This window comes from Capsicum annuum, chromosome 2, assembly GCF_002878395.1.
Source record: "Capsicum annuum cultivar UCD-10X-F1 chromosome 2, UCD10Xv1.1, whole genome shotgun sequence".
Taxonomy (NCBI): Eukaryota; Viridiplantae; Streptophyta; class Magnoliopsida; order Solanales; family Solanaceae; genus Capsicum; species Capsicum annuum.
In genome coordinates, this window is record NC_061112.1 from 129021294 (window position 1) to 129083025 (window position 61732).

Consider the following 61732-nt stretch of genomic DNA (forward strand, 5'->3'; position numbering starts at 1 on the left):
AAACCCTGGTTGGTCATCATGTGGTGGAGAGGGTGGACGATGCTTAAGCGAAGAAGGACTAGGAGGAGGACCTGGAATCCTAAGTATAGGTTTCGGAAACTGAAACCTAAAATGATGAGGAAGAGTTGGATCAGATGAATTTTCATCGACTTGATCTCCATGAATGAGCTCAAAGGATGAGGCAACTGCTAAAACTGAAACTAGTAAGAGGATTTTCGCTGATATAACTGCCATAATACTTCTAGTTATAATTCATTCAAATGTATGTTGGTAAAATGACGTTAAAGGGGGCCAAATTTATAGGACCGTGCGAAGAGGAAGTTTATGAAATTTTATATGGACAGTGGGCCCAACTATTAAATGAGTTTGCCCTAATTAAATAGAATTTCATTTGCATGATATTAACCAAACATTTTTAGCCTTCATGAGTAAAAAATCCATAAAGATATTTTACTAATGTAACAATTAACACATTTTGTACTTATGTGTTCACATGTTCTGTTGCTTTGTTGATCCACAGAAGGGGAGGGTGTTTATCCTATATATGAAGTATTTTCTATAATTTTCAATGTATATGTATGGATATTGAGTCCGTGAACTCAACACTAGAGGTTGATTTAATAGTTTAGAAAATTCAAAAATCACTTTGAGATTTCAAATTGAAATACCAAGCAATATATTTTTATTTTACAACCTCCCATGTAAAAATTCTTGAGTGGATTCACTTACTGTTGCATATCTATTTTTGAGATGTGAAACTTCCTCAATTAGTATATACTTAATTAAACTCATCAAGAAAATTTTCTTTCTACAAGCTTCTCTTATTTCAGCATAATTTCTAAATAATATGGGTAAAAGGTAATAACCGCACCGACCACACCAAAAGTTAGTGGAGTTAACATTTCCTTTCATTGAAACTACTAGTCGTTCAAAATACAAGTTGACTAGCTGGTAAGACTGCGACAAACAGTTCAGGAGGGCGATGTCATCACTGTGACCAACAATGAAGAGGTTGATCCAATGTATAACATATATGGCACACCGGGCGGAGACAGCCTTGTGTTCGGGGATTTGGCCTAACCCTCCTAGACCGGAAAAATTTACTATTTATACATGATTAAAATTATTTTTTATGTGGATATAGTAACTGTTGAACCCTTTTCGACTAAGTTTTCTTTGAATATGGAACCTCCTTCGTTGAAATCCTTGCTCCGCCTCTGATGGCACACGTAACATCAACTAATTAAAGTTAAGCTTTATTAAATTAAATAAATCTCAACAATATCCCTTTGCTCATGTTGGCTCAAGGGTGAGACTAGTAAAGCCTTTATTTTACGCCTCCAAAATCTCAAGGCATCAAAAAAAATTAATTGTTAATTTTATAATTTTATTTTCTTTTTGACAATGTTAAATATGATAATTAAGAAAAAAACTATCATCATTCAATAGAAATATTTTGAAACTTTGAATTAAACTGCTCAAATATTTATAATAATAAATAATATGTTTACAATAACATCCAAGGTAATGTATTGAAAATGTATGGCTAACGTATTATTAACTTGAATCAATCCTTACTATTATAAATGATAATATAATATTACACTAAAAACAACAATTATGAAAAAACAACAAAAAGCAACATTAATTTTTTATTTATTATGTAAATGTATATTTTTAAGGCCTCATATTTAAATTTAGCTTTAAACCACTAATTTTACTAAGACGTCGCAATATTTTCATCTCTTGCAGAATATTTTCACTACCAGAAATTCGCTATTTTTCGACTAAAATTTTCAACTAAAAAAAAGTAGTCGCTGTTTTCTGACTACTTCGATCGGAAACTTTACTTTTTTATTTTTATTTTTATTTTTATTTTTTACAAAATATTATTCCGATACTATTTGTGACTACAACAGTCAGAATGTTTGGCGATAAATTGTGAAAAATGTATATTCTGACTATTATAGTCAGAAATAAAAATAATTAAATAAATATATTACTAAATATATAATCAGACCCTTATACGAAAATTAAATATTTAAATAAATTATTAAATATTTATTTTCGACTACCATAATCAAAAAAATAAATAATTAAATAAATATATTATTAAATACATAATTAGACCCTTATAAAAAATTAAATATGTATTTAAATAAATTATTAAATATGTATTTCCGACTACTATAGTCGAAAATAAAAATAATTAAATAAATATATTACTAAATATATAATCAGACCCTTATATAAAAATTAAATAATTATTTAAATAAATTATTAAATATGTATTTCCGACTACTGTAGTCGCAAATAAAAATAATTAAATAAATATATTACTAAATATATAATTAGACCCTTATACGAAAATTATATAATTATTTAAATAAATTATTAAATATTTATTTCCAACTACTGTAGTCGAACATATAAATAATTAAATATTATATATATATATATATATATATATATATATATAACCGATCGTTGTAGTCGAAAAATTTAAATAATTAAATATATTAATTACTACCCGACTGAAGTAGTCAAAAATTTATATTTAATATAATCTAAACAAACCACCTCTACTTTCTCAATTCTCTCACTCTCTAAGTCGTCTCTCTCTCTTTGAGCTAGGGCTCTCTAAAAATTGGTAACAAGGGAGTGATAATGGCGACAATGAACGACGGTAGTGAAGATATAATTTCACTGAACGACGGTATTGAAGGTCAATCAAGAAATTCCCATCTTCACTCACATCTTCACTGATTGGAGGTAAAAATTTGTTCCATTTTCTAAGTACTACCTTGTTTCTCTTGTTTGGCTGTTTGTCCCTTGTCGTGTATAAATATTTCGCTATTAGGAATTGGGATTTAGTATATTTATGTGTTCCACCTTACAGTTGTTTGAATCCTTATCCAATATTCTAAGCCTCACTAGGAAGTCGGTATTTATTAAATTTCCGACTACCGCAGTCGAAAAATTTATAATTATTAAATAATTATTTATCAAATTTACGACTACAGTAGTTGGAATATCTATAATTATTAAATAAATATTTATTAAATATCCGACTATAGTAGTCAGAAATTTCCGAATATAGTAGTCCGAAATATTTTTCCGACAAGTTATATTCTGACTACCATGAAATAGTCGGAAAGTAGTCAGAACTAACTTATTTTTCGACCACATTCCGACTACATTAACCGTCGGAAAAATGAAGTTTTCTAGTAGTGCTCGGGAGTAGTGTTAGTGGAATGATGGGCCTTGTGTTCCAAGTCCAACAGTGATTGGTCTGCTGAAAGCCCAGAAGTGTTTAATTGGTTTGGACCTATCTGTGGCCCATTAGAAACTCTGGAAAATGTTTGCTTGGTGCCTGAACCTTAATTCCCAGAAAACCAGAATGCTTTAAAATGTTTTGGGTGTTGCTATTCTTTGTTATTTTCTTAGTCTTAATATTAAGTAATTAGATATATGTTCTCTGAGTGTTTGCTTCAAATTAACCCATCCCAAAATCCATCAAATGGCCATTACGAATATGAAGTTTTTTTTTTTTAAATCTTTTATAGGCACCGTTAGCATGCAGTATCAAATTTTCTTCAGCTACAACTAACTAATGAAAGTTTTGATAAATCTTAAGTCATAAGGGGCGATCAAATTAGTTTACTCAGCAAATTTAAATTAAAACAGATGAATGTTTTGCTAACTAAAATGTAATTAAAATTTAAATGTTCAAAAATTATATAAAAAATATATATGCGATAAGTTGCAATCCATTCAATATTAATTTGATGGTGAAAAAATATATCTTGAAATATGATCATATTCATGCGATTTGACTCTCAAAAAATGAAATGTCACAAATAAATAACTTAGAAAAGCGAAATGTGACAAGTGAATGACTTTCCAGAAGCAAAATACAAGAAGTAAACGAATAGGACAATCCATGAAGATGCTAGGTGCGAGGTGGCAGAAACCAGTCACACGAGGCCATAACATTGTGTTAGGAAGTTAAAGGAAAAAGCACCAGTCACACGAGGCCATAACATTGTGTTAGGAAGTTAAAGGAAAAAGCACAAACATAGAAGAGAAACTTTATAAATCCTTTTGACTTGTTTGGACTTTAAACAGACAGAAAGAAATTGAAAAAAAAAAAACAAGAAAATAAACTAGTACATTCTTTAATTTCCTCTTCATCATTTAGAGTACTCGATCTCATCATTTATTAATGGAATAACAAGGACACAAGCGACGGTGGTACTACAAATTTTTCTTTCTCCAACACTTAGTTAACTTTCTTCCACTTTTATCCCATAGTCTTAAATTCTAATTTGCCAAGTTAATTTATTACTTCTTGCAAGGCACCTTCTTTGAGGGCTCAAATCCAAATGGCCCAACGGTGAAGACATCAAATTTGGTGATAGCTGGAGGTGTTGGCTTGGGAAGTGGTGTGTATTTCAACAAAGCACCAGATTTTCCACCATTGAAATTTGTTGGGACATTACAGTAAGAGTTGTTTGATGAGACCAAGAACACCTTGCACTTATGGTAGGCTCCTGAGGTCAAGAGTTTTGGCATGATCCAGAAGTATCCATTCTTGTCTGTCTTTCCCTGTTCAACTAGTGTCTTTTTGGAGTTTTTGCACACTAGCTTCACCACGGCTCCTACAACACCATAATAAAAACAATAAGTATCTAGTCCCTTAATAGATAGCTATTATTTAATTTAATCGACTATATGTGTAACAAGTTACCTGAAAATAAGTACTAATCTGATAGTAGATCTTAGGTCCTATTTAAACTCAAAAGTTAATTAATTCACGAGATGCGGATTGCTGAAACTATATGAGGAAAATGATGCATAGCTTTACCAATGTGGGAACTCAACAACCTTGCGTGCAGTCCCAAGATTGGATATTTGAACTTTGAAGCATGAACAATATAAGATAGGGTCTGATACCATGATAAGAAAATGGTTATTGAGCCTAAACCACAAAAGTTCATGACATGAGGACTGTTCAATAACATATAAGGTGGAAAACTATGTACATCCTTACGAAACTCAAGAACAAGTAGAGCAATATGCTACAAATATATATATAGAGAGAGAGAGAAACTATAATATCAGTGTATATAGCTTAAAGCACATATTTTGAGGGTAAATAACTAGTATTCAGAGTGAAAGTACGATATGCGTTCTATATTAACAACCATAACAAGTAAATAAATAGTCACATATATATTGAGCTCCAGATGAAACCAAAAAATAAAATGATGTGAGTAATCACATGACATGATGAATTACGATCAAAGAAGATAAAATGCAAGTTTGTTTTAATGAAGCACAAGAAAATATAGATATTGAACAAATTACCCTCAAGTGGTTTAGCTCGGTAAAGAGTTTCAATCCCTCTATACTTGCAAGGCTTGCAGTAAACAAGGCCTCTTACAATGACAGGTTTCCTTGAAGGATAATAAGGTGACGGTGTTGGTGGTTTAGTTGGTGGCTTTGCTGGTGGTGGAGAAGGGGACTTAGCTGGTGGCTTAGTTGGTGGCTTTGATGGTGGTGGGGATGGAGGCTTAGCTGGTGGTGGAGTTGGGGGCTTAGCTGGTGGGGGAGAAGGAGACTTAGCTGGTGGTGGAGTTGGAGTATCTATTGGGGAAGGGGCTGGGGAATTTTTGGGGGGGTGGTGGTGGCCCTTGTGAGGCTTAGGGGCTTGGGCTGGTGGAAGGTGGTCAACATTTTTGTCTAATGAGTACCAGTGATCACCGTGGCTAAGAACTGTGAATGAGCTAAGAAATAAAACTGAAAGCTGAAAAAGAACAAGGGCCTTTGCCATTGTTGCTAAATTCTTCTCAACTGAACTAAGTGGTGTGTGTAAAGGGAAGCGAGAGCCATGTATTTATAGGGGCAGAATTAATAGTAGCTTGTTTGGTCAGCTTCTAAACTCTCTTTATTTTTTATAATTAGAAGTGATCTGTTTGCAAAAGGTAATGTGGAGAGTAATAGTTTGTATTTCAATAATCAATTTAACTACGTATAATTTTTCTAACAACAGTAAAGCATCAATTTGTGTTTGACTAAGATTTCAAAAGTATTTCTGAGAAAAAAACAAATGTCACTATGCATTCTTCCTAAAAGCTTGGCCAAATATCTCAATTTTCTAAAATAAACAATTTTGACTTTCCAAAAACTTAAATAAGCATGATATAGTATGTACATTTATAACTGATTAGAGATGACAAATATCTAATATAGTAGTCGATGTACGTCCATATTGGTCCAGAGTACACGCTGTTAATGGGGCTCGAAGAGCCATAGATTTACAATTTGTTTTCTTTATACTTTATATACATAAGATAATTATAGGTCATTATCAAATCTGACCTAATGTGTCCTTAAGTTGAGGGTTTCAATTAATCTTCATTAAAGCAAGGATCTAGTAATAGAAGTCCTAACATGCTTGTGAAGACAAGTGCGTAAATGCTGCACATGCAAGGATAGGAAATGCATGTAAAATTTCCTATGAATGGTATTGTTCATGTATGTTGTACAAAAATTAAATTTAAAAAAGCAAAATGGGAAAAGATGAAGACCTTGTTCATGCAATGTTTTTCTCTTTATCTCCCCTCTGAATTAATTAGAGTTGTCAATACGGGTTGACTTAGCCCATCCGAGCTAGTTCACACGAATTTTAAGTTTGACGGGTTAGGTCGGACTGGCCCATCAAAATGGTAGGCCAAAAAACATCAATCCCATACTATTACGCTATGGGCTGTGAACCTCATGGGCCAGCTCGCTTTTAAAAAAAATAATATATTATAGAATGTTAATAAATATAAGTATTATCAGACAATATTACATAGTGTTAATATTTGTTAATCAAGTCTCCAACACCCCAAAAGATACTCCTAATAGGGAAATTAAATAACTTTTGACATGATATCCTTCAAACCAAATAATTAAAATACTAATAAGCAATCTAAATAGTTGCATGCATTTGACTTATGGGCCGACCTACGGGCTAGCCCAACCCACATTGCTCAAGCCCCACAGGCCCCGAGCTTATCCAGGTCTGACTAAAAAACCCTGTTCTTAAATGAGCTGTAAAAACTGAAGCCTAACTCCATCAAATTACAGGTTGAATTGGGCCGACCCAACGGGCCTAGCCCATATTGACGGCTCTAGAATTAATATACCAATGAGATACATAGTGACTGTAATGGACCACTACTGTTGTTAATTCGACCTCGTGCTTGGTTTGGTTCAAAATATATTGAATCTTTCGTTAAAATTATCTATCGTATAAACAAGATTACTTAAAATTGTAATATCGACAACATTGGTATATATTCGTATTACTTTTCTACTTTTAAGAACGTAATATTGATTTGCCTTATAAGCTACCAGAAGAAGAACCTTATACTTTCTGTAATAAGTGACAATAATTAATGGTCATTAATTTAATCGAAGCTAATCATTACAATAATTAAGGGAGACAATATCATTGTAGTAGAACGAAATTCACTTCACACAATGTCCTTGTAGTAAAACGAAATTAACTTTAGGTAGTGATCCAAAATGCTTCATAAAGATTAATTGAGGGACACGATGTAACTGTTGTAAAACGAAGATAAAAAATTGTTAGTAGCATATGGCCAACAAGCTGGCTTGGCTGCATAGCGTTTAAATCTTGTGGAGATGAGTCTCATCCAAGCAACCATTGAAATTTTCAGTTTTTAATATGAATGACAAGTATTTAGGAATGAAAAGAGTATATTTTTTTAATATGAATGACAAATATTTAGAAATTGAGAAAGTACATCTTATTAAGTAAAGTGACTTGTTATTTTCATACAATTAACTAATAAATATTACAGTGAATTTCCTCTGATTCCCTCCCTTTTTAACAATTACTATATCTTTTGAAATTTGAATAACTTCGTTATAGAAGTGTAAGAATTCTCTATAACGTCATCTCGTTATAACAATATTTCACTATAGTTGCATAGTTTTTTTCAGAACAGATTTTTCATGTTATATTTTACTTCTCTATAACAGCATTATAACATCAATGATGTTTATTGTAGTAATACATAATATTTTGTAAGAAATATATTATGTATAAAATATCAAAATATTTGTTGTAGTCATCTTTAATGTCCTGCACACAATAAGTTTTTAGTATTGATATCTTATTTAGAGGAAAAAATTATATTTAAATGATACACATAAGTTATTTCATAACTTTGTGGGAGTAAAATGTTACTAATACTTATCTTTTTTCTATTCATACTTTTTTATATTCATATTCTTTCTAATTCTACATATTTTTATTTATAACAATTAAATGAGATCTGATGTCAAAAATCAATATTCATAGATATAACATTACCTCTCTATAACAACCATAAATTTTTCTGAAGGTTTGCCTCTAAAATATTAGTACAACTTGCATAGACTTAAATTGTGTTTCCTCAAAGGAAATTTTCACTCTATTAATAATAGCAACAAGCTCCTCGAGTAACGCCTTAAGTTAAGCACCTTATCAATTTCCAATTGTCAATGGTTTTTTGTCAACAGGAGTATATTTCTATTATTTAGATCATACCCTCCATTTTTTTTTAACCTATCACTATTTTCTTAATTTAATTTCTATATTTACTTTTCATTTTTGATAAATTAAGAAAATAGACCCAAAAAAAAATCATACTTTACCCTTTGCAATAATTATTTATTCTTCAAATCATTTTTCAATACTTATTAACTAAATATCAATTAATAGGAACAGTATAATAAAATTACTATATCAGTCATTATTTTCTTAATAAATATGTCATGTCAAAAATATTACAAATAAAATCGAACGGATGGAGTAATTAGTGGTCCAGCTGTTCAGTAGGGACTAGGGTCACATTAAAGTTTAATGAACAAAAATTGACTTATCCTTGGTGTTGGTTCGCATGGCATTTTCCAAAGCCAAGGATTAATATGGCACAATTTTGATTCAGAATTGATGATAAGAAAATAATAATACATCTTTAGCCTGAATGCAATAATTTTATTTTATTTTTCCCTTGAAATTATACTCCTTTAAATTTATGCAGTCAAGAATCCCTATCTACTATAGTATTCCCTCTAATTCATTTTATTTGTCATGGTTATTAATTCTTTAAAATTGTAAGAAAGAATTAATTATTCTATTTTTTCACATTTATCCCTACATTAATTTAAGTAGATTAATATGGTGAAGGGGCGAGTAATATTAAACTGAAATTAAAAATTAAATAAGATTAATTTAATCAAATTATGAAGATAAGATTGATTTGTCAAATTATCTTATTTGGGTGGGTATTTTCTCCTACTCTCTTCGTTCACTTTTAATTAACTAATTTTCTAATTAAATTTCTACTTTTACTTGTCATTTTTGACATATCAAGAAAAGAGAAATTTCTTTTTTCTATTTTACCCTTAATATTAATTGTTTTTTCTCCAAGTTTATTTCAAGACACAATGTAGATACTCCCTCCGTCTCAAATTACCCATCCCAAATTTTCTAATTTGATTTCTCATTTTACTTGTCTTTTTTCATTAATCAAGAATAGACCAAAAAATATCTATGTTTTACCCTTTGCATTAATTATTTTTTCTTGAAATTAAAATATAAACATCATTTAATATGGGTATTATGATAAGCTAATCATGTTATTAATTATTTTTCTTAATCAATATGTCATCTCAATTTGATACGGGTAATTTGAAATGGAGGAAGTATCATTTAATAGGAATACTATAATAAAATAATCATGTTATTAATTATTTTTTTAATAGATATGTTATCTTAATTTGTGATAAATAAAATCGAATGAAGAAAGTATTTCAGTGTAACGGATTCGTAGCATATCCTAAACTTGGCTGGCTAAATATTCCGAAAAGACAAAGTCAATCTTATGGAAAAACTGAAGAATCGTAAGATTAGCTGATAATTCACGTGTTTATACACAAAAATTCATGTGGCAATTGGTCAATCTAGGAGTAGAAAAGAATTATTATAATATGTTAGAAAAAAAAGGGAAACTTAGGAAGAGAAAGCATAGATTAGTTATTACTATCAATCAATGTAGATTCCAAAATGTGCCTTCGTTGTTTGACTTTCCTTATTAAACAAGCATAAACCATGTTTACTGGTGGCACAGATCTCCATGTATGTTGGATCAAGTATTTATTTTTCTCTAATTCCTACCTTTTATATTATTTGACATATTTTATTAAAAAATAAATTATTTTAAAGTAATTAACATATTTAAAGAATCGAAAGATAATTAAATATATTTTTTTAATTTTATCTTTAGTAATTTAATGAAAGAGTAATTAACGTTAATAGATAATGACAATATTTTATATAAATTTAATAGAGTCGTATTAGTCAACTTACATCCCTTATTAATTTCTTTTTTAATAATTATGCAAAAGACAAATACATCAAGTAATCTGAGATAGAGAAAGTAGTAAATAATTACCTCTTAAACTTTTCTTTTTCTAAGAGCGTCATTTTGAATAGCTTTTTAATTGACTGTTATAGTAAAATATTGTTATCGAGAACATAAATTTAAATGTTATTGTGAAATATTGTTACAAGAGATAGTAGTAATTGTTAAAGAAAGATTTAGGTGTATTCCATTTAAAGGAGGATTAAGGCAATAATTAGCAAGGGTTTCACATTCTCAAAGTACTTTGACCGATTTGAGTACAAATTTCTGTCAGTAGTATAAGAGTGTCGTAAAAGAGAATGGCAGGCAGAGTTTACTCAAAAGTTTCACCACAAAAAAGAAATATTTTAAAACCAAACTTTTAACAAAGAGCATTTTTATTCATTCCATAGTTTAAGATCTTTTTTTTTTTTTAATCATTTTCCATTGATTTATAAGAAAAAAAATATGTGGAATAGCAAATATCAAGTCATAATTACTGGGAGGCGCTCTAATTTTATGATTTATATACAAATCTCCAAAGTAAATTTATAATTATATATTTAGATATTAAATTGTAACTACCCTCTATAATTAAATAAATATTAACTATGATAATTAATTTATTGCCTAAATATTGTTTATAGCATCCTTAAGACTATAATTACAATAAATAGCAACACTTTTTAAAAATTATAACTTATAATAAAAGTAGTAATAGTTTATCTAAAAATTACACAAATACACAACTTATGTTTTCAATATTACAAAAAATCCCAATACCCTAAACATATTATAAAAATTCCACATATACATAAAATGTTATGTATATGTCGGTTATGTTATGTATATTAATAGGGAGATGGAGTAAAGTAATTAAAAAAAGTGGTAGAAAGTGTACTTACTTTTACAAGGCTGGTATTTATGTTATTTATACTTTTATCCATTCTTTAGAGAAGAGTGTGTGTTTCTCCCATCGATTTACCTTTTTCCTTTTTTTCATACAATATTCACTTCTCTCTCTCCAATTAACCGCATCTTCTATTTTTTTTTTCAATTTTCGCTTTTATCTCTCAATCTGTTGATAAACATTGTGCTCCATAGTATTTGTATATCATCTTTTCATATAATTTATATTTTTTTATTTATCGTATTGCTTTCTTTTTCGTTTTTTTTGTTTTGGTGTTTTACAGCCAAGGGATGCCGTTTTTGGCGATGGGTGGGCTGGTGGCTTCAATTGGATTCGTCGATTTCGACGCTTTTCGATGAATTTTCGATGGAGGGAGGGTTTATCCGGCGGATTTCACCGTGAAGGTTACCAATAGCGACAGTAATGGTGTTTTACCGGCGAGTATTAGTCGAAACCGATCACAGGGGTTGAATTTTAATCGGTGGTTCGCTGATTTTGCAGATCCGGTGAGGGACAAGCTTGACCATCGTTTTTATGAATTTTTTGGTGATGTGGTAGCGGCTGGTCAGTATATTCCGACGAGATTTCTATAAAATGTAATTTTTATAGTATAGATATGTATTTGTATTTGGTAATGATAAGATTTCTATTTGTATTTGTTACAGTGTAGATATGTATTTGTAGTTGGTATTGTAAGATTTGTATTTGTTACAGTATAGATATGTATTTTTTTATTTGTAATCTTATATTTTATGGAAATATGTTCATATATGTATTTTTGTCTTTATAATGTGAAGATATGTATCAGTTAAATTTAAGATATGTATTTGTATTTTAGGGATTATATCAGATGTATTTGTTACAGTATAGATATATATTTGTATTTGCAGGGATTGTAGTTTATATATGATGGCATATGCTGAGTGCGTTATTTTTGGTGAATGTATTTCAAATGTTGACTTTGATTCAGATCTTCCTCGCACGAGATATGCTTCAATGTTGTGGCATTATGGTTCGAGGAAAGAAGAAGAGAAGGCACAAAGTGATGATGAAACACCAATAAGGCCTCCTATGAAAATTGGGAAAACATTTAGCTGAATAACTCTTAGGTGGACTAACATTTAGTTGAATATTTCTTAGGTTTCATATGTTACTTTAATGTTGAAAGTTGATATTTTAATATTTATTTGATGTGATATTTAAATTTTTGACGTTTAAACTACAAAATAGAATTTTTCATGGTTAGTTTATGTTACGTTATGCATATGTCGGTATGAATATGTGGTTTCCAATTTTGAATATTTTTGAGTAATTAATATGTATATTTCAGTTACTATATGTATTTTTCATATATGCATTTGTATTTTCCATTTTATGCATATGTATTTTGAGTAATGCATAAGCATTTTGAGTAATGCATGTGTTTTTTTTCTAGATATGTATATGTATATATTATTAACACATATGTATTTATGTATAATGCATATGTATATATGAATATTGCATATGTTTGTTTTACAAGTTTGACTGCGTACATCTTACCCTCCCCAAACCTCACTATGTGAAAATACACTGGGTTTATTGTTGTTGTTGTTAAATATATATTTTCTGCTATGGATATCTATCTATCTATCTATCTATATATATATATATATATATATATACACACACACACACACACACACACACACATTTGTCTTAATATGTATTTTTCGGCTATGCATATGTATATGTATTTGTCTAGTTTAATACATATATTTTTTACTAGATATACGTGTATTTAAGTAAATATGCATATGTATTGTTATCCATAGATTTTTTTTTCAATTATGCGTATATATCTATGAATAACGCACATATTTATGTATGATTAATGCATATTTTTAAAAAAAAATATATATGTATTTAAAGTTTTGATTACGTAATTGATATGTTTTTATATGTATTTTTTTTTTATTACATAAAGGTATGTTAACTTATTCTTAGTTTTTATAGATGGACATAGGTACTTAATAGATTCTCATATGTATTTTTTCAGATTAAAAATTTGGTAAGTGTGGCTTTCAGTTTCTTAGGTATAAATCAATGATGTTATATGTCTCGTACAATATATTCATAATGAATTAAGTTAAGCAAGTTCAGTAAAAAAATTGCAACAATTTAACTATAACAACTTCAATAACATCAAACATTTTTATCAAAATTTAGAATCATATAATTATCAGTAAAAAAATGAAGCAATTATTTTTTGATATAATGCTACATCATGAACAGATCAACATTTAAATTATAAGTGCAACATTTAAACTCTAACAATATTATTGTACATTTTTTCATAGACACCGCATACATGCATAATGTTGTACATCATTGTACACACCAACAATAACTTTTATGAAATTTGCATTACGATCAGAAACTGCACACGTATGTTATCTTTCACCGTATACTTCCTTCAGATTCTCAAAGAACCAAGTCTAAGATACATCATTTTCAGAATCAAGTACACCACATGCCAAAGAAATATATGTCCTGCATATTGAAAAATACATACAAGAATAGGTGATTTTTACACATAAAATACTGCATATGTATATTATAAATACATATAGCTGAAAACATATGAAACTGTCAGTGAACACATAAACGTACTGCATATGTATATTATAAATACATATAGCTGAAAACATATGAAACTGTCAGTGAACACATAAACGTACTGCATATGTATATTATAAATACATATAGCTGAAAACATATGTAATCTTCATAACGTTGTTCATATGTCCATCTACAAGAGTGTTTGACAAGAACAATATGCTTCCCATTGTCAATCTCCAGAACACAAAAAATCAATAAAAACAAAATTAAATATCAAATACGTACCATATATACAAAACTGCAAAACGAATTCCAACGAAAAGAAATCATTTATTCGAATACTAGTTATCATCGACTAAAATTCAAATTTAATGTATAGCAATTGCATCTCAACTTTCACATTACATAACGACACAGATAACTTTGAATTTAAAAAAAAGAATTTCGATCAAGTCATTTTTTTTAGAACTGGTAAAATTCATATACGATTTCAATTTTTTGAATTTTACGACTGTTACGCAGTTTTGTTACAAGTTTTTCAGTAATTTTTGCAATTTTATTTTATGAAAATCACAAATAAAATCAAATTTGTTTATCGATACATGTAATTGGACCATCGTAATTTCGATCTTTTCTTCAAAATTTTAGACGATCGGCAAAAAAATAACATGAAGGAAAACGTTTTTGAATTTGAATCTTTATTTTGAATTTGATTTGAGTTGCTGATTATAGAAAACGGTTTTTGAATTTCAATTAGTATCTGTAATTCAACGGTTGTGGTTAAAAAAGAGTTTTATAAGATAAAGGAATCTGTAAAATTAAATGTGCCATAAATTAAGGAACATTTTTTTTCCTTATTTAACACAAACAGATTAACATTAAATTAGGAAGGGAATATCTTATTGTATATGTATTTAAATAGCAATAGTTTACTGAAATACAAAATATATATTGCTATTTTTTATAATTTTAAAATTATTGCCATAAAAATTACATTGAAAGCTCTACAGTTGTTATTTCTGAAATTTTCTAAAAAAGGAATGTAGTACAAGCTGGGCTGGACCAAGTCACGGCCTGCAACTGGGCCTTGCGAGTTAAGTGGGCCAACTTGGCCACTTCCCAAGTTTAATCTTCTTGTAACAATGAGAAGTGCATGAGTAGCCATTTTTGATGTAGATACTTTCACTATATAAGGAATTTATATGGTTTATACTTTAATTAATAATTTTTTAATTTTTAATTGTAAATTTATCCACATTGATTAATACTTTATTTATATTTTTTAATTGTAATTTTATCTACATTGATTAAGAAGTTAAGATAATCGCGTTTGAAATTTGATAATTTCACTCTCTCATATATGAAAGTTTAATCTTTCGAAGGTTAAATATTAAACATTTTCCCCTGATATTTTCGAACACTTACCTATGAAATTTAATTTTGTGAAGAACTAAATATTAAACATTTTCACTTGATGTCAGTATAACTTGTAAAGGTAAAACTTCAGAAATTTTTTACCGAGGTATGTGTAAAATTGATTAAATTTGCAGTCATGCGTGTTTGAATCTTTTCGTGTATGCATACTAAAATTATAGACATGTGCATTTGACAAAAATAATGATTTATTCTTCAAATTTTAACTAATTAACACATTATTTAACACTCAAATATATTTTTAATAAGCTCAAATTTAAAACGTAAATTTTATATATTATAAAAAAAATATAATCATCAATTTATCAAAAACACAAATATAACAAATTTATTTAACATGGTTTTATATTTTACAAATCTATACTTCATTTAGGCATACATGACTGAATTATATGAAAACTTTAATTTGCCAGGACAAACTTTAATTATCAATTTGCTTGGACAAATCTAACAAATTCCTTTAACATCATTACGCCTTTTCCACACAAATATTGACTAGTTACACATGTGTGGGCATATAAATTTTATCCAAATCAAATTTAAAATATATTAGTTCAAATAAATGTGACGAATTAATATGATTGACTTAATTATTTAAATTCAAATAAATACGAATTTAATTGAGGATAACTTACATAAATTTCAAATTTTTAACAGGTTATAACACTTCTTATCATAATTTTGTTAAATTACAAGATATTTCAGATTTTGATTTTTGTGATACACATCTTTAACCTTGATACATAAGTATTGTGATACATTTGTAATTGAGTGGTTAGTTAAGTAGGAAAGTAATTGATTTTCAATTTTTACATGGAGTAAATCACGCGCAAATTGTGGTATAAATACATCTAGTTTCAGTTGTATGATAATGATACATCTAGTAAAATTACTCAACACCCATTCAAAATTCAATCTCACACAGAAATAAATAACTACATATGTCAAACATATTTTAAATGTATTAAACATTTATAAATGAATCAAAAATATGAATCACTACCAAAAAGTATATTTTTTATATGCATCATGAATATTCTGACAACAAATGTATCACTTGTATCTATCATCAATATACTACTAGGAAATATATCACTCATATGTATCACCGTTTACGTACGAAAATGTATCATGAAATTAACAACATTATTTATGTATCAAGCACATTAATCGAATATATATATATATATATCAACGCTGAATTTGATATATAATTCTGCCGACCATTACAGTGATCAGGTAATTGCCATGGTTCCGCTGAAGACTATGAATTTTTTTAGCTTTTATATTATGAAAATTCTTCAAAAGAATATGAATGCTTGTCAACGTAAAGCACGCGGTAAAATTTTTAAAATTTTAAGGAAAAAAGGAAATTAGTAGAGATGAAAAAAAATTCAATCAAATTATAAATTACAAATAACAAGATCTGATGAAAATTTTTTAAATTGATTTTTTGCTTTGATATTTAAGAGATTCTCTCTCATTATTTTCTCTCCTAAAATAACTACAAATATGTTACTTTCTTATTTAATATGTATCAAGAGAGAAGGGAGAAATATGAGATTTTATGAAATATTTTAAAAGATAAAGAGATTTTTTGCATTCATGCCTTTTAAATATGTGTTTTTGCGTAATTTATCCCAATAAAAGTTTAATTTAATGGACAAAATTCAGAAATAGCATACTTATCCCCTTAATTATGAGTTTCATATCAACAGTTTCATAATTACATAATATAGCAAGTTGTATTTTGTATTTTTGCAAACTGTTGCTACAAAAATACAAATATATATGATTTTTACTGTCCTTATGATCGATATGTATTTTGTATTTTTGCAAACTGTTGCTACAAAAATACAAATACATACAATTACATATGCCACAAAATGTAATTTGATAAAAGTGTCGCTATTTTTTGTAATTTAATACTTAAGTATGCTACTTTATGTATTTTTTCCTAAAATTTTATTATTGAATCAGTCCATTAATTTGATCTACAAATGGTGAGCCCATTTTACTAAGCTCAAGGTGTTATCTTATTTTAAAGGCCCAATAAAGCGTCACGTGTCAAAGAATATGACATGCCAAGTCAAGTGAAGAAACAAATAAAATCATACCACATATCAAAATGATGGACCTAGTGAAATTAAAAGCCCATAAAAATGTGTCATGTCACTTAAATTTGATTGGACGAAAAAAGTTCACCTTTTTCATGACTTTTTCCTCCCTACAACTATAAATAAATGTCTCATAATTCAGAAAAAAGATCGATAATTTCAGCAAGAAGCAAGAGAGAGCTCGTGGATCAAACGCCACAGATTCTCTATAAATTCATGAATGTTCTCTATAAATTCAAGCACTCAAGATCAATTCTACAAGATTCAAGAACTAGCTCAAAATTCATTGAATTCAAGTACAAGTTCAGATCAATACAAATCAATTTCAAATTGAAGATCAAGCTCGGAATCCTTAAATTTATATTTGAAAAAGCGAATCAAAGGATTCATAAAAATTATAACATTCACATATTAAAATAAATAAAATAATTGTTGTAATATTTTTTTTATCCCAATTATTTATTTTATTACGAACTTAAAATTTTATTGTCCAACAACATAATTGAAACAAATATTAAAATTGACTTAAGTTTCAATTATGTGTCTGATGAAAACACAGAAAAAGTAGTGTACTATTTTATCTAATATTGAATATTTGTAGCAAAAATAATAGTACTTAAATGAGGCGATGAAAATAGGATGCTCCACCATATTTTTAGGTTAAAATCTAGTGCAATTTTTTTTTTCTTTTGGAAGTAGATATAATTCAACTATGTCTCTTTAAGCTTTGCAAAAAAGAATTAGAACAACTTTCCCTAATATGTACCAAATGCCCATGGTTCTACTTTTTAGTTAAATTTCATTTAACCATTTTCATGAGGAAAATGAAAACTACTTTCCTTGAACTAGTGAACTTCAATTTGAGATTGACAAAACTTCCCAAACAAAAAGTAAACAACCAATAATAAAAAAGAAGCTGCTCCAGTTTTAGTTCTATTTAGATATTGGGCTCTTGTCATAACTTTTGTACAAATTCCGACAACTGATTGAATTAATAAATCAATTTCAAAATGAATTTATTGTCCGTCCCAATTTATGTATTATTTTTAAAATATAAAAATGTTTTATCCCTTTTTTGTGACCTAATAAAAAATTATAATCACATAAGACGAAATAGATGGAGTAAAGTAATAATACGTTTGGGAAATAAACAAAAGGAATGAGAAAAAAGAGTAAGGAAATTTGGTCATTTCCACCAGAAAGAAAACTCAGTCACATTATTTAACTGGTGAACAATTACAAATCAATACTCTTAAGGCCAAACAAAATCAACACAAATCTTGGGAAGTTCTTCTAATTCCTCAGCCAATTTGAAATCACCGTTGAAGTTACTTGAAGAACTGTTGAATACCCTTTTGTTGGGAAATGATTGAACTCCTTTGGCAGCTACAATAGCACAAGAATTAGCAACTGAAGACGAAGAAGAAGAAGAAGAAGAAACAGCTGAAGATGAAGTTAAATAATCTGTATTTTCATGCTTAAGAAGCTCAGATAATAGAAGAACAAGAGAAGCCATTTGAGATTTTTCTTTTGTTTGTGTCAATGAATATTCAGGGCATGCAATTCCTCATTTATAAAGTAAACCAAGAGAAACAAAAAGTTGGGTGAACCATAGTGGCGGCCCAATGAAACTAACTTAAATGTTGTGTGTGATATTAATACAAGAAAACAAGGGGCAAACAAAAGCAGTTGGCTCAGGAGAAAAATAGAGATGAAAAAGTATATTTGAATATGTTATTAGTAATATTTAATCATAATTAATTTAGTAACACAGATACGTGGCTCTATAGTAGTAGATTTATCAATTAAGAGATACACTAGTTATAATTTAAATAAAAAAAGATTCAACCTTAAGACGTGGCAGCATATGTTGGCTACTTGCCGCGGCAAAATTAAAATTTAAAGCTTATGATATTAAAATGCTAACAATTTAAGTAATAATTTGTATATATTTAATATATTTTTATATTAATATTAACATTTAAACTAAACTAATTGAGTTGACATCACAGTCGTTAATGAACCGGTAGCGTCGCCCATCACTTTGGCCCCTGTTGTTTTCAAGTGTTTTCTTGTTTTTGTCGACAGTATTGTGCCTGTGGCTTTCTTTTTCTTTTTTCCTTTTTTTTATTCAATTTCTGATATTTGCATTGTAGTTCGACTAAATTTAAATTTACATCAAAAAAATTTCATGCGCTAATTAATAAAGACAGTTTCATACTCAGAAGAACTTAATGCAAAACTTTTAATTAAAAATAAAAAAGTACTTGCCACTCCATCACAATCCTCGTTTATTTGTGCCTTTCATTTATGGAGTGGAGGGCTCTGCCTTAATTTAAAAACTTAAAAACCAGGAGCTTTGTTGTCACGCCCCCAGAACTGTAAGGGCGCGGACAAATGCCATATGAGCACCTGCTATTCAGATGATCTGTAAAGAGTTATGTACACGTAATTTTTATAGATTCAAAGGTATGCTCGTTTAAAGAATTATACATTTATTGCCAAAAATGTAGTGCAGTGGATGAGATTTTTTTTTTCCTTAAGTAGAGATGTCAGATTCAAATCATGTTTATAAAAAAAAAATATTTTTGGTAGAGAGTGCCAGCCCCAAGTAGACCCTACTTGGTGCGAATTCAAATTTATGAGAAAAAAAAAGTTATACACTTGTGCCGCATGTTCTATTTGAATGTACTACATTTTCCTGTTGAGGTGCCATCGCTTGTAATTTTTACTTCTTCTATGTTTATTCCATTTTCTTTGGTCAATTCGGGGCGTAGGCATCGTTTTTGACTCAATGAGGGTTCTAAAAAAGTAAGCTTTACTTGGGTTTATTTTGTGGAATATATGTTAGGAATTTTCACATTGATAAAATTTTATGTTTAAATACAAAACTAATACTATGCCTTATTAAATATTACAGTTTGCAACTGATTTAATGTAGTAACAAATATAACATGTTTAACTAGATAAATGAATAAATAAACAATCCTAGTTGTAATAGTTATATTCCCCGCTAATTATGAACATACCTATCGATTAAATATCTACTAATTGAAAAATTTTAGTAGCTCATGGTGGCTAATTTAATTTCTTACTCTATAATTCTCTCGTCAAGAAAAGATGCATAATCAGCATTCAGCAATACTGATTGGAAAAATCATTAAAGAATAATTCGTAGGTTGGGCTACTGGTATACACATTTATACTAGCTAAGTAGCCCTATATTATTGCACCATTACAAGAAATTACTATGTGTTTCAATAATACAAAATATGTAAAATTATATTAGGTATTTAGATTTCCTCTAAACATGTAACAGCTATTCAGATATCTAAATTACTAATTACTGCTCCATTTATTTTTATTTGCCCCTTATTTGTTTTTTAGAATCAAAGAATACAAACTTTAATTAATATTTTAAGATGTATTTCTTCATAAAAATAAAAAAAAATTTATAATTTATAATACATTTCATATAATTTTTTAATATGAGAAAAGACATCACATCCCCCTTCAAATTGTAGTCAAAACATACTTTAGACCCTAAACTAATTGGACAATTATTTACCCTCTTAACTTTCAAGTGAATTAGTTTCAACCTCAAAATCAAAATTCACTCTCACAATGAAGAGTGCACTACACACGCGTCATGTCATGGCAAATCAGTGCCACATCAGTGTCATGTCATTGCCACGTAAGAAATAATTTTTTTTTTTTTAAAAGTAATCCCACACATATTTTTTATATATTTTTTTTAAAAGGAAAAAATATATATGTACTATTTATATATATATATATATATATATGTAAATTTTTTTTTTTTTTTCAAATATATATAGTTTGTTGGTTTTTAAAAGAAAGATGAGGCAACGAAAAAGGGGGTTAAAGCGACTCTCTTTGCATTGAAATGACTTTCAAGCTTTCAATAATTTTTATTAAGCATTGAGGGGTTTTAAATAACCAACAAAACATAAAAAAACTGCATAATTTAAAATTCAAAAATCCAAACTATCGCAACAAACTAAACCAACTAACAAACATTTAAAATTTAAATTCATCATAAAACTAGTAAACTTATTATACTAAAAAAATTACTGCAGTAACTAAAGTAAACTTCAACACTCCTTTGCTTTAGTTACTGCAATTTAAAAAACTGCTCCTCCTCAATTTTTGTTTTCGCAATTGATCTGAATTTTCTTGATTTATTTTTTTTTCCATTTTGAATTTGGACTTTCTTTTTTCTTCTTTTGGTTTTGTGTTTAAAGAACAACATCAACAATCTTGTCTTGTTTGAAAGAATTTGCATAAGTTTCATAAAATATTGTAAGAATTTTTCTCTCATCACGACATCACATAAAGCATAGGTTTCAAGATATGATTTTACATTCAAAGAGAAACTGTTGCTTGACATCTTTTTGGTTGAAAATAACCCAACGCTTTGAAAATAAGCACAGGTTAAAAATGGTAGCCCTGACGGGTTAAATAGGTAGCCCTTATGAGTTAAAAATGGTATGGTAGCGCTTTGAAAGAACTCACAGATCCCGTAATATCAATGAGGCTCTCGATACCAGCGAAAAAAGAGGTAATGACTTTCAAGCTTTCAATGAGCTTTCAACCGCTTCCAATAATTTTTATTAAGCATTGAAGGGCTTTAAATAGCCAACAAAACATAAAAAGCTGCATAATTTAAAATTTAAAAACCCAAACTATCTCAACAAACTAAACCAACTAACAAACATTTAAAATTTAAATTCATCCTAAAACTAGTAAACTTATTATACTAAAAAAATTGCAGTAACTAAAGTAAACAAATAAACTTTTTGCTGTGCTTACACTTATCATCATAGGAGTAATTTGTCTCTCTTATTTTCTTGGGAATGAAACTTTTCCAAGTGCATTCAGAAAATCACTGGTGTCGAATAGGCAATTTTAAGTAGTGAAGAAGTGGATTGTCTGATTATTTTATCTTTCCATTTGTTTATGGTACCATTTGATTGAAGTAGACATTAATTCTGAAAAAACCAACAGTAGTCATTTGTGTTAAACTGGAAGGGAAATACTTTGTTAAAACATGGACATAATATACGCATAAAGTCTGATCGTCGACTACTGAGCAAGCAAATGAAAAAACGATTACTTTTCCCTTTTTTTCCTTCTTTACAGTGTCTGCCATTGCAAGAAAGAATATTTGAAGTCCTCAGATGAGGAATAAGATGTTCACGACTTTAGTAGGCACTCTCACTGCTATCAGTTTGGCCCCAATCTCAGTAGTGAATATGAGTGACCCTTGATATTTAAACTACAATTGTTCCAAGGCACGTACAAGCTACAGAACGTCAACATGAGTATTTATCCTTCTTCCAAAATTGCTCAAACCCTATTGACATTCACCAATAGAGCTTTATATGCTGAGACTAGTAATATTATCAGAGACTGAATAAAGACGACATTAGCATTTTCTGAATAGATACTGCTCAGCATATAAAACTCAATGAAATATAATTTTCTTTGGATCTCCAAAGAAGTTAATGTAAGAGCTAACATGACCAAAATTTGAAGATAGACATACCAAACCCGTGTGGTGTACAATAATAATAAACCTCTATGAGAGAAAATACTCATTCATCTGATTGCTCTTCATCTTCTGTAATACCTTCATAAACCAAACACTGAAGAGCTATTGAGTATTTTGCAAGTTTAGTTCTTGCAGATTTGGCAACACCCAAACTCCTAATAAGATATGAACCAAAGCCATCCCCTTCCATATGAAGAATCAAATATTTCAAAGACGGTAGAACTAAAGGTGCATAGAAAGCAACGCAACTCCAACAAACAAAACACAAGCATTACCTAAAATATCAACAACAAGAGTAGCGAAGTTACCTTTGATTGTGTAGATAGAGGAGACCCATCTCTTGTAAAGGTATAGCAACCTTGGGCAGTCGCCATTATGAGTATCAGAGAGTAGAAGCTGACATGGCCCCTTTTCACTAAGGGGGATATGGAGATTTCAGCACTGGAAAGGTGCATCAAATTATTAATATTCAAGAGAAGTTTGCTTACTTAGCATACAAAATGGCATTACGACATAAAGCTAATATCCCAACCATCGCCAAATCCCTTCCTCGAGTATTATTGTATCTCTCTTGGCAGTTTCTGAAAAAGAATTAGACATAATAATGATACTGACACATAGTAGACAAAAATTGGTTTCACGGGAGAGGGATTGGCTAGAAATCAAGTACCCTTGATCAAAAAAGTCAGCAAAATCATCAATAACAACTGAAGCAGGAGCAGGATCATGCATATGGAAAGCAGCAAAGTATTTCTTAATTCCTTCCTCGTCGTCTATATACCTACATCATTAACTTTGCAAATTAGATAAGCAGTAACTTTTAGCCCAAGGTCAGCCAGTGGAAAAGAGCAAAGTAGAAATATATGCTTACTTCATGTGAATACGGCGAATAACATCAGAGGATGGATCAATTCCCTGAAAATCATCTCATCAGCCGTTTGTTTTGGAAAATTATTTTTGCCAAAACAAACTTAATCTGTTTGGATTGTTGTTAAATATTGTTTCATAATGTATCGTATTGTTTTAATGAACACAATGTTTGTATATTGCATCTTTTTTGTCATTAGGTAATGTCACACATCAATAATTAATTTAAAGATAAATCTACAAAAACAGTAGCGTACATGGTAGAGCGACTATAAAAAGGTGGGATAAAAGATGAAAATAAATTATTAAATAATAAGAAAAGATAAAATGAGAAAAAAGACAAGGTAACAATGCAATTACATCAAATTGGTTGTTACACAATGTGGGACTTTTCGTTGTTACATAAGGATGATGGATTTTAAATACAATAGAATATAAGTACTAATCAAAACAAAAATTGAATTTAAACTAACAACACAATACAATAGAATACAATAGGTAACAACGATCCAAACAAGCAGTTAGGAAGAAATAAAAAAAGATTGGTAAATATACCTGAGGAAGATAAGGGGGTTTAGCCTCCAATTTACGACGGTTGCAAATGAAGACCACATTACGCTCACCATTTGCAGTTGCAGAGTTAATTGCGAATTGGAAAACTAAAGAGGTTTTCCCTCTTACAATAAGAAGAAGAAAACAATTTTAAACTTCCATGGAACAAAGAAAGAAAAAATAAAAATCCAATCCTTTTGACAAAACTAACTTACGATGAGGAAGGACCAGAAAGGAGGAGAATTGAGTCACTGTCGGAAAAAAAATCAAAGCCTCCAACCGGCAAGAATTTCTCCATCATTTGTTGTAACTTCGAACAAAAAATTACTGCTGATTTGTTTAGGGCTCTTAAACCGTGCTGGGGCCGACCAGTGAAATAGTAGAGGCTCTAGGCAAACGGTCAGGTGAAGTTCACAAAGTGGCAGCGGATGGGCTTTGATATGCTGTACCCATAACAAAGTCCTATAAAAATAGCTTCAAGTGGTAGTTTTGAATTTTGATTTGGAAAACTACTAACACACTTAAATTATGAAAAATAGCAACACTTTAATGAAATTACATTGTGTAACAAACATAATATTATTTTAAGTGTGATCCCCATTTACTGTCTTTGAAGAGTTACCATGTATAAGATTTCCTTTTTCATGTCACTTCTCTTTCTCTTTCTCTTTTCTTTAACTGGTTTTTACTTGACCTTTTATTGTTTGAAATCTCTTAGATTCCTCTTTCAATTTTTTCCCTTTCCCCTAAATTACTCTTATTTTAAATTAATAGATTCCTTTTCCAAATCAAACTCAATTATGAACATTCAAAATTTCAAAATATCACTCTCTTATATCTCTAACTTTTTTCTTGCTAGTTTTTTCATTTTTATTATCGTTTTATTTTTTTAAATTTAATTTTTTTTCTTTTTTCATTTTTTTCTTTCCACTTTATTTTCTCTCTTCTGCTTCTCTTTTTTTATCCTTTTTTCGTTTTCTTCTTCTTTTTCCTTTTTTTGTTTTTCTCGCTTTTGTTTTTACACTTCTATTTCTAGTTTCTATTTCTCTTTTTTTTTTTTTTTTTCCTTTTTCGCTTTTTTTTTTTTTTCAGATTTTTATTTTCCGCTTTTGTCTTTTTCTTTTTCTTTTTTCCTTTTTCTTACTCTTCTGTCTGGGACTTTGAATTAAAGGGACAAACAAGTTTTCCAATTAACTTAAAACGATTTAATGTTGTTTGATATCGTCTTTATGTCTTTAATCATTTTTTTTGTCAATCTTTTTTTCAGCAAATAGTTTTTTGAATATCTCATATATGAATTTTTAAAAAATAAAGGCGATTGTACTATTTAATCGAATTAGATGAAAATCGAACTGATCGAGTTATTATTTGTTCAAACTCGATTTTGATACGTTAAATAGTAATTAAAAAAAATTGAATTTTATCGGATTGTATAGTCGATTAATCTGTTTGTATATTTGAAATAGTGAAATTGTAATCTACTTATTTTTATCTGTATATATTGTTTGCGTTTGTACATGTTTATTATGTTTGTATATTTATAGGTTTGCATATGTATTTTAACTGTATTTTTCAGTTTCTGCATGTGTATTTTCCGTCCGGCATATGTATTTTACAGGCCTACATATGAATTCATAGGTCGTTATATGTATTTTTCATATTTTTTAAATTTGTATATGTATTTTATGCAAATCTATACATATATCTTTCTTAACATATATAAAAATACAGTACAAAAGTGGCACGCTAAAGAAGATCGGCGACTAGAGGTTAACACTATGAAACAACATCGTGCGGAGGAGGTAGTAGAGCATGTGTTAGGGAAGTCTACTGCATCTGTGGTGACTAAAGAAGCAGATGTACATGCTGAACAACAAATAACCGCGCAGAAATTGTATTTGGCACAACAGAATGGCAGACAGCAAAGGGTAAAGCAACACTACAAGTCATACAACAGGACTGTTGTACTGCAGTGCATAATAGTTTTGCTCAGTTACAAACGGCTGAAGCTGTGGTGGCTCACACTCCACCTCCTGATAAAGGGGGAGGAGGAAGTTCTTCAACTGTTTGATGACTTTGTTAGCATGGAAGATTAGAGGGGTAAATACAAGGCACAAGCAGAATGAATTGAGTATATATATAAAGGATAACCACATCAAACTAGTGGGACTAGTTGAAAGTAGAGTTAAAGTGCACAAAGCAGATTTTATTGCAAACACGCTAGGACCTGGTTGGGGCTTAATACACAATTACACTTCTGCATATAATGGTAGGATATGGATCCAATGGGACACAAAGGTACATGATATTATCCCTTTGTCCCAAGATGTCCAATTTATTCATTGCAATGTCCGTAGTAGGGATGGGAAGATGGATTGTGTTATGACTGTAGTATATGGATTTAATACAGTTGAGCAATGAAAATCATTATGGGCAAGCCTGAGAGCACTTGGCCGGCAGTGTACAAAGTCGTGGCTTATTTGGAGAGATTTCAACGCCATACTGCATACACAAGATCGATTAATGGAGCTCCTGTGACTAGAAATGAAGTGAAGGGTTTTTCTGATTGCACTCGGGATCTACTACTGAATGAAGTTATGTGGACAGGGCCTTGGGTAATGATGAATGGATGCAGCACTTGGACATCTAAACAATGAACATCGACTACCTCACATCTCGGATCACTCACCAATGGTACTAGATATAAAGGTTGCTGATAATACAGTCAAATCACCATTCAGGTTCTTTAATATTTGGGCAGATCATGATAAATTTCTTCCTCTAGTGCGAAGGTACTGGGCTAACAAACTGTCTGGAGATAACATGAAAGGGGTATGGATGAATCTAAAGGCACTAAAACCTCATCTAAAACAGCTAAACAATAATAACTTCAGAGGGTTCACTGAGAATATTGCTTGCATTAGAACTGAATTGATAGGCACTCAGGCAAGGATGGCTGCACAATACACAGAAAGTTTGGCAGAGAACGAGAAAAATTTACTACAGCAGCTAGAGAAGTGGTCACTTATAGAGGAAGGCATATACCAACAGAAGTCTAGAGCCACGTGGATTAAACTTGGTGATGCTAACACCAAGTATTTCACAGCAGTAATGAAGGAGAGGAGATACAAGAAGCAGATTGTTACCTTAAAAGCTCTAAATGGGGATGTACTAGTTGATCCTAAAGCAATTCAGCTTGAGATTATCAATTTTTATAATACATTGATGGGGTCTGCTGCTCCCCGCATCACCACAGTGAACAAAATTACTATGAGAAATGTTCCAGTATTAAATCATGCACAACAGTTCGCCTTATGCACAGATGTGACTGACATGGAAATATTTGAAGGGTTATGTTCAATTGGTAATGAGAAAGCCCCGGGGGTTGATGGATTTAACGCTTTGTTCTTTTAAAGGGCGTGACCAGTGCTTAAACACGATGTGTGTGCAGTTGTGAGGGAGTTCTTTACTACAGGAAAGATGTTTAAAGCCATTAATTGTACTGCTGTCACCTTGCTACCTAAAGTACCTAATCCATCGACCATCAAGGAGTACAGGCCAATAGCCTGCTGTTCAGTCCTTTATAAGCTAATAATAGCTAAAGTGTTAGCTGCTAGGATACAGTCAGTAATAGTCTCTAGCCTCTGTGGTATCAGATACTCAAGCTGGGTTTATACCGGGAAGAAGGGGGGCTGATAACATTATTCTTGCGCACGAGCTAGTTAAAGCATATAACAGGAAAAACATTTCTCCTCGATACCTTGATTAAGGTCGATATTCAGTAAGTGTATGATACAGTAGACTGGAAATACCTTGAACAGGTGATGGACTGCCTTGGTTTCCCTAACAGGTTTGTCAGATGGGTGATTGAATGTGTCTCTGCCGTGTCTTACTCGCTGATGATCAATGTAGAACTAACTACACCTTTTGATGCTGCTAGGGGGTTGAGACAAGGGGATCACACATGTCCTCTTTTCTCTTGGCGATTGTAATGGAGTACCTCAGTAAAAACTTGAAGGATCTAAGCAAGAATAAACAATTTAAGTACCATCCAAATTTGCAAAGATTGAATATCACTCATCTCATCAGCGCTGATGACTTGTTAATGTTTGCCAGAGGGGATCTTGCTTCAGTATCCCTACTCCATGAGAAGTTTACTATCTTTATTGCGGCATCAGGCCTACAGGCAAACTTTGCTAAAAGTGCAATTTACTATGGAGGAGTTGATCCAGTTACAAAGAATATGATTCAAGCCGCCTTAGGATACACACTCATGGTACCTTACCATGTAAGTACCTGGCATTCCCCTTGATACCAAGAAGCTGAATTTGCTACAATGGCAAACTTTGATTGATACGATTGTGGCAAAAATAACATCATGGAAGTTATCCTATGCAGACAGAATTCAACTAGTGCAGAGTGTCATTTTTGGAGTTTAGGCGCATTGGGCTCAAATGTTTATCATCCCCGCAAAGGTAATGAAAGCTGTACAAGCATACTGTAGGAGCTATATATGGTCAGGGACCAATGCCATTACAAGGAAAACCTTAGTTTCATTGGAAAAAATGTGCCTTCCTAAGGCAGCAGGAGGATATGATCTCATTAATCTCAAACTGTGGAACAAGGCAGCTGTGTTAAAAATTTGTTGGGACGTGGCTACGAAGCAAGATAAACTACGGATAAAATGGATATATAATTACTATATCAACAGGCTTAGTATGGAGGAAGTAAGGGTGCCTCAACAGGCAAGTTGGATGGTGAGGAAAATACTGGGTGCTAAAGATAACCAACCTTTCCCTTATTCAAATACCACATGGGGGCAAAGGAAGTGTTATTCGACAGCTTTATCTTAAATTACTAAGAGAACACTATAAAAGTACCTTGGAGAGGACTAATGTTTCACAGCCTAGCAAGACCAAAAGCTACATTCACTCTATGGTTGCAAGTACAAGGGTGACTGCTTACAGTGGACAGATTGTTGAGAAAGGGAATGGAGATGCAAACATGAAATTAGTCAAGTTGCTTGCAAGCTCGACCGAGCACCACCGTTATAACAAAAAAAGAGTTCTAGGAGGTTGACATTGTTCATAAGTTGATTTTATCACATATCATAAACATGCGATCAACCCGGAAATCAAATAATTGCAGTACCAATATTTAAAATATAATCAGTATATAAGTCCAAAAATATCAAGAGTAGCCACTGCGCTCTTGCACTCTTTGGGGCCACTTTTTATCTTTAAATGTGAAAGGCTTCTCCGGGTAAAAATAAATAAAAACAAAATCAAGAACTGAGGAGTGGATGTCATACAAACTTACCTCCACTAACTTTGGATATCTAGGCAAAACGAGATGTCTTTGATTCTTTCTTTGCAGAATTGAGAATAAATTGGCGAAGCCAATCAAAGAGGGAATTGAAGATGAACAATAATGCTTGCTCGAGTCGTTTTGGTATTGTAACTTTTTCTCTCTCCTCCCCTTTTTTCTCCCAGACACTTTTTCCAATGTAATTTTCAAAAGAACCCCTTTTCAACCAAAAACCTCTCCGGTGGTCCTTCTGATCACCGGAATACCTCATCTACTTCTTCTTTATTCTATCCTCCCCCTCCTTAGTCACCAACACACTGTTGCGACCTAACCCCAGAAAATCCATCGCCGGAAAATACCCCACGCTCTGTCACGCGCCACCCAAAACTCCCAGTCACCGCCGACGCGTGACGCATTCAGACCAGTTTTCCAGATTTTCCGGCTTCACCAAGACTAATTTCCGGCTACATACAACAGATTCAGGCCATTACTCAAGACCTTTTTCGGTAGACTTGCCGGAATTGAACCTCTCTCTTTCAAAAAACCTGTCTTTATCCATCTTTATTCTCTTTCTTCTCTTTCAACATGGGGGGTGACACCATTTATTTTGCGGTAGGCTTTAAATCTTTTGACAATACAAGGAAGGTCTCTAGGGCTGAGACTTGGTACGATTGGGTGGAAAGAGGTCGAAATATGATGATTAGGGCGAGCTTCAGTCAGAAGACGATGGAGTGGATAGTTCACACTTTAAAAGAAGCATCAAAAACTCAAGGAAATTTTGTCAGGAGATGGAAATTCCATGACCATTGCTCTGAATCTTTCTGCTCGAGGAATTTTAACAAATTCGGCCGCTATTTCAGTATCATAACTATGCTTGGAAAGAGGAAAGCAGTTATTATCATACCGGAATGGGCATTTAATACAGGGTGGTTGGACATTGCCTCCAAAATCACCAACTTTATTAATGTCACAACAAAGAGGACGACCAATTTATTACATCGAAAGACAGAGGAAGGTCTCCTTTATGCTGATACAATCAAGAGCAATAAATGGTCTACAAGAGAAATGAATGCTGCTAGGGTGCATAGAGAAGGGAGATCCCTAATTATCTCTGAAGATGCTGTAAAAGATCAGAATGAGCTTCTGGATAGAAGTTTGGTAGGCAGCTTGTCAGAGGATATCTCAGAGGTATATCTTTCTGAGATTCGACGTTGGGCAAACAACTCCTGGAAGCAACAGCATGGCATAAACATTTATGAGATGGGGGGGCACAATCAATTTCTTTTTGAGTTTCCATCCAAGGTGGCTGCAGATCATATCATGAAGGGAGAATGGATCTGGAAATCTCACAAATTCTATTTTGATTGGTGGTTGCCGACCTCAAACTCCGTTGCGGAAAGCTCGAACAAAGTCTGGATCAGACTGGTTGGGCTCCCACTCCAGTTCTGGTCTCAAAAAATCCTCCGAGAGATCGGAGAGTTCTGCGGTGGATGGATCCAGACGGAGGAGGAAACAGAGCTTCGGAATCATTTAAAATGGGCCAGATTGAAGGTTAGAGGAGATGAGGAATCAGTACCAAAGGTGGTGGAGCTGGTGCATGGTGAAATCTCCTACAGAATACAAGTTTGGGTGGAAGCTCCGGTGAGAACTTTAACCAGCAGACAAAGGGAGGACAAGTCTTTTGTCCAGAGGTCTGTGGAAAAACCAGACTTTATTGAGGGTAGGAAGGGACTGGGATATACTGAGGTGATGGGACATGTGGGTACATCAAAGTCGAGGGAAATTTTAAATGTAACAGCTGGTCAAAAAGAGGCTTACCCATGTGAGGGGGATGTGGGACTCGGCGCTTGTGTGAAAGCAGGTGTGGGTGATCCTAATGTGAAGAGGAAAGAAATTTTGGGCTGGGGGATTCCGGGCTTTGATCCAATGGCCCAACCTGGAGTTGATGGAAAGTAAAGGAAATTTTGGAAAAAGTCCATCTGATCCTTTATTTGATGAAATAATTTCAAATCAGTTTAAGGGTATGCTCTTTTTACATAACACAAAAGAATCTCTTATTACTCCACCTGAAGGAATACGAAATGAGGGAGACCAACTCGATCTAGAACTCCAGGATGTGGGGATAGTAGATGATGATGCCATGTCAATTATTGAAGTGGACAACAGACTCGACATAGACAACCATGCAGGGCAGGAAAATAAAGAAGTGGGGAAATCAAATATCGTGGAAGCTATTCCCTTGAACTCAGATGAATTACATGAAACAGTTGAACCAACTACTGATCCAACAGTATCAATGTGGGTTCGAAAAAACATCTTAAAACTGGGGAAGGAATTTAGGATTCATTTTAATGGTTGTGAGAAAATAGCGGAGGAAATGTTGATGAAAATACATGGGAAGAGACAAAACTCAATTGAAGCTGTGAATGCACTGATTTCAATAACTCCCAAAGTGAAAGGGTCAAAGGAACTAAAGAATTTGGAATCTGGAACAAAGTTTTTCAGCTATGGCACAACAAGTGGTGGGGGGGGGGATGCAATATCAATTTTCCTCATGAAGATTAACATTGTTTCTTGGAACGGGAGGGGCCTAAATGACACAAGAAAGAGGTTGATAATCAAAAGTATGCTACACAATTGGAAGACAGATGTTTTTTGCTTTCAAGAAACAAAGTTACAGGGGGATATAAGGGACATGGTAGGGGAACTATGGGCTAATAGATGGATGAAGTATGCACGGCTAGAGGCTAGTGGTACGAGAGGAGGAATCATTCTCTTATGGGATGGTAGATATGGGAGGGGGAAGTATGTGAAATAGGTGCATATTGTATTACTTATAAATTGAAGGGAAAATATATGGATTTCAGTTGGCATATGTCTGGAGTTTATGCTACTCATAGTAGAGTAGAGAGAGAGAATGTGTGGTGGGAACTTGCTTCGGTGAGAGGTCTTTCTTCAGGTCCATGGGGGGTGGGGGGTGATTTTAATACTGTCAGATTTCCCTCAGAAAAAAGGAACTGCTCCAGGTTCACTAAAGCTATGACTGATTTCTCTGATTTTATAGAAGATGTAGACTTAGTAGATCCAGAGCTAGCAGGTGACACTTTTACTTGGAGGAGAGGGGAAAGACACGATTCGGCTGCTAGATTGGACAGATTCTTGATATCTGAACAGTGGGAAACTTCTTTCAGAAACATCAAACAGTCAACTTTGCATAGAGTAACTTCAGATCATAGCCCTTTAATTCTAGAATGTCGGAAAAGTCAAATTCATATTTCAAGTTCGAGAATTGGTGGCTGAAAACAGAGAACTTCAAGGAAATGGTGAAGATCTGGTGGGACTCAAGCACTTTTAGGGGAAGGCCTGACTTCATCTTAGCAAGTAAGCTTAAACACTTGAAAGAAAAACTCAAAGAATGGAGCAGAACAAGACAAGGGAACCTGGGACTGCAGAAACAAAGCATTCTCAACCAGCTGGCTGAATTAGAGGGGATCCAAGACCATAGACAATTAACAGATGATGAGGCATACCTGAGAGCAGTGCTGTCAGTAGAATTTGAAGAAAATGCAAAGAGGGAGGAAGTAGCTTGGAGACAAAGATCCAGGGCACTATGGCTTAAAGAGGGGGATAGAAACACAAAGTTCTTTCATAGAACTTCTAATTGCCACAGGAGATACAACAATATTGACAAGTTGTCTGTCGATGGAGTCTGCACAGGGGAACCATCAGTGATTAAGGAAGAAATCATAAAATTCTACAAGACTTTATATGCTGAAACAGAAAGGTGGAGACCCCAATTCAATGCAAGAACTGGTACTATGATAAACGAGGCTGACAATATCATGCTCCAAAGCCAATTCAGTGAGAAAGAAATAAGGGATTGTGTTATGGCATGCGCTAGAGATAAAGCACCAGGTCCTGATGGTTATATTATGGCTTTCTTTAATGCTTGTTGGGATGTACCTTCATAGCATTGATTCCTAAGAAGGTAGGGGCCAGGATCTAAAGGATTTCAGAACTATTAGCTTAATAGGGAGTATTTATAAGATCATCTCAAAGGTTTTTAACTGAAAGGCTCAAGAGAGTGGTCTCCAAATTGGTGGATGCTCAACAAATGGCGTTTATAAAAGGTAGACAAATCATGGATGCAATTCTGATTGCAAATGAATGTGTGGATACTAGAAAGATCAGTAAGGTTCCAGGTATATTATGCAATCTGGATATTGAAAAAGCTTATGACCATCTTCACTGGGGACTGGGGATTTCTCTGGGACACTATGGAAAGCATGGGATTTGGTGAGAAATGGGTCGGGTGGATGAAGTTCTGCATTACATCCGTGAAATTCTCTATATTGATAAATGGTTCCCCGTCTGGTTTTTTCTCGTCTGAGAGAGGATTGAGACAAGGAGATCCCTTATCCCCTTTTCTCTTTATATTGGCTATGGAGGATCTAAATGACATGCTCAGGACAGCTCAAACAAAAGATTGGATAGGAGGTTTCAATCCCAATATGAATGATAGACAAGGTTTGGCCATATCACACCTTCAATATGCGGATGACACCCTAATTTTTTGTGATGCTGAGAGTTCCTAATTAAAGTACTTAAGAGTTATATTGATTCTTTTTGAAGCCATTTCAGGCCTCCAAATTAATTGGGGGAAGAGTTTCATTTACCCAGTAAATGAGGTGCCCAGGATGAGTTTGTTAGCAAATATACTAGGGGGGCAGATAGGGGAGCTTCCCACGGTTTACCTTGGCATGCCTTTGGGGGACAAGAGCAAGTCAAAAGGCATTTGGAACAATGTGCTAGACAAGTGTGAGAAGAAGTTAGTGAATTGGAAAAGTCAATATTTGTCTCTGGGTGGCAGAGTCACACTCATCAATAGTGTGTTGGATGCTTTACCAACATATATGATGTAGATCTTCCCCATGCCAACAAATGAGATTGAAAGGATGGATGCTATTAGGAGGAACTTTTTGTGGCAAGGAAATTGTGACCCAAATAATCATAAAATCCATTTAGCAAAGTGGGATCAAGTAATGCTCAGCAAAAAGGAAGGGGGTTTGGGGATAAGAAATCTGAAACAGCAAAACCAAAGCTTGCTTATGAAATGGTTATGGAGATTTGCCTCACAGGAAGGAACAAGCACTCTGGAAGGAAAGAATAAAAACCAGGTTTGGAATGGAGAACTCATGGACTACAAATAAGGCTACACAACCTTATGGCACTGGGGTATGGAGATCTATTAGGAATCAGTGGACCAACTTTGCCAACAACTGCAAAATAAAGGTGGGAAATGGTAGGAACACTCGATTCTGGGAAGATGTTTGGGTGGGGCAGGAGACTCTGAAAATCAAGTTCCTTGATTTATTCAATTTGAGTTTACAAAAAAAATCCATAATCAGAGAAATGAGAGACAATCAGGGATGAGATCTCAGGTTCAGGAGAAATCTTAATGATTGGGAGGTCAATAGAGTAACGGAATTACTCAACATTCTGGAGCAGCAAAAAGATCTAAACTCATGTGAAGATAGCCAGTTTTGGTTACCAAACAAGCAAGGAAGGTTTACAGTTCGCTCGGCTTACAGGAAATTACAGAGAGCAGGTCCATATGTTGATGGTCGGCCTTGGAAGATGATTTGGAAAGTCAAGGTGCCTTTAAAGGTAGCATGCTTCACCTGGCTTCTAGCCAAACAAGCTGCACTGACTAAAGACAACCTTATGAAAAGAGGTTTCCATATATGTTCTAGGTGTTCTCAATGTAAATGTGAGTTGGAGACAATAAACCATCTTTTTCTACATTGTAAGGAGACTGCTAAGCTGTGGCAGATTTTCATTACTGTAAGAGGCATAAGCTGGACAATGCCAAGGAGTATCAAAGAAGCGCTAGCTTGCTGGAATAGAGATGGAAATCAGTCAGACATAGGGAGAGATGAAAAATTGTCCCAGCATGCATTTGGTGGACTATATGGATAGAGAGGAACCAGAGATGCTTTGAAAACAAGAGTTGCACTATGCAGAAACTGAAAATGAATTGTCTGGTCCTTTTCTTTTTATGGTGTAAACATGAATATCCTCAAAGATGAAGAGGACATTCCTAGCATTTTAGACTACTTATGAGATCCTTTAGAAGAATTTTTCTGTAATTTCGGTTGTAAGTTTTACTGGAATGCTTCTGGTGTATTCCTTTGTTTATAATACAAGCTACCTTTTTCAAAAAAAAAAAAAAAGATGAACAATAATATTGCTATTAGTAAGAATTATTGGAACCTGTGTCAGAAAAAAGACAAGTGGATACAATGGATCCACACATACTACATAAAGGGTAAAGCAGTTGATAAGGTACATCCTTTCCAAACAGGCAGCTTGGATGATGAGGAAGATATTGAAAGCTAAAAACACTTGAGAAGGCAGGAATGACATAAGCTGATAAAAAGTGTACAATACAAACAGTTAAGAGGGCTACTTCGCAAAGTAAGCGGGATAAGAATAGTATGCAACAATGAAGGTAGTCCTAAGTGGCTATTTCTATTTACCTTGGGTGGCACAGGGCAGGATTTATACAAGAGATAGGTTGTTTAAATAGGGAGTTTCTATTACAAGTTACAACTGTGTGCAGGGGCGGATTGCTTAAGTAAATTCGTGGCCTAAAGTAAAAATCAAACGGAGGCCTTACGTTTTTAAGAAAAAATAATTATTTTTATAAAATATATTTTTAAAATTAGGTAATCGTATTTAATAATTTTTTTTTTAATTAATAATATAGTCAATGCATTAAAAAGTTTTTACTATATCAAACTCCTAAATTTTTTTATATAAAAATTTTCTTTTTTCTATAAATAGTATTTAATATATTTCTTAAAATTTGTAATTTATTATTACTAAACAAAAATAGGACCCTCAAATTTTGAGGGCCTTAGGCAGCCGCCTTTTCTCCTAAAGGGTTGAGCCGCCCCTGACTGTGTGCTCCCTATGTGATGTAGAGGATGAAACTATAAAGCACCTATTTTTCAAAGGGTGAAGGTGAACATCATTTAAACCTCTCAACTTTGCTTTAAAAATGAAACACCCCTCTCTCAATATTGAATAATAATCACTCTCCCTCCTTTTCTTATATAATGTCTATTTTGCCCTTACCATTTTCAATCTTCTATTTATAAAATATTTTTATATTATATATTTATTTTTCATAACCTAGCTATTTACCATTTTTATTTAAGTTCATTAACATTATTAATAAAATAATTCTTTTATAAATTAATCACAAAATCTAATGTTATTTTTTATGATCTAAAATTTTTATATTATATATATATTAAGTATGTATGTAATTATTTATATAGATACATGTTTTAATTATCTCTTATTCTCTAGTGTCTATATAGATAAACGAGTCTCTTTTCAAGTCACTAATTCACATTTCAAGTGACTACACTAAACCATTTTCAAGTCACTAGTACACATATCAAGCGACTACACTTGACCATTTTCAAGTAACTCGTACACATTTCAAGCGACTACACTTAACCATTTTCAAGTAACTAATTGACATTTCAAGTAACTACACTTAACTATTTCCAAGTAACTAATTCATATTTCAAGTCAATACACTTAACCATTTTCAAATCATTGATTCACATTTCAAGTGGCTACACTAAACCAATTTCAAGTTACTAATTCACATTTCAAGTGACTACACTTGATCATTTTCAAATCACTAGTACACATTTCAAGTGACTACACTTAAATACTTTCAAGTCTCTAATTCACTTTTCAAGTAACTACACAACCATTTTCAAGTAACTAAATCACATTTTAAGTGACTTAATGCTAACCATTATCAAGTAACTAATTCACATTCGAAAACACCATATTTAACTATTTTGAAGTCACTAATTCACATTTCAACTGACTCACTTAACCATTTTCAAGTGACTACACTTAACCATTTTCAAGTAACTAAATCACATTTCAAGTGACTTAATGCTAACCATTATCAAGTAACTAATTCACATTCGAAAACACCATATTTAACTATTTTGAAGTCACTAATTCACATTTCAACTGACTCACTTAACCATTTTCAAGTGACTACACTTAACCATTTTCAAGTAACTAGTTCATATTCTCAAGTTACTAAACAACATTTTCAAAACACAAGTTCACATTTTAAAGTAACTAATTCACATTTCAAAACACTATATCTAACCACTTTCAAGTAACTAATTCACATTTCACATTACCAACATCACAATTCAATATAAAATTATTAAACTTTCATTTATACTATAAGTCAAACAATTAAACGAATTTAATAAAGCAAATAAGTAGAGGTGTCGCATGTCCCTCTCACACCATATAATCATCACAACCGACATCACATTTCAAAATAAAATTATTAAACTTCAATTTATAATATAAGTTATACAATTCAACAAATTTAATAAAGCAAATAAGTAGAGGCGTTGCATGTCCCTCTCACACCATATAATCATCACAAAACCTATGGCTTTCAAAGCCTTCTACAACAAATAATTCCACCTAAACACTATATTTAAAGACTTCACAAAAAGAAAATAGAGGAAAATCAACTCACCTTTGTTTGGCCTAAGTCGAAGAGAAACAGACAAGTGGTCACCAGAAAATAGCAAAGTAATCCTTTTTCCGAATTCGGATTCTGTCAAAAAGCAACATCAAATTACTTGCTACTTCATATCAAAAAATAACACCAACCTCTTTAGAAAAACAACTACACTTAATCATTTTCTAGTAACTAATTCACACATCAAGTGACTAATCTCTCTTCTGATTGTAAAATTGACCAAGAGACTGCTAATTGAGGCTCAGATCTGCATTAAGCTCAGGCAAAAAAGAGAGTCCAACAACGCCATGGCTGCAAAAACCACCAGAAAATCTGGGAGCATGCCCCACCATGATACAGGTTGGATAACCTCAAATGCTCAGTTGATCAGCTCAGAAGGGAATTAAAAATTGACAAAAATCATCATCGCCTCTTTCAAACCGTCCAATTATACTCACACCCACAGCCTCCACCAGCACCGAATGCTCTGGCAGAAGCATTAGAAAAAAGAGTTGAAAGGCACAGGCAATTTTCTGATTGTAAGATTGTGTTTTCACCACTAATCTCTCCTCACTGCTGTTCTAAGTTCTGTACTCCTATGTAGTTTGCTTCTGATTAAACAGGTTGGGGTTGGCAAATGAATCCCCACATTCAATTAAGTTCATTGCATATCATCGTCATAGTAAATAAAATAAAAGTGCAAAAATTAAGTTAAAATGTAATAATACTACTACTCCTAAATAGAGTAAACTATTCATTTTCAGTAAACAAGAAAAGCTTCTAACATAAGGCTGATTCAAGAAAGTGACTAGATAACTTCAGTGAAGATTTGTGTGTCTCAATTCTCAGCACATACAGACAAAAAATCAAACAAAAAGTCATGGATTTAAAGAAGTAATACTCACAAGAAAGCAAGTTGCTACAGTTGTTGGGGATGCGTAATTAGGAAGGGAACTAGCCGAACAAAACAAAAAACTTCGGGTTTTTTATTTTGACCCGACTGATGACAGATTCTTCTATGTGAACCTGATGTTTTGGTAAACAAAAGCTTGAATAACTTATTTTGATATTAATTTTATTTAATTAATAAGCTAATGATGATAGATTTTGATTTCAATTTGTAGCTGAAATATAATTGTGACTTGCTCCTATTTGCACCATGACAAAACTTTTGTTCTTATATTAAAAAAAGTTTGTGTAAAAGTAGTTTCCATGTTATCTATCAAACTAGATACAATAGCCCGTGCAAGCACGGACACAATATAAGTTTTTCTATTTATTATTTTATGTGATACAGATAAAATTTTAAGAGTCAATCAAAATTTTAATATATTTTTTAAAATTTTATGTTGTTAATCATTGTGATAGTAAATCAAACTTTTAATATATTGTGTTAAACTTATAAAAGAATAATAGAAATGAGTACTGTGTATTATAACTCGCAACAAACATTTATAGAAAGTTGTGAAGAAAATTGTGGGTATTAGAACTCGCAACAAACATTTATAGAAAGTTGTGAAGAAAACTGTGGGGTCCACGTGAGATATTGTGAGATATTATACAACTTTGAGATATGATTGACATTTACAAAACGAGGTTTATTTATTTTTTTTTTTTTGTCACTAAAAATGAATTTATAAACTTTGAGGCTTACAAAAAAGCAAACAATGCACTTTTTTTTCAAATGACAAGAATGCCCTTGGTCGTCCCACTTACTCACTCTTCTATAAACTAGATGGAAGAGCCCGCGCCAGTGCGGGCCCAATAACCCAAGTGAAAATCACACATTGATTTTTATGTTAAAAAATGAGAACGTTTTATTGTACGCAAAAATTGTATACATCACAGTAAGCACAAATGAGTTTATCATTAGAAGGTGGTATAACAACAATATTAGTTCGCCACATATATATCTGGAGAGACAACAAAAGGGTGAGAACTATTTTGGATGAGACTTCTAGTGAAGAATTAATGCAGCAAAGTCAGACATTCTTCTTAATTCTTTCAATAACATTAGCAACTTCAATTAAGTGTAATATAGCTGCAGCAGATTCATCTAAAAGCTCCAACAGATTCCTCACAAAGGCGGACTTCAATTACATCTTTGACAACAAAACTCAAATTATCGAACAATTCTTACCTCTTGCAAGTTCAAGAGTACAACTAAGTAATTGCCTCTCGATTACATCTGCAAAATAACAATAACACTAATAAATTTCAAAAGCGAACGTAAAACAAGTAGCAACTTAGATTCTACAGTCCATATTGGTTGAACATACAATTACACAATAATCAAAATTGCATGACCCCTCAAATAAGGTTCATCCAGAGAAGATGTATCAAGCATTTCATGAGTGAAAAATAAATTGTTCGTCATCCAGAATTATTCATTATTTAACAAGGAGTGCTTGATACCAATTTTTGTAGCAAGAAATCCTCTAATCTTCAACTCATAATATTCTTTTGTTACCAAAATAAAAATCAGATTATGTCCTCTCGCTGTTCTATTTTATCATTTAATCTGCATGTAAATTTGTATCACCCACCTTATAATGCTGTATTTTGTTCATGTGTCTTTTCTTTTTTTTAGCCTTCGAGTTCAAAGAGCGGGGAAGAGCTAAACCAGATAGATCTGTGAAAGCATTTGAGACTGTAAGTGCCATACAGACCCCTTTACCTCCTCCAGAGATGTCCGCATCAAGAAGCAGATTGGCGAATCTCTTCTTCATCAAAACAATTTCTAAATATAACCCAAATCCAGAAAAATAATAGACGAAAAGAAGTAGTAAACATCCAAAATTATCAACAGATCCACCATGACAAATCTACTCAATAAAGGTAATAATGAAGCCCAGTACAAGTATTAAACATCGACTTCCATAAATCACCACTAGCTTGGCTTATAGTTAAAGAAAATAAGAAAATGCACAAATCACACTTGCTCTAAGGCTTTAATTGAAAATAAAAAACACTTTGAACCCTTGTCACAAATGTTTTCAAGCTCCAACACCAAGAGATGTAGAGTACATTCCTAGATTCAAACCTATGACCAGCTGGTTAACCGCCGACCATTCTAGCACTAAGCTACTGAGGCATAACAGGAGATTCAATCTCATAGACTTCAATTTCCGCTCCTAACCTATGACCAATTTGAGCTAGAAGCTTCCTGTGTAACCTCTTCATAGTGGCGCCCCTAAATCTCAATTCCATCCAATTGCACAAACCAGAGAAACTCTCATCTCGTGAGAATTGGCTATGTTGTTGTTATTTTCATATCGTTATAGTAATTGAAGTTAATAGTGAAGACTATGGATATCTCTTAATACACCCAATTTTGATGTCTTAAGATGGTAATGAAGACAATATTCATAATTACCGTGTTAAGACATAAAAGTTGGGTATATTCAGAGACATCAGAATAGTACATCACTTTTGATGTTTGATGTTTTACCAGCAGAGCCAGAGTGTACAGAAACATACATAGCCTATGAATGACTTAAGATATATAACTTTTTTGCTTTTAGGCCTCAAATCCGTACTTTTTCTACTAAAACTTCTGGCTTTTATGCCCTTTATTCATCCCACGTCACCACAAACAGTACGTGGAGTTCTAAAACAAATACCTCAACATAAAGTACAAGGTAAGAAAAATCACCCAAAAAAAGACCCAATAATTGCAAAAATAAGCATACAAAGAACAATTGATAACAATTAAGCAATTGCATGAAATGAGTCAACGAAATTGAACAAAGAACAACTGATAAAGCAATTACCTGATAAGAATAGCGAAATTGACAAGAGAAGAGAAAACCAGATGACGATTACCAAATGAAGAGAAGAAGAAGCGGTTTCTATTGATCTGAGCCTCAGAGTTCGAACGTTATGCTTTGTGAAATGACAAAAATGCCCTTTTTCGTTCATTTTACTTATCGAATTTTGATTTGATATATTCATTTATTATTTTACCTCACAGGTTCGTTCCCTGATTTAGTAATGTCAGTAAAATTGAACAATCTTTATTTTGATTTATATGACATATTTTTATTAATTGCTTTCAAAAATAATGATATATTTTTATATTTAGAAATAGAGAAAAAAGTCTATAACCGCTTTAACTTTTACCTGAAATCTCAACTACACATTCGAACTTTATAGAAGTCCTATTACACTTCTGAACCTTTCATTTTTTATATTTTGTGACCCTAAAATGCTGAGCTGTCCAGAAAAGTGTATACAACTCTCTTAGGCGCATAGGACTTACCTAAAATACACAAATCTGTATTTTTTAACCCACGTGTAAGTCCAATTTTTTTTTCATTTTCTTTTAATAAAATCCCCATTTTTTAGCCATTACATCTTCATCTTCTTCATTTTTTTTGCCATTTTCAAAGCTTGAAGTTGAAGTTTTGTTGTCTCCGGTCTCAAAACTTTCAATAATAACCTCTATTCTAAAACTGAAGCTTTAGGATTCATAATTTTCTTCAAAAAGGTTCAAAACAAAAAGATTTTGTTTCCTAATACATTTTCTTTCTTCTTCTCTTTCTCAAAACAAAAAGGTTAAAGAACTCATCAATAGTGTCCAAGATTAATTTCTCATCTTCCTCTTCTCCAATTCATTTTCTTTTTCATCTTTCTATGTTGCAATTCATGAATGTGTCCAAACATAACTCACAAAAAAATTATTTTATTTCACTTTAAAATGAAAATTCAAAATTCCCCGCAAAGAGTTAATTACAATAGACATAAATCAGAAATACCGTGTGTCCACGAATTACACTGTCCAATAAAGCAACGTTAATCAAAATCAATAGGATACCAAAGAAAATACATCAAGAGAAAGGGTTAATTATTTGAGGAAATAATTGCAATTAAATAATTACTTCCTTTATTTTTTTCCTAATTGTCAAGCACAATCTTGACGCCACCAATTTTAAAAGCACCAGAATCATTCTTGGGTACAAAAGTCACCAACACATTTTCATCATTCTCTGCATCCAAATCCTTCAATAACTCAGTTATAGCCAATTTTAACCTCGTCTTACATTTCTTCTCACCCTTATCATGACTACGATGTGGCACATTCACAAAACTTCCAGCAAACTTAACATTTGCTGGTGAAATTAATGTCTCGTCTTTTTTGATCGATTTAGATCCAATTCGAATCCTACAACTTGAAATTCACGTAATATTTATTTGCGGCCATCTTCTTCACCATCTTGGTGCCTCTTCGATCGTCAGAAAAATGAAAGGTGAGGAATTTACAGAAAAGGGAAAAAGAAAAGAGACAGGGGAATGGAAAAGGAAAAGGAAAGAGAAAAGGGCAATATTAAATGAAGAGGAAAAATAATTAATCTTTTATAATAAAAATAGAATATTAGGTGGTAATATTACGTTGCATTACATGGCACACGCGTGATAATCGCTTCCCAATACACATGTGGACATGAATTTTCAAGGGGGTAATAATTTTAATTTTAAATAGTTTAGAAAATCATAGAACTTTCTAAAAGATGGAGTGTGTAGTTGGAATTTCGAGTATAGATTGGGGGAGGGCGGGTCTTAGACCATTTCACTTTAGAAATAATTTAACTTTAAAATATTTAATTTACCTTAATGAAATGATTTTTAACTATACAAATATTTATTATTTATTTTAGATCACAAGTTTAAAAAGTCTCTCTCTTAAATTCTATGTTGAATTAAAATACATCACATAAATTGAAACGGAGGAAGCAATATTCTTATTTTATTTTTTACAACACTGGAGATATTCTAAGATGAAAAATGGTCATATATGCTTTAAAGATGCTTGATCATTCACATTTCAACAACAAAAGAACATCTATTGATCATAAAAATTTTTACCTAGCAAAGTGAGAGTAAGCTGATCCAGACACTACAGTTATAAAAAAAAATATACTTAAAAGAGCCTTATGAGCTACTAATAATATTAATTAGAAGAACTTGCTAGACATCACACAAATAATTAACATGTTTCAACTTGTAAAATAGCAAAAGCAACAAATTTAATACACAAATTCGAGAATGAAGTAATAGACGAATCAAATTAAACAAAACATTATAACCTAGTTCACAACTAATTTTAGGCCAAATCCATCGACAGCCCCTTAAATTTTGTACCATCTTTTACTTTGCCATCTCAAGTAAATATTGTTCACTTTTGGCACTTCAAGAATGTATCACACTCACTGATAACGTGGAAAGGGACCAATTATAAAAGAACATTTATTATTTTTATTAAAATAATTTTTATATAATTAATTTAAATAAAAATATTAATAACCTCACCCCACCTTATATCATCTTCCTAACCACCCCACCCCATATCATCTTCCTTAACTCACCCCACCCCCAAATCATTTGCCGCCACCAGTCAAACCCAAAGTCGCCGCACCACCATCAACACCGGTGAAAACCCAAATCGGCACACTCATCCGTCGGCGAGCCACGATGGTTGTTGCTGCTTCCTCCTTCGGTGAACTAGCGCTGGCAGCCACGCTGAACTAGTCGCCGCTCCACCAGCCTCGAACAGCCGGCAAGACATCCACCACGATTTTCGACCATCCATGGCCGGTGAAACCAAGCCAACAACCGCACCTCCACCAAGATAACACCGGAGCTTCGTCAGCAAACCCAACAAAAACCACCTTCATCGGTGTTCCTTCGACGAAAACAACGATCCAAACAGTTCCTCCATCTTCCGGTGCTGCCTCTCCGCCCCTGATTCCGATTAAACTTCTAATGAGCATATAAATATCAAATCATGACAATTGAGCTTTGAAAAACACAAAAAGAAGAAGCAGATTGTGGCTTTTGGATGAAGTAGTCAAAGATTGACGATTTTCTTTTGGGATTTCAAATCATAAGAAATATAGCATCCAATTGATCACAAAATGGTGATCAGAGGCTAGCAAACCTCAACCAATACTATACCTCTTCAATTTTCTAAATCTAAAATTTAGCAAAGGAGCATTTTAACTTCAATTAACAACAAATAGATATGAGGCTAATATAAGCTCCTGCCAGATGACAATATTGTTTTGGAGATGCTTGTTTCTTGAAATCTACACTCTAGAGATCAAATACTGCCTTCTGTTGCAATATTGTAAAAATTAGTTGTGCTAAGAAAAGGAAAAAATGATAAAAAACTAATGGATGAAAGAGTGAGGAAGAAAGATAATAAAATTACGAAAATATTCCTGAAACGTGCTCAAAAGCAAGTGTGATACACTCTCTTTGTTGAATCATCAAAAGATGTCAAAGTAACAGTTTATGGCTACTTGAGGTGCCAAAAGTGAACAGCATCCACTGAATCATCAAAAGATGTCAAAGTAACAGTTTATGGCTACTTGAGGTGCCAAAAGTGAACAGCATCCACTTGAGGTGCCAAAGTGAAAGATGGTGTCAAGTTTAGGGGTTGTTGATGGGTTTGGCCTTTAGCTGTGAAACTTAATTGTAATCACCAATAACCGTATCTACCACATGGTACATTGTAGTTACTAGTCAACTTCAGAGGCGAAACTAAAATTTATACATTATAGTTTATTGGTTCAAAAACAAGAAAATGAATTCATAGCTCGTTTTAGTTTCAAAATATAACTCACTAATTAATGTATAAAACAACTAAAATCGTCATTGTAGTTTGTTTTGTTCTTCCGGTACTTTTGTTCCCATGAGTCAACTTGTTTGATTGAATTTTCTTTTGTATCAAGAATAGAGTGAACTTCTACAGGACTAAGGGGGTGACATGTTGCAAGTATCGCGTCCGAGGGGCCTTCAACCATAGATTCTAACATGAATTTCTTTGTGATTCCTTCAGCTGGGCGTGCCATTGCCTCTGAACAAAGCTCAATTGCATTTACAAGTATAGTGGGCTTGTATTTCAAGAGCTTTGAGTACTCATTCAGGAGATGGAACATGAAGTCGTATACATAATCCATTTTGAGTTGTTCTTGAATGAAATCGTTTGCTGTCTTACCAATCGCCTGAGCCTATTTTGTTCACCACAGAAGTAGTCAAACATGAAAAACAGTGACAGAAAAATTAACATGAGCATAAATGATGAGAGAACTGGAGTTAGAAGTAAATGCATGTTGTTCGGTGGGTGCAGTACATGAACATTTGATTGCTTAGTTAGCCAAAGTCGTATCCAAGGTTTAACTATTATGCGTTCAAAACTTAGTTTTTGTTGAATTTATAATGATTTCTCACATATACACATATGCTCCGTTTAAAACATTTAACGAGACACAATATCTGACGTGGTTCGATCAATCGACCTACATCCACAAAAGAAGATGAGCAATCCACTATATCAAAGAAAGTACAAACTGTCAAGAGAGACAATTTCACACAATTCGCTTAGAATAAAAACCGTTCTCACAAGTGATGCCGCAACACTTCTGTCAAACAAATTCTCCTTCCAAACAATGCTATCAAACCCTTAGGACTACATTGTGGATGCTACCAAACTAGAAAAAAGGAGTCTCTCTATATATAGAGTCTATAACATTGTCCTATAAGAACAAGGATTAGCCAAATATGCAGAATGCGTTTTCCTTTTCCTAAAGGGAAACCAATTATGGTACCAAAAGGAAAATTCAATTTTGATGAGAAAGTCAGGACAAAAACCAACATAGGTATGGAGAATATATTATACACTCATACAGATAACATTTAAAATTTTCAACGTTTAAGTGTATCAACTATTTCTAGAACAATGCCAATAAGATGACTTTATCAATTGAAGTTTCGGCCTCTCCGATGGAAACAAGGGTGGCTCAAGGATAAGGCTAGTAAAACGTCTGCTTTAGGCCCCCAAAATTTTGAGGCCCCAAAAAATTTAATATGAATTTTATGATTTTAATTTTACTTCAAATAATATTAAAGATTGGAAAATATAAAAGGTATAAAATTTAAATTAATGAAAAAAAAAAGAGCTATCTATTCTTTATTAAAAATATTTTAGGACTTTTTATCAAATCTTGATATTAATAAATAAAATTTTTACAATAATATTCAAGGTAATGTATTGCAAACAAATGACTAATATCTTATTAATTAAAATTAGTCTTTAATTTTATAAATGATCTTATTAATTAAAATTAGTATTTACTTTTATAAATAATAATATTATTATGTTGTAAGAATACTATACTAAAAAGTGAACGTAAAAATAAAAAAATGACTGTAAATTATTGATAATATTTTGTTATGTGTATATATTTAAGGTCTTATATTAAAATATTTACCTTTAGGTCACTAATTTTATTGAGACGGCCTTGGGTGGCAATGATATTAAAAAATGAAAATAGCTTACCTCTTGTTCATGAGTATTCCCCAGTCAACAACATGCTTGATAGATCGGCATTTATCATTATCTTTTATGGGACAGTATTGCTTTATCGGCATCAAACGTCTGCTACAGAAATTGTAGTATTGGGGTTTTATAAGTAACGTAACAGAATCACAGGCCAGAATGTATATTTCACTCACGCACCATGTCTGGCCTTCTGCATAAATCTTGTATCTGACATTTTCATACCTGTGGATGCATTGACTAGCTAAATCTGAATGTTCATACCTGTGATGCATTGACTAGCTAAATGTGAATGTTTAAAGCGATGCTTCAGTTCTTGACTCCAGTCCTACATATACATGTTCCACAGTCATCAGTAAAATTTATTTTACATTGTACCTTGTATTCCTGAAGATAAACATGTACATGGTTACATATGTTGCATAACAATATAGCTGACCATATATACGTGCACCTGTATCTTGTTTTTTTGAAACATTGCACTTGCGCAGATCCTTATTGCTTAAAGCAACATATAGAATGCCTTCCAGTAGGCATACGGTTCCCTCTCCGTCCATTTTTTCTTCTCATTCGCTTTCTTTTAACTTCTTTGACAGCCTTATATTAATCTGTCCTAAACAATATTTTCGGAATAAAAAAGAGATCAAGTTCGCTAAAACTGTTTAGTACGTTATCATATCAATATTGCAAGTAAAAGGCTAGTGTACCATCCCAGAATGACCAATCTGAAAAAGCAATATCCAAACTCGCGTCATTTGAGCAGTAATGAAACACAGGTGAAGGAGCAGGGGCCTTAGGACGTTGATAGAATTCGGTCTGAACAACTGTTGGGTCACCACAGGTGAATATCATGTCCAAATCGGGGACTTTACCGAGGTACCTCCTTAACATTTGTAAAATGCCCCATAATGTAAATGTGTTTCGACTTTGAAATGACTTCCTATAGGTTTCAACATATGCTGTCCCATTCACTATCACCAACCAAAATTCTGCATTACTTGTGGCTCGCATCAGCATTTCGTCGGTGATTCCTGTTTCTCTCCAAGGCCGTAGATCATCATAGATCCAGCGAAAGTAATCTAGACATGTGGGCAGAAGAGTTGATAAAGAGGATCGATTTTGATAAGTGAACTTTGACGGGTAGTAAGAAGCAGGACAAGTACGTGTGAGGTTCCCAAGTGTACAATTCAGTTGGATTTCCAGCTTTTTTTGGGGCTGTTTTGAGTTGGCTACGGTTGTATCAATGAGAATGGCTGTCAATTCAGAAGAATAAACCACATAAGCCTAAATTCAACAAGGAAAAGATATGAATATTGAACAGTATCGACATATGGTGTCATGGACACAACATAACATGATCACAGGTACTTTATACAACAAACAACGTCCTATAATCACAAGAATGATCAAGAACAGGTGTTGTTAAGTTTCACATTGGCACATAATCATGAGTTTTTGCTATTATAGCAGTTTCCAAATGTAGCATATAATGTAATTAGTCCAACTATTTTGTTCCTGTTCTGCTCTAGCATCATTACAGAAAAATACAATGACTTGACACCCTAAGGAAAATTTGCTTTGAACTAAAGATTGCCTTACTATTTTATCCCCATCTTGTAATATTGTTTCACGTGAGATTATTTTTTGTAATCTCTCCAACCAAACGACCACCACTATACGAAGGAGATTTTGCCTTGCAAGGATTACTCACCTCCATATCTCTTTAAAGGGGAAAAAATAGTAACAAAGAACAAAGGAAACCATAGAATTTAACAATCATGTATGAATTGAAGGCTTAGTACATGCTGGTCAGCCAGTTAAATATCAACATATTTCATTTACACACTCAAATTAAATCTTGCTTGATTTGAACACTTCAATTCTTAATAAATCGTTTCAATTAGACATTTTTTATTCAAATATTAAATAAACTTTATGCGTGTTTTCAAATTTCATTCATATATTAAATAGATAAGTTAATATGTCACCTCCTTTAATAATACGCATCAACTTCAGGTAGAAAATATATGAGTCTACGACTTACTGAGGTGAATGCGTATAACTAAAGGAAATGACATTTTTTATGTGGTTAACTTAACTATCTAATATATGAAGAGAACATGTTAAAAAAAATCAAATTTAAATAAAAAATGTCCAATTGGAACACTTTACTAGGAGTTGAGGTGTTCAATTGAAACATGACTTAATTCAATTATCCAAAAAAAATATCCTGACAAGTTTAAGAGATTGTTTATGCATTAAGCCCAAATATCAAAATGACCATAATCTTTATGTTGTTATTCGATTGCAATAATTATAATAGGTTATAAGCCTTTTCGGATTTTGATATTAGGATTGGAGGGGTCATAATCCAACCACAAATTATGCTGATGGTTCATCATAGAGGTGCTTACCAATTGAGTAACCCTCTCTTGCTTATCTGTTTCACTAATCATAAGCTTTGATGGTCATCAACAGCTTGCTTGCCTCTTGAGGTGGCATTGAGAGAGAATATACAAACTTACTTGGCCAATTTGGTAGTCTAGGGTATCCTGCCTTACCAACCAAGGGACTACAAATTCCCACTAAAATGTCCACCTATTCCTGAGATCAGCTGGTTTGGTTAAGTTAAAGAGCAGCTCCAACTTGTTTCTTTTTAAAAAAATAAATGTGGTGTTCAAGTCAATTTGCACACACCTTAATTAATTCTATTAAATATACAAGCTAAAATTATCTCTTCATTGATTGTAACTCTTTGATAGCCTTAATTTTGTACCAAAAGATCCCTAAATTTCAAAAGTTTTATAGTCATAATAATATTATGACATGCTTAAAATCACATGTTCTTAAATTATTTTATCACTTTTTTATGTTTTACGTCCGGTCACGAATTGAAATGATTCGGTCCATGAGAAATTTTGTCAAAATATTCTTTAAAGATATTTTCTTTATTTGATGTGTTATATATAACTATAAAAAGAAATATAGTAATACAAAGTTATAAAAGTAATTAAAACTTGGTAAGAATTGGACGAATGTTGTTTTGATTCCTATTTTAGCTCATTTCAATCCAAGTAATTATTGATCTGTCCATTTATAACTCAATCCATTCCGATTCACCTAAATTCAATCAAACCAAATAATTTGCCACCTCTACAACAAAAACTTGGCGTACTCATCACAAAGTAATTGTTATTTCATTGTCTTGTACACCACGTTCCAAAATAATCATCATGTTTTGTTTTTTAAGAGTTTATTTAACTAAAAATTTTAATGCACAATTAGATTAGATCAGCTATATCTTTTACAAAAATCTAAATTTTCAACATCTACAAGAGAAATACTATTATAAGTTACAACTTTAATCATGTCAATTTAATTTAAAACTGCAATTTAAAATGTTGATAAATAGTCATGTACTAATTTAGATCATCTCAACATAACAAAAGCATTATTCAACAAATTTTAAAAACGTCTGTGCCACACAAATTTATGAAAATGCGTAATTGCAATAGTGTTGTATCAATAAACCATGAATTTGGATATCGAAAATCAAGAAAAATGAACTTACATTAATGTCGAAGGAAGAATGGAGAAAGCGTATGTAGAAGATTGCTCCGATGAAGAGAAAAAGGAAGACAGAGATTGTTAGTGAAAATCTCACAGTAGTAGTATTCGTCTTGCTGGCCATTTATGACATGTTTGTTTCAGCAACTTCAATCGTAGTTTTATTATATCATCTCTAATTTGACCTCATGCCTATTTCAGCTGTTTCAACCGTAATTTTATTATATCATCCCTAATTAATTACTACAAGTTATTTATGTATTAAAAAAATTAATAATATTTAATAAAAAATAAAATAGACATTTATGGCATGTCCGCTTCAACTGCTTCAACCATAATTTTACTATATCACCCCTAATTAATTATTATATCCCTAGTTAAATATTATAAGTCATTTACATATTAGAAAATTAATAATATTTAATTAAAAAATAGACATTTATGACATGTCTGCTTCAGCTGCTTCAATCGTAATTTTATCATGTTACCTTTAATTAATTATTACAAGTCATCTAGTATAAAAAACTAATAATATTTAATAAAAAAATATAAAATAGACATAAAATGAAAATTAACTTTTGATGTTTTAAATTAACTTAACGACTTATATGAGACTCTCTTAAAGTTTTTTCACAAGTATTTTTTTAAAAATTAATAATACTAATAAAAATAACATAAATATAAAATGATAAATTAATAATGTCTTTTAAAATAACTTGGCCTCTTATATGGACCCGCTTACATTTTTTTGATAGGTATTTTTATAATAATTTTACTATGTTACTTTCAATTAGTAGAATAGAAGAAAAATTATTATAAATCACGATAATTTAAAAAATTTAATTATTTTAAAAATATAATTGACTATTCATGCTACAAAAGTTTGAACAAGGAGTATGACATATATTATTTAAAAATCACATAAAAAAATATTCAAAATTACAGTAGTTAACAACTTAAAATATCTAAAAATATATTAAAAATATGATTAATTATCTAAATTCTATTTGTGTCACATAAATTGAGTAAAAAAATAATTTATATTGGGCCCGTGCTAGCACGGGCACTTTATATCTAGTATATAATCTATAATTTATAATCTATAATCTATATCTATATCTATAATATATGAAAAGTGTGAAGCCCTACATTAAATTACTATTTAAATACGAGAAAATGGTCTGTTACTCCCTCAACCTTTAGTCGAAATTCCAACCACACACTCAACCTTTTAATGTGACCTATTACCCCCCTGAACTTATTTTTACCGAATTTATTACCCCCAAGTTGATGATGTGTCACTGGACGTGACTACACGCGCCCCTAGGCGCGTCAATTAACTTTTTTCATTTTAAAATCATTATTTTTTATTGCCACATCGTTATTTTTAATAATTATTATTTTTTATTAATAAATATTGTCCTTCTTCTTCTTCTTCAATGGTGAGATGCCGATGAACAGTGACGACGCAGAAAAATTCAAAATTTCGTCGACTTTTTTGTTGATGAATTTCACGTAATTTGATTCAACATGTTGATTCAACATTCAATTCAGCTTCACGAAATGAATGGCATTCGACTTTTTTGATTCAACATTCTCACGTAATTCGAGTTCTCAGATGCCATAGAAGAAGAAGAAGAAGAAGAAGAAGAAATGTCATTAATGAGTTCTCACTTGAACTAAGAACTTCGATTCAAAAAATTTAAAAAAAATTAAGAACTTGAATTCTTGAACGAGGAGATGAGGAAGATGATAAATTAATCTTGAATATCATTGATTAGTTCTTGAAGAAGAAATGTCATTGAACCCGAATTAACTTGAAAAATTTTAAGAACTTGAATTCTTGAATTCTTAAGGAGATGAGGAAGATGATAAATTAATCTTAAATGTCATTGATGAGTTCTTGGATGCTATTGAAGAAGAAATGTCATTGATGGGTCTTTGGATGCCATTGAAGAAGAAGAAGAATTGAAGAAGAAGAAGAAAAAGAAAAAAAAAATAATAATTGTCATTGATGGGTTCTTGGGTGCCATTGAAGAAGAAGAAGAATTGAAGAAGAAGAAATGAAGAAGAAGAATTGAAGGAGAAGAATTGAAGGAGAAGAATTGAAGAAGAAGAAAGAAAAAATAATAAATGCCCTTGATGGTTCTTCGATGCCATTGAAGAAAAAGAAGAAATAAAGAAAAAGAAGAAGAAAGAAAAATAATAATTAAAATGAAAAATGGGGAAGAAAAAAGGAATAATAAAGTTAAATTATTAATTTTTTTAGAGTAAAAATATAAAAAATGGCATGACAATGACGTGACATGACGTGACATGACGTGACATGACATGGCGGTGCATGCATCACACCACATTTGCAATGACTGGTTATCAATTTTTCGGGGTTTAATAATTCCACTTTAAAATAGTTCAGGGAGATAATAATTCCACTTTAAAATAGTTGAGGGGGTAATAGGTCACCTTTAAAGGTTGAGTGTGTAGTTAGAATTTGGAGTAAAGGTTGGGGGGTAATAAACCATTTTCTCTTTAAATACGGAAGACATAGAAAAGGCAAAAAAAAAAAAAAGAGGAATCTCACAACTAAAAGCAATTAAATGTAACATGTAATTTTTTTTTTCTTTTTAGTCCTCCGTAACTTAATAAAAGAAAAAGATGGAAAAGGAAACTAAATTAAGAATCCAAATTTACAGTTATTGAAAAAAAAAAATATACATGCAACTTTTAAGGTAAAAAAATTACTAATTAAAATTTACTTTTTTTAAAAAAAATATCTATGCATAAAAAGGACAAAAATATTTGATTCAAGTAAGAAATCGCAATACTTAACACTTCGAAGTTAATTAGAATTATACCTTATATAAAAACCTCTAAAACATATAGAATTTTACCTTATATAAAAAAAGAATGTTTATAATTCTTTAAGTTGTATTTTAATAAAATTTTACTTGAAAAAATATGTGATTCTTCTATTTCTATGTTTTCTTATTATTTGTTTTGAATTTGATGATTGATGATTAATTAAAGCTTTCATCTTGCATTCATCACTAGGATTTTCTAGCCTTTTTCATTATATAAATTCACTTTTAAATTTTTAGTTATACACAATTATTTTAATATTGAATAAATCATGAAATCTAACATATCATCATTATATTTGTTAACAAACTTTGTTTGTTATTGTTTTTTTGGTACAGGTTTTAATGGGTATTGCACATACAAAATATGATCAAGAAGTATTTTTAGAGGTAATTTTTATTTCTTTTATTAATTCAAAGAACTATCTTTCTCTAATAGATGATACTTTGCAACTTGAATAGTAGTAGTTCAAAATTGGGATATAGTATATAAGTCAAAGTTCGATCATCATATTTTTTTATCGTATTTTACAAGGCGATAGATGAATGTTCGGACTTTGAGCGATTTTTGTTTAAAAATTAGGTCTAATCACATTGTTTTTTTGTAGTTTATAATCTACTAGTATACGTTTTATTATCTATTATGAGACGTTGAAAAATAAATTTTTATTTATGTGACTATCTTTAGTTTTTAAAGTCAACCATTGTTTTCAATAAATTATTTTCTTTTATAGACTTTATATCAATGGCTGGACATGAAGCATATATATATATATATTTTTTTTTTTGAAGGATTTCTTTCATGACATCCCCATTAAGATGTTGCTTCTGTATCTTCACAGTAAATCTGAGTACCAATTCTATTAGCTTTCCTTTGCATGTTATGTAACATACAAAGTTGGTTAAGTCTTTGATTAAGGAAGGAAATCCTTCTTCCTAGAGAGTCATGCGTTTGATCTTCTTTAGCATATTCATCTCTAAAATAGTTTACATGGGGTTTTAAAACTAACCATGTATATTGTTTACTGATAATTTTGAAACTGTTGTATAAAATCATTTCCTAATAACAAATCAGTTTCAAGTTTGTCATAATCAAAAACATGTTTTATAGGAACAATTTTTGATCCTAGGCTAGTTCGTATAGTTCATTCATTTTCTTTTATTTCTGTAAGGTCTTCTATCTTGGTTTTAGAGGTAGAAGTTTCTTATATATCTTTTTTTTAGAATTTTTTGATATTTTTTCTAATTTTTCTAATTCTTCTCTCTGTCTTTTTTCTAGGAAAACTAGATATAATTTTTTCATCAAGACTTCCTTATATATATATATTAAAAGTGTGAAACGCCTAAGAAATATTGTTTGAACTTTTTGCCTTCATTAAGACACAAAATCATCTTTTTACTATTTTTTAAAAAAATTTTAAAACTTAAAATTATTAAGATTTTTAAACCTTTCCTTATTTAAATTATGTACCTAAAATTTAGGACATAATAAATTTCATATTCTGCAACATATATTCTATGCGATGAAGTTATTTGTCATTAGGATTCAAATTGTCGATATATTTATTACACTGTGTTTAGTTTCAATTATTAAAAGAAACATGTGTACTACATATCAAAAATATAAGTTCGAAAGAATTATTTCACTTTTTTCCTTCTTTGAACAATGGTAAAAACTTTTAATATTAAGAAATTTAAAATTGAGGTAAGGATTTATGTCAAAAGTCTCTCCCTAACAAAGACAATTGTGTCCCACACTTCACATAAGTTTTTAAAAGTTTACTTCTTTTCTTTTTCGTTTTGGTTGATTTTTAACCATGATTGATTAACATGCAAGTTTACATCCCTAGTTTAAAATCACTTACCGATAATAAATTTATATAATTTGATGTAAACACTTCATAAGAGTATATATTTACAGTCTAAAAGTAGCTTAGAAACACGTATCAAGTTATTAAGATTGTCACTTTGACAAAGGATGAAAATTTAGATAATCATAATTCCGTGTTAAAAAGAATCAAATATTTTAACTTATCAGGAAGCTCATTACCGCTTTAATTTAACTTGTCAAGAGAATAGTTTTTTTTTTTTTGGGGGGGGGTAGAATGTTGAGAAAATAGTTTCTATACTAGGATACAAGCATATAACGTGTGAAAATTAATGCACTTTCTATATAGAGCTAACCTACATCTTTATAATGAGTATTTTGGGATAGACGTGCAACGCTTATTTTTTTGATTTTCTTTAAAAGTCTCTATTTTAGATAAAATTATTTTTTATTATTTTTTAATTATTATTTTATTAGATTAAGGACTTCTAAAATTAAAATAAAATATATGAAAAAAATAAATATATGATTCCTAAAATATATAGAAAAAATATCAAAAAACGGAGTCCTAATATATATCTATATCTATAATCTATATTTATATTTATAATCTATAATATATTAAAAGTGTGAAGACCTTTAGTAAAGTGATTTGAACTTTTTTCTCTTCATTAAAAAACTCCCTTTAGACAAAACTGTCTTCTCACTATTTTTTTAAATTTATTATTTAATTATCTTTTGTTATATTAACTAGACTTCCTAAAATATATGGGACTCCTAAAATATATGGTAGAAAAATTAATTAATATATTTTTTTTACTATATTTCCTAAAATATATGGGACTCTTAAAATATATGGTAGGAGAATTAATTAATTAATATTTTTCTTTCTACTGTTTAATTAGAAAAATACTCCTAAAATAGGACTCTATTAAGGAAATACTTCTATAAATATTCAAATATTGAGATGTACGTTAACTAGAGTACAAACCGGTTTGCCTATTGGGAGAATATGATTGATGCTCATCTAACTTGATTCGATTGCATGTCTAGATTGGTAAATATTTGATTTTCTAACTCTCAACTTCTTCACTGTTTTTGTCAACGTAATAGAATTCAACATGTGTGTATATATATATCGTTTTTGTTTTCATTCAAAATCACTCTTTAGGGTCAAAATTTTCACTCAAACAAGAATTAGTTGGATCAAAATCGAAGCTTTGTGATCACTATTATATTATTTTTAGTTTACAGGTCGTAGATGAATGTCGATTGGGTTTGAAGAATTTCTTGTGTAAAGGTTAGGTTTAATTGTATTGCTTTGATATATTTATTATCTTATTGTTTTATCTTAATTTACAAATGCTAGATGAATGTCCACCAGCTTTGAAATTTTTAGGTAAATGTTAGGTTTAATTGTACTATCGTAATATCTCTATTAGTTTGTTATTTTGTGGTGGTTTACAGTTCGTAGATGAATCTCGATCGGCTTTGAAAATTTTTTGTGTGTAAAATTTAAGTTTAATTGTATTGTTTTGATATCACTTTTATTGTATTATTTTGTTGCACTTTACAGGTGATAGATAAATGTTGATCGGTTTTGAGGAATTTTTTTATGTAAAGGTTAGGTTAAGTTGTATTAATTTGATAGCTCTATCATCGTATCATTTTGTTATTATTTACAGTGGTGGATGCGTGTTGGGTGACATTGAAAAAAAATTGTATGTAAAAATTAGATTTAATTATATTATTTTGATGTCTTTATCATTATATTATTTTGTTGCAATTTACAGATGGTAGATGAATGTCGATCGACTTTTAAAAATAATTTTGGTAAAGGTTAGGTTTTATAAATAAATTCTCCATCTTTACATACTCAAAAGATATTAAATTTAATTATTATATTCATCTTTATTATTTAAATAAATATCCTATTTAGTGTAATGTTTGCACTCATTAAATTGAGGTACATGCGCAAGGCGCGTACACCTGAACTAGTCATATGAAAAATAAATTTAGCATTGATATAATCTATATTTATATCTATATCTATAATCTATAATTTATATCTAAGAGTCTCTATTTTAGACAAAATCGTTTTTTCACTATTTTTTTTATTATTTAAGTGTTGAAATTAATTAATATTTATATTAAACCTTTTTTTATTCGAGGTCATCAAAATTAATGACAACTAATACATTTTTTCAATAGTTTAAGAATTCTAACCAACTTTAAGAAAATTCGAAAAATATAGAAATAAATATGAAAATGTTAAATAAGAAAAATATAAGAAGTTCCAAATATTTAAAAGTTTTAAGTAAGTAATTAATATTTTCTAGAGATTTAACTTTAAAAATAAGAAAATATTTTAAATATAGAAAAAATAATTGTACTACAAATATGGTTCAAATCGATGCGTCTCTCTTAGCCTGTAACAGCAAGAAAAAAAAGGTACTGCGTAACATTCGCAAAAGTGAGGATCCATCAACCACTTGAAACTTCTGGTGGTAAAATATGTTTGTGCATACAATAAAATATATGTTATGTTTTTGTTATTATATTAAAGTGTGAATGATCTTTGAGAGGTGATTTGAGCTTTTTCGCACTTTATTAAAATTCTTCGCAATAGACAAAATCGTTTAATTTTAAATAATCAAATATTATACTTGCGAGGCACGTGCGACTAAACTACTCCCTCTGTTTCAAAAATAATGATCTACTTTCCTTTTTAGTTCGTTTAAAAAAGAATGGTCCCTTTTCTTTTTTTGACAGTACTTTAATTTCAACTTTCCACATGCCATGTTTAGGACCAAAGATTAAAAGACATTTTGGTACATTTAATACAACTTTAATTTAAGGCCACAAGATTTAAAAGTTATCTTTTTTTTTCTTAAACTTCGTATTAAGTCAAAGTAGGTCATTCTTTTTTAAACGGAGGGAATAGTATATATCGGAATATATATACGAGGGTTCAAAAAAGTAAGCTTTACTTGGGTTCAAAAAAGTAAGCTTTACGTGAGTTTATTTGTGGAATATATTTTAGGAATTTTTACACTTGATGAAATTTTAAGTTTAAATACAAAATTAATACTATGTCTTATTAAATACTTCCTTCGTTTCAGAATAAATGAATCGTTGAATTTTTTTTTAAAATTTACCCTTATGATTTGACAATCAATTAACTTTTGAAAAGACATTACCAGCTTTTTCCTTAATCTATGTGCCAAAATCCAACAATTCATTTATTCTGAAACGGAGGGAGTATTACAGTTTGCAGCTGATTCAATGGAGTAACAAATATAACATGTTAAACTAAATGAAGAAATAAACAATCCTAGTTGTAATAGTTCTATTCCCCTCTAATTATGGACATATCTATCGATTAAATATCTACTAATTGAAAAATTTTAGTAGCTCGGAGTGATAAATTTGATTTCATACTCTATAATTCCCTCGTCAAGAGAAAATGTAAAATCAGCATTCAGCAATACAGATTGGAAAAATCATTAAAGAATAATTAATTCGTAGGTTAGGCTAGTGGTATACACATTTATACTAGCTAAGTAGCTATTACTACCTATATTATTTCATCATTACAGGAAATTACTATATGTGTTTCAATAATACAAAATATGTAAAATTATATTAGATATTTGGATTTCCTCATAATAAACATGTAACAGCTATTCAGACATCTAAATTACTAATTACTACTCTATTTATTTTTATTTGCTCAATTTTATTTTTATTCAGGACATGTATGATGGTGCAAAGACGCGTGTGAGGACGATAGGTGGAGATTCGGAGCACTTTTCAGTTTTGATAGGGTTGCACTAGGGATCGACTCTTAATCCATTTTTATTTGCCTTGGTGATAGATGTTTTGATGCGACATATTCAAGGGGAGGTGCCTTGGTGTATGCTATTTGTGGATGATGTGGTACTGATTGACGAGACTCGAGGAGGAGTTTATGATAAGTTGGAGATTTGGAGACAGAGGTTTGAGGCTAAAGGATTTCGGTTGAACAGGACCAAGATGAAGTACTTGGAGTGTAAGTTTAGTGATGGGTCACAGGAGGCTGGCGAGGTGGTGAAGCTAGACTCTCAGGCTATTCAGAAGAGAGAGAATTTCAAGTATCTGGGTCTATGATTCAGGGCAATGGTGAGATTGGCGAGGATGTCACGCATCGTATTGGGGCAGGTTGGTTGACATGGAGGCTCGCTTCGGGAGTTTTATGTGATAAGAAGATGTCCCCAAAGCTTAAAAGTAAGTTCTACAGAGTGGCAGTTCGTCCGGCTATGTTGTATGGAGCGGAGTGTTGGCCAATTAAGAACTCTCACATTCAAAAGTTGAAGGCAACGAAGATGAGGATGTTGCGATGGATGTGTGGCCATACCAAGAACGATAAGGTGAGGAATGAGATTATTCGGAAGAAGTTAGGAGTTGTTTCGGTGGAGGACAAGATGCGAGAAGTGAGGTTACGTTGGTTCAGGCATGTGATGAGGAGGGGTTCTGATGCGCCAGTGCGGAGATATGAGACCTTGGCTATGGATGGTTTTAGGTGGAGAAAAGGTAGGCCGAAAAAATATTGAAGGAAGGTGATTATGCATGATGTGGAGCAGTTACAGCTTACAGAGGACATGACCCCTGATAGGAAGATGCGGAGGACGCGGATTAGGGTAGAGGGTTAGGGGGTGAGAGTGCGTCGCTATTATTAGGGGAGCGTTCTGTTGGGTTTTTTGTTTATGGTATTGTGTGTTGTCTATGATTTCGGTTAGTTAGTTTTTAATATTATCTTGTAGTTGTAGTACTATCCTGTGGCTAGATGTGTTAGTTTATTTTGCTTACTGTAGTAGTTTATATGTATTTATGTTTTATGTTTGGTATACTGTTATCAGTCCTAAGCCGGGGGGTCTATCGGAAACAACCTCTCTACTTCACATGAGGTAGAGGTATGGTCTGCGCACACTCTATCCTCCCTAGACCCCACTATGTGGAAATACACTGGGTATGTTGTTGTAAAGAATACAAACTTTAATTAATATTTTAAGATGTATTTCTTCATCAAAATAAAAAAAAGTTATAATTTATAATACATTTCCTATAACTTTTTAAAATCTAAATTTTAATTCTAAGAAAATAAATAAATCTAATCTAATTTGCCTTTAAAACTTGGTCAAATTAAATCACGAAAAACAAAAGGAACAAATATAAAGGGAGGGAGTAACCAACAACCATATTCCCACATAGTAGAGTCCTGAAATGGTAAATATACACGATCCATATCACTAACTCAAAGGTGAAATACAGTCTACAGAGGTTGTTTCTCAAGATTTCTAAATTACTAACCAAATAGGGACTTTGAATTAAAAGAGACAAATAAGTTTCTCAATTAAGGGTGTGTTTAGTATGAAGGAAAATGTTTTCTTGGAAAACAAGTTGATTTCTTACTTGTTTTCCTATGTTTGGTTGGTGGATGAAAAATATTTTTTGAAAAATATTTTGTAGTGTTTGGTTGGTGAATGAAAAAATATTTTTCAAAAAATAAATTTTAATATTTAGTTAAAGCAAAAATACATTTTAGAAAAATAATTTTTGATGTCAAAAAATATCTTCTTAGGGTGTGTTCGATATGAAGGAGGAAAAATATTTTCTAGAAAAATAAGTTGTTTCTTACTTATATTTGTGTGTTCGTTATACAAATTGGATAAGTATATGTTTTCTAA

At 31.5% G+C, this 61732-nt stretch overlaps 4 protein-coding genes and 1 non-coding gene across 20 annotated transcripts; 2 read left to right on the forward strand and 3 right to left on the reverse strand.

Annotated features, from left to right (window-relative positions):
* Positions 1–4075: 4075 nt before the first annotated feature.
* LOC107859373 (pistil-specific extensin-like protein) lies at positions 4076–5852 on the reverse strand. Its single transcript, NM_001324763.1, is given in 2 exon segments — positions 4076–4661; positions 5371–5852. Coding segments are annotated over 2 exon segments (783 nt in total). The 5' UTR covers positions 5837–5852; the 3' UTR covers positions 4076–4344.
* A 16786-nt stretch (positions 5853–22638) lies between these two features.
* LOC107859374 lies at positions 22639–39587 on the reverse strand. Of its 16 annotated transcripts, none has more exons than XM_047406930.1 (10): positions 39319–39563; positions 38429–38509; positions 28335–28543; positions 24738–24965; positions 24526–24646; positions 23975–24018; positions 23774–23884; positions 23592–23684; positions 23412–23518; positions 22639–23286 (listed from the first exon to the last, which is right to left on the reverse strand). In XM_047406930.1, exons 4-10 carry the CDS (start codon positions 24821–24823, stop codon positions 23147–23149), a joined length of 702 nt encoding a protein of 233 aa, XP_047262886.1. In that variant the 5' UTR covers positions 24824–24965; positions 28335–28543; positions 38429–38509; positions 39319–39563; the 3' UTR covers positions 22639–23146. The 16 variants fall into 16 exon arrangements, with proteins under 16 accessions (XP_047262886.1, XP_047262885.1, XP_047262883.1 ...); XM_047406929.1 differs by having other exon boundaries at positions 24738–24984; XM_047406927.1 differs by lacking the exon at positions 39319–39563 and adding an exon at positions 39199–39308 and having other exon boundaries at positions 24738–24984.
* On the forward strand, positions 27148–29601 carry LOC124896273. The gene is made up of 6 exons (XM_047407814.1): positions 27148–27886; positions 27974–28145; positions 28373–28510; positions 28639–28810; positions 28962–29267; positions 29428–29601. The coding sequence occupies exons 1-6, from the start codon at positions 27148–27150 to the stop codon at positions 29599–29601; spliced, it is 1701 nt and encodes a 566-aa protein (XP_047263770.1).
* LOC107858170 lies at positions 33081–33800 on the forward strand. Its single transcript, XM_016702881.2, has one exon. It carries the CDS (start codon positions 33081–33083, stop codon positions 33798–33800), a length of 720 nt encoding a protein of 239 aa, XP_016558367.2.
* Positions 39588–44395: 4808 nt separating the features above from the next.
* On the reverse strand, positions 44396–51444 carry LOC107858171. Its single transcript, XR_007052353.1, has 6 exons — positions 51321–51444; positions 48453–49006; positions 48167–48361; positions 48025–48081; positions 47754–47980; positions 44396–46425 (listed from the first exon to the last, which is right to left on the reverse strand). It is a non-coding gene; the product is annotated as an uncharacterized LOC107858171 (transcript).
* Positions 51445–61732: the final 10288 nt, after the last annotated feature.

Bases quoted from the DNA above. Each gene is read 5' to 3' on its own strand.
- LOC107859374 (XM_016704361.2), bottom strand. From the start codon at position 24,823: ATGATGGAGAAATTCTTGCCGGTTGGAGGCTTTGATTTTTTTTCCGAC. The intron at 24,647-24,737 runs GTAAGTTAGTTT...TCTTATTGTAAG, and splicing joins CTTTCTGGTCCTTCCTCATC to AGGGAAAACCTCTTTAGTTT. The intron at 23,685-23,773 runs GTACTTGATTTC...ATTCTTTTTCAG, and splicing joins GCTGACTTTTTTGATCAAGG to AAACTGCCAAGAGAGATACA.
- LOC124896273 (XM_047407814.1), top strand. From the start codon at position 27,148: ATGGATGCAGCACTTGGACATCTAAACAATGAACATCGACTACCTCAC. The intron at 27,887-27,973 runs GTAATGAGAAAG...ATGTGTGTGCAG, and splicing joins TGAAGGGTTATGTTCAATTG to TTGTGAGGGAGTTCTTTACT. The intron at 29,268-29,427 runs GCAAGTTGGATG...AATGTTTCACAG, and splicing joins AAGTAAGGGTGCCTCAACAG to CCTAGCAAGACCAAAAGCTA.
- LOC107858170 (XM_016702881.2), top strand. From the start codon at position 33,081: ATGTCGGAAAAGTCAAATTCATATTTCAAGTTCGAGAATTGGTGGCTG.